The sequence below is a fragment of the Rhinopithecus roxellana genome, chromosome 12 (genome assembly GCF_007565055.1).
Source record: "Rhinopithecus roxellana isolate Shanxi Qingling chromosome 12, ASM756505v1, whole genome shotgun sequence".
Classification (NCBI taxonomy): domain Eukaryota; kingdom Metazoa; phylum Chordata; class Mammalia; order Primates; family Cercopithecidae; genus Rhinopithecus; species Rhinopithecus roxellana.
In genome coordinates, this window is record NC_044560.1 from 2,652,049 (window position 1) to 2,718,053 (window position 66,005).

Consider the following 66,005-nt stretch of genomic DNA (forward strand, 5'->3'; position numbering starts at 1 on the left):
TGCCTGTAGTCCCAGCTACTCAACAGGCTGAGACAGGAAGTCGGGGCTGCAGTGAGCCACGATCATATTTCAGCTTGGGTGACAGAGTGAGACCTTGTCTCAAAAAATTAAATTTGCTCCCTGGCTCTTTATGGAATAAGTGTGGGGAGCCCTGGTCAAGGGTTGAGTGACCGAGACAGGCTGGAGGACAGGATCACGGAGGAGAAGAGGGCGAGGAGCCAGGAGGCAGGGCGTTCCATCAATCACACATCCTGCAATCACCAAGAACGAAAATGGTCCCACTGAGGGAGTCACAGGAGCTGGAGTGACGATGGTGACCCAGGGGATCAGTGGAACCAATACACAGGCCAAGGTCTCTCTCCCCTCCAAGGCTTTATTTTAATTAATTAATTTTATTTATTTATTTGGAGACAGACTGTTACTGTCACCCAGGCTGGAGTGCAGTGGCCCGATCTCAGCTCACTGCAACCTCTGTCTCCTCAATTCAAGTGATTCTCATGCCTCAGCCTCCTGACTAGCTGGGATTATAGGCACATACCATCATGGCCGGCTAATTTTTTGTATTTTTAGTAGAGGTGGGGTTTCACCACGTTGGCCAGGCTAACGCCTTTAAACTCAGAACTCCTTTGGCCTGACAGTTCCCTGCAATCCTTTGTTCTAGAAAACTGCTGCTCATCCCTCAGGAGGAGGTCAGAGGTCATCTCTAGAACCCTGTTCTGACCTCCTACCTGGACCCAGAGATGTTCTCTGTGTCCCCAAAGCCCTGTCCTGGTCTGAGCATCCCAGGGGCACCCACTCTCCCCGAGTGGGGTCCCCAGGAGGGCAGAGCCTGGCTGCTTAGGCTGCTAGGGGAGACCCCAACCCGGTCCTGAGAGGAGGCCCAGGAGACCTGGGGGACGAGGGCATGAGACCAGGGCACACTTGGAACCCAGCCAGCTGTGCGGTCCTGAGCAGGAAGTTCTCTTATTGTTCATAGGCTTGAGGGGGCAGCTGTAACAGGGGACCCTCTGTGGTCCAGTCACAACAGGGGCTGGCCAGACCCCAGGGACCACGACGCCTTCTCCCCTTACACAGGGGTGACAGACAAGCAGGACCACGGACAAACCCAAGCCCAGACCCCAGGTAGAGCCAGGGGTCGACATGTAAAACAAACAGGTTTATTGATAAGCGGGAATGCTGTCCAGCATACAGTGCAAACTCTCATTGTTTCAGGATCAACACACGCAAGGGAACTGAGACTCCACAGTCTCCAAATTCATCGCTTCCTGGCTCTGCCCAGTGACGCCAAGGAAGCCCGAGGTTCTCCCAGGACTGTCCACCAGGGGGCAGGTGCACTCCATCGCGTTCTTGTGTGGGTCCAATGCGGGCAGAAACCTGGCCAGCCTCGGCAGTCTGACTTTCTTTTTTAAGAGACAGGGTCTCACTCTGCTGCCCAAGCCGGAGTGTAGTGGCGCGATCATAGCTCACTGCAGCCTCAAACTTCTGAGCTCCAGTGATCCTCCCCTCAGCCTCCTGATTAGCTGGGATTACAGGTGTACGTCACTGCAGCCAGCCAGTCTGACATCTTGATTCCAAGGTGGAAAACCCTTCTTGTCTCCATGGTAATGGCTGGACTCTCCCACCCTCCAATAGTTCAGCTGCCAAGCTCAAGTCCAGTGGAATTTGTCAACAATTTATCACCCTGCCCCCACTCTTCTAGATAAGTTCATGTCTTCTCCTTTATCCCCATGCACCTGAGACTGAGCCAGCCTTTCCAGGAGCCCCTCAATCTGCTTATTCCCAGAATCCGGGCAAGGCTACACGGGTTCCCCCTCTGCAGAGCCTTGGGCATGTTTTGGGGAGGGGAGGGGGAAGGCTGACTCTAACGGGGAGGAATCCCAGCTTCAGCGGCTTCAAGACAGGCCATTCAACTTACCGACCTTGGCTACACACACCCACAACATGCAACACAGACACAGACACAAGACTGGCACTTGGGATCACACTGGCCATGTACCAAAGTGGCGAGGCAGCCCGCTTGGGGCCAGGGAATTGAGGGTGGGGAGTGAGGAAGAAGAACCCACCCCTCTGGAGGGAGGAGGAGGGTCTAGGCTGAGGTAGGAGGAGAGAGATGGCTACAAGGACTCAGTCATCTCTAGTTCCTGAAATTCCCTGAAAGGAGACGGTGTGGCCTAGGACACCACACCAGGCAGCAAGAAAGGAGGGGCGGGGCTGCAGACACCAGAGTGAAGGCGGAGGGTGCAAATGGGAGGTGACGGGTTGGATGTGGCTGGCAGAGTTTGGCTTTGTTTGTCATTGGCTTGTTGGCCGGCGTGGTACTTACCTGTTTAGAAAACTGGCAGATTTCCAGTTAGAAGTGCATTATCTTGCCCAGGCCACAGCACTGAATACGGTGGCCTGCCTGGGCCCTCTGGGCATCTGACTTTCACATCATGGTACAAAAGGACAAGTTAGCATTTGGAGGTGGTGCTTTCTTCTTCTTTTTTTTTTTGTTTTTTGTTTTTTTTTTTTGAGACAGACTGGCTCGGTCACCCAGGCTGGAGTACAGTGACTGGATCTCAGCTCCCTGTAACCTCTGCCTCCAGGGTTCAAACGATTTTCCTGCCTCAGCCATTCTGAGTAGCTGGGACTATAGGTGCCTGCCACCACGCCCGGCTAATTTCTGTATTTTTAGTAGAGATGGGGTTTTACCATGTTGGCCAGGCTGATCTCGAACTCCTAACCTGAGGTGATCCACCCACCTTGGCCTCCCAAAGTGCTGGGATCATAGGCGTGAGCCACTGCATCCAGCCTGAGGTGATGCTTTCCAAGCCTCCTGAGCTAACCTGAAGGACCCCGTTCCCTACAGGGCTGCCACCTCCTCCCTGCACAGAACCCCGGGACTGTCCTGCAGTCTCAGCCTCAGGCTGAAGCACTGTCCTGTCTTCATGGGTGACTCAAGCAGCATCCCTCCTGAAAGCCCCTCTGCAGAGAAGGATGCTGGAGTTTTCTGGAAGCCAGAGCTGGGTCAGAGCCCAGGGGAGAAATAAACAAACAAACAAAAACCTGAGGGCTCCGGAAGCCAAAGCTCGCAGGCCCAGCTGGGCGGGGCAGGCCACAGCGAGTCAGGGACGTGCCCCTGCGTGCCCCGAACGTCCAAGCCCAGCTAGCCTTCCGAGAGGGACACACCGTGGCAGCAGAGGCTTTCCACAACTCACTGCCTCTGCTCTCGGTCTGCAAGTCAGAGGGAGGCTGCGGCTGTGGAGGGCACTAAAGGAACTTGGCCCAGAAAGCGCCATAGAGTCCTAGTGGTGGGGACCTGGAAGGACGAGGGCCCCTTCGCAGGGTCATACTGCCAGGGCTCAGCCCGCCTTGGCTACGACACAGCCCATACCAGCCTGGTTAACTGGGCTTCATCCCAGCATCGGGCACGCCAAGGGGCAGGGGCTTCTCTTCAGTGCTCCCCAGCAGGGTCTCTGGCGTCTCCAGCTGTGACCGAAAGGCGCATTCCTCCTTGGAGAAGGGGACCTGCTCGTCCTTCGGAGAACCCGAGGGGCTGGCATCTGTGTCCCCCATCGTGGAGCTGGCTTGAGAGGAGCACTGTGAGCTGTGGTCAGAGCTGCTACAGACATTCACGATGCAGGTGACATTGACCTGGGTCCCATGGCCACCAGGGGAAGAATCTGCTAAGCACAAGATGGGGTGGGGATCAGTCCAGGGGTCTGGGAGTGGGGCCCTGAGACCCCTGGCCAAGATGCAGATTCAGACACATGGGAAAGAGCACTGGGCCAGGAGCCAAGAGACCGAGATTCTAGCCCAGCTCTGCTGTGTGACCTTGAGCAAGTCACTTAACCTGCATGTGCCTCATTTTCTGCTGAATAAGAATAGCATCACCACCTACCCAGCCCCAATCACTCCAGAGATGGGAGGAGCCAATGATATAAAACAGATGCCTACTTGGGAGGCCAACTTTATAGGATCGCTTGAGCCCAGGAGTTCAAGACCAGACTGGGCAACATAGTGAGACCCTGTCTCTTCTTTTTTTTTTTTTGAGACAGGGTCTCAAAAGAGTGTGGTGTCACTCTCTCAACTCACTGTGACCTTTGCCTCCGGGCCTCAAGTGATCCTCCCATCTCAGCCTCCTGAATAGTTGGGACTACAGGCCACCACACCCTGCTAATTTCTTTGTAGGGACGGGGTTTTGCCAGGTTGCCTGGGTTGGTCTCAAACACCTGAGCTCAAGGAATCTGCCTGCCTTGGCCTCCCAAAGTGCTGAGATTACAGGTGTGAGCCACCGTGCTCGGCCTCAAACGTAACTCTTGATTCTACTCCCATCTCCCATCCAACCCACTCCTCCTCATCACAGTTCTCATTGCTGCCATCCACCCAGCTGCTTGGGCCCAGAGCCTCAGACCCGTCTTTCTCCCATATCACACACCCATCCGTCATTCCTGCCTTGTCTCCCTTCAAAAGATGACATCTCTGCCAGGCACAGTGGCTCACGCCTATAATCCCAGCACTTTGGCAGACCAAGGCAGGTGGATCACCTGAGGTCAGGAGTTTGAGACCAGCCTGGCCAACATGGTAAAACCCCGTCTCTACTCAAAATACAAAAAAAAAAAAAAAAAAAAATTAGCTGGGTATGGTGGCAGGTGCCTATAATCCCAGCTAGTCGGGAGGCTGAGGCAGGAGAATCACTTGAACCCGGGGTGTGGAGGTTGCAGTGAGCCAAAATCACGCCACTTCACTCCAACCTGGGCGACAGAGCAAAACTCCATCTCAAAAACAAAAACAGAAGATGACTTCTACAGGGTCACCTGACCTGCTGCTTCATGGTGCAGTGAGCTATGGAAGCCTCCGCCCACTCCCATCTGGATGGCTGTGAACAGGCTTCGACCCTGCCCCACTGAAATCTGATTCCCATCAGCAGCCAGAGCTGGCCCTTGAACTTGGCAGATCACCTCCTTGGGGGCTCAAAAACCCACAGTCCTCACCACAGCCTACCAGGCCCTGTCTGATCCGGAGCCTGCCTTCTCCTGCCCCCTCTCCTGCGGCTCCAAGACCTTGATGGGGCTCCTTCCAGCCACACTCCCCCCTGCTACAGCCCCTTGAGCCCTTCAGGTCCCCTGGGCTTTTGCACAGGCTGCTCCCTCAGCCTAGAGAGCTCTTCTCTAGTGCTCAGGCCTTAGCTCAAAGGCCACATCCTCCACGAAGCGCCCCCCACCCCCTGGCCTCCCTCTCTAGAGACCTTTACTTCCCATCCTATCCACCACTCTCTGGGTCCCTCCCCATTTCTGTGATCTCCAGGGTCCCGAGCTCCTGGGGTCCCCAACCAGACTCTCAGCCCAGGAGGGCAGAGACTTTTTTTTTTTTTTTTTAATAGAGACAGGGGTCTTGCTATGTTGCCCAGGCTAGTCTCGAACTCCTGGGCTCAAGTGATCCTCCTGCCTTGGCCTCCTGAAGTACTGAGATTACAGGTGTGAGCCACCTTGCCTGGCCAGACCAGGAACTTTTTCATCGTTCCTTGCTGTGTTCCTAGTGCCTGTAACAGGGAAAAGTCTACGGGTTTTTTTGTTGGTGGTGGTGGTAGTGGTGGTGGTGATGTTTTTAAGTGAATTTGATTACCAACATTTAAAATTCAGGCATTTACATTTAAAAATCTGGATTTATGGCTTCCCTCGGGAGCCAGATGCAGGAGATCCGGCCAAGGTGAGCCCAAGTTTTGCCTCACCTTCCCGCCTAGCCTCTGTGGGCGGCTGAGTTTTCTCACTAGTTGGGGAGGCACAGGATGGTGGGTTTCCTGAGATGAATGTGAGGGGACTGGCATACAGTAGCCCCCTCAGAAAATGAACGTTGCTGCTACTGTTGCTGCAGACGCCTGCTGAGTGCCCTCACCCCAGCCTGGTTCCCCCTAACTCCAACTACTCGGGCAGCCGGGAGGCGGATAGAGCTGGCAACCTGCTGTGCTCAAAACAGCCTCCAAGCAGATGGTGGGGGAGGAGGGCTGAAATCACAGGGCCGGAAGGAAATTTCCACCGAGCCTCCACAGCACCCAAATGTCACCCAAAGTCACCATGGCCTTTGCACATCGAGCATGAGACATTGCGGGGGTGGATGGGGGACCACGAAGGGGCACAACCCTGGGGTTTACAGGTTCCCATAGTGGAGGGAGGTGTTGGGGCGGGGAGGGAGAGATGTAGAGGGCAGAGGCCAGGGAAATGGGTTGGGGGACTCGGGAGAAGGAGCACAGAGCAGAAGGGGCAGAGGGGAGAGGGGAGGGCAGACATGGTCAGGGCTCCACTCTGGGCCAAGGAGGGAGCCACACCAGGTGTAGCAAAGAAATCAGAAAGATGGGTCGGGAGTGTTGGTTCACGCCTGTAATCCCAGCCCTTTGGGAGGCAAGATGGATCACCTCAGGTCAGGATTTTGAGACCAGTCTGGCCAACATGGTGAAATCCCATCTCTACTGAAAGTACAAAAATTAGCCAGGCGTGATGGCACATGCCTGTAATCCCAGCTACTCAGGAGGCTGAGGTGGGAGGATCACTTGAACCTGGGAGGCGGAGGCTGCAGTGAGCAGAGAAGTAAGCCAAGACTGCGCCACTTAACTGTAGCCTGGGTGACAGAGCGAGACTCCATTTCAAAAAAAAAAAAAAAAATCAGAAAGACGAATCCAAGAACTGGGCAAAGACTCAGAGTTCATAATTGGAGCACACTCATTCACTCATTCAACAATGTTTAGGGCCCCTGCTCTCTTCCGGGCACTGACCCAGGTCCTCCCACAGGAAGTTCTCAGGCTGGAGTGAGGAGCACTGATGAGACGTCCCACCGAGGACGCTGGGGGCTATGACGGGGCAAACAGAAATGGGCAAGTCAGCTCCTGTGGGCAGTTGGGGACAGGTAGGAACAGGTGTTGCAGGCAGGGGTGGCATGAGTGCAGGCAAGAGGCAGGGGCACAGTGAGCTGGGGAGCAACCAGGGGTGAGTGAGGCTGTGTGGTGGGGGCTGCAGCCATCAGTCCCACCTGGAGGCAGCCCAGAGGGAGCCTGATCCTGGTCTGGTGCCCAGCTGAGCACAATGTCACTCATCTCTTGCCAGCCCTGGCAAGGAGGCGCCATAGCTAACCTCTAGGTGAAAAAACCAAAGCTTGGCAGAGTTAAGCATCCCGCCCAAATTCTTATGTCACCAGAGTGGCCGGGCAGGGATCTGAGACTGACCCAAGTTCATGGTCATTCCCTGAATTCTCACTGGCTGGCGCTGCCAGGTAAGAGGGAGAGAGGCACAGGCCAGCAGACCCTGTAGAGGAGCCCCTCCAGTGTGGGCCCTAGAGACGCCAACCAGGAGTGACATCTGTCATGGACTAGGTCCAGGGCAAAATGCAGCCTGCATTAATGGGACATGAGCCCCACAGTCCCAGCGTCTCAGACCCAAAGAGACCCAGCAACAAGCTGCAGTGAGTGGAGCCCATTCCTCTGCCAATCCAGGGCTCTGGAGCCTGACAGCCTAGCGGTGAGTCTGGTTCTTCTGTTTACTAGCCGTGTGCCCTTGAAGAAGCTGTTTAACCTCTCTGGGGCTCAGTTTCCTCATCTGTAAAATGGGATAACAACAATAACTATCTCTCAGCGTTGACGTGCAGGTCAATTTGATGCATGTAAAGTGCCCAGCATAGTGCCTGCTGTACCGTAGCCTTCCGCAAGTAGAAGCGATTGTTGTGATTAGTTATTAGTAGCTGGGCTGTGTTGGGCCTGCGGATACAGGGATGAACGAGGTGATCCAGGCTCACCAGGTGTCCCATAAACTGATGAGGGAGACAGGAGGAAAAGACAGTGTCTGTACACACAGCCTGACAGTCCTGTCAAAGGGAGGCCAGGGCGTGGTGAGCCCGGAAGAGCAGCCGGTCCAGCTGGGGGTGGTGGTGGGGATGGGGTTTCAGGAAAACTCCTCTCCCAGATACTGGGGACTTGAACAAGCTGGGGTTGTCCCACAGAAGGAAGGATGTTCAGGTGATAGGCCCAGCACGGGCAAAGGCGGGAGGGAACTTGGGTTCAGCTAACCAAAGGAAGTTCCCTGTGGCTCAGGCCTTGTCCCACTCTGCCGGGAGGCTCAGGAGGAGATGGCTAAGACAGAAACCAGGTGAGAAAGACCAAGGAGGGTCGGGAGGAAGCCAGGTGTGCTCCCACCTCTTACCTGAGCTCCCGGTGCTGGCCCGGGCCTCCCCAGCCCCACTGGCCTTCTCCGCGCCTGGTGCCTGCGGCTGGTTCTGAGTGGGCGCCCTTCTGTCCAATGCGCTGGCCGAGCTCTCCAGGGAGCTGCTGCTGGAGCTCGGCACTGTGGTCAGCAGGTGCTGTTGCTCGGGGCCCTGTGCACCCCGGGCCTTATCGGCAGGCAAGTGAGGCTGGATGGGCGGGGGGTGGCAAGGGAGAGCAGTCAGCCCACCAGCCAGCCCCTTCTTCCCCTCCTCCTTCCCACTGCCATCCGCATGTCTTGCCATCAGCACTTCTCAGTTTACACGACGCTTCTGCCCACCCTTGCATGTTCTTTCCACACACGGCACTTTTTGGGAGGTGTGATTCTCCGTGGTTTCTGTGTTTCTGTTATTCGCACCCAGCTGCTCTATTACAGTGAGTGTCCTATGAAGGCAGAGACCACCTGGCCCTGTTCACCAAATAGTCTTAGAGGTGGGACAGGATTTTCATCCTTATTTTGCATAAGAGAATAGAAGAAATTCACCCCATCTGCACAGGGAGACGTGGCCCAGCCTAGCAACCAAGAGTGTGGACTCTAAACCCAGACCACGCAGTGCAAATCATGACTCTACCACTCACTTGCTGTGTGACCTTGGACAAGTTACTTAACCTCTCTGTGCCTCTTTTGTTTGTTTAATCTATAAAGGGAGAATAATAACCTACCTCATAGGGTTGTTGTGAGGATTAGATAACTGAATATTTGTAAAGTGCTTAAAACAATGCCTATTACATAGTAAACTCCATACAAGAGATTGTTAAATCAGAAGTAGGCAAATGACTACCCAGGGACCCAGTCCAGCCTGCCACTAAGAACGGTTTTCACTTTTATTTTTTTGAGACAGGGTCTCACCCTGTTGCTCAGGCAGGAGTGCAGTGGCACAATCATAGCTAACTATAGCCCTCCATTTTCCAGGCTCAAGTGATCCTCCTGCCTCAACCTCCTGAGTAGCTGAGACCACAGGCACGTGCCACTTCCCCTGGCTAATTTTTTTGTTGTCGATTGTTTGTAGAGACAGGGTTGTGCTATGTTGCCCAGGCTGGTCTTGTACTCCTGGGCTCAAGCCAACTTCCTACCTTGGCCTCCCCAAGTGCTGGGATAACAGGCGTGCACCACCACACCCCAGTGGTTTTCATGTTTTAAATGGTTGGAAAAAAATGTTTAAGAATAATTTGTGGCCAGGCGTGGTGGCTCATGCCTATAATCCCAACACTTTGGGAGGCCGAGGCAGGCAGATCACCTGAGGTTGGGAGTTGGAGACCAGCCTGACCAACATGGCGAAACCCCATCTCTACTGAAAATACAAAATTAGCTGTCGTGGTGGCTCATGCTTGTAATCCCAGCTACTCAGGAGGCTGAGGCAGGAGAATTGCTTGAACCTGGGAGGCAGAGGTTGTGGTGAGACAAGATCGAGCCACTGCACTCCAGGCTGGGCAACAAGAATGAAACTCCATCTCAAAAAAAGAGAATAATTTGCGACACATGGAATGATGGGAAGTTCAAGAAGTTCAAGTTTGGGTATCCAGTAGTACAATTAGATCAGAATACCCACTCTCAGTTGGGTGTGTGCTGTCTATGCAGGTAGCTGCTTTCCTGTCACAGAGGCAGGTTTGAGGAGCTGTCACTGAGACCATACAGCCCACAAAGCCTGAAATTCCTACCATCTGGCCCTTTACAGAGAAAAAGTGCAGACCCTCGTGCTCAGTCAAGCACTCCGGGGCGGAGAGCGCTCACATCTGAGACCCTCTGCTGCACTGCCTCAGCCTCTTGTTCCAGAGTCCGCCCACAGGCTGCTCTGCAACTTCCCCTGATGTCTTCTTCCCGTCGAATAATAACAATAATAATATTAGCTGACATTTGAGTACCACTCAATGCCATGCGCTCTACCTAAGTCCCTCCCAACACTATCTATATTGATTCTTCCAACAGCCCAGTGTTATCCTTGCTTTGTGGAAACTGAAATACAGAGAGGTTGAGTTACCTGCCCAAGGTCACGGTTAGGACATACTACGGCTGGGCTAAATCCCATAGTGCCTTCCCTGGGCGTCTGGGGTTTCAGCTCTGGAGGCTCAAGGCAAAGTCCTCATTTCCAGAAACTCACACTGGAGTAAGGCTGGAAATTCCTCTCCCAGGCTGCTGTCTGTTCCCACTGCCTGGCCAGCACTCACGCCCTTGCCTTGGAGTTCTGGGCGATTGCTGATCGCAGACAAAAAAGGAGATGGCAGGGACCACGTTCCTAACAGCTGCCCTGGCCCCCTGGCCTGCCTAGGATGAAAACAAGGGTCCCAGGCAGAAGGAGGGTAGAGATGAGTGAAGGGCTGATGGAGCTTGCCAGCACTGCAGTGGGAGGTGAGAGCAGGGGTGGAGTGAGCAGCACAGGTGCCCCAGCGCCCCCAGGAAAGGCTGAGACCTCCTGCCTCCCTCCAGAGGGAGCTACAATTCCAGATGTGGTCTGAGAATAGCTGAGAGTACCAGGGTCCTCTCTGTCCAGTCACTGCAGCCCCCGGCTCCCATGGCTTCTCGGACACCTGAGCGCCACCTGCACCCTCAATTCCCCGAGGCCAGCCCACAGCCTCTCACTCAGGACTGGAGGGATCCTGTGCAAGCCGTCCCCAAGAGGCCACGGAGGCCCAGAGAGAGTGCGTCCTGTGCTCAGTATCACACAGCTGGCCTGTGGCAGGAGCAGGACAAGCTCAGACCAGCTTCCCCAGGAACCCCCGCACCCTCCCTGGGCTGGGTCCCCCAGTTTTGGAGAGAGGGAGGGCATTGCAAGTTCGTGCTGAACCTCCGCCCAGGTGGTCTGACGCTGGTCACTGCCCACGACCACCCCCCAGCCCTGCTCTGAGCCTGGAAGGGGAGGAGAAGCAATCAAGTGTCACTCCTCACAAAACCCCACAGAAGGGGTTTTTCTGGCCTGTGCCCCACCCCCTCTGCTGGTGGCTATAGCCACGCAGAACAAAAACCCCCAAAGGTCACGGCCACCTCCCTCCTCCCAAGCCACAAGTTGCAAAGTTCAAGCAGCCCCAGGTGGTGCAGAAGCAGGCTGAGTCCTGTTCCTTGGGCTGGGACCCCAGTAGGGCCGAGTACTGAGGAGCCTCATTCAAAACACAGGATCCCGGGGCCAGGTGCGGTGGCTCACGCCTGTAATCCCAGCACTTTGAGAGGCTGAGGCAGGCGAATCACGAGGTCAGGAGATCGAAACCATCCTGGCTACCACGGTGAAACCCCGTCTCTACTAAAAATACAAAAAATTAGCTGGGCGAGGTGGTGGGCGCCTGTAGTCCCAGCTACTAGGGAGGCTGAGGCAGGAGAATGGCGTGAGCCCGGGAGGCAGAGCTTGCAGTGAGCCAAGATTACGCCACTGCACTCCAGCCTGGGCGACAGAGCAAGAATCTGTCTCAAAACAAACAAACAAACAAAAAAACACACACACACACACACAGGATCCCAACCAGCCAGCCAGTCAGCCAGCACCCTCAGCTCCCAGCTCCTCCTGGCCCAGCCCCGCTGGGCAGAAGCAGAGACCCAGCAGAGCCATAGGCCAGGTCCTCCAGGTTCCTGCTGGGTCCGTCTGTTTGTGTGTTCACAAGGCTCACACACCTGTATCTACAGGCATGAGGGTGTGAAGCACGCACACGTGTGTCTATGTTAGGGGACGTGTGTGCATATCTGTGAGTGAGGTAGTGAGTGTGTGTGCTGGGGTGGCGAGGAGAGACACTCCTAGGCTTGCATTCCAGGCTGCTCTCATTAGCTATGACACACTGGGAAAGTTACTAACTTCTCTGGGCCCACGATTCCTGGGCCCTATAATGGAGGCAAGAATCATACTGCCTGCGTGTGGCAGCATGGCCGTGAGAATAAAGAACGCTGGGCACAGTGCCTGGCATCCATTCAACACCTGATAAATGTTTGTGCCTGTTATCAGATATGGGCCCGTGCATGAGTGTGTCCGTGGAGGTGATTGTGGGTAAGCTCACATGTTAGTGTTTTGTTTTGTTTTGTTTTTGAGACGGAGTCTCCCTCTGTTGTCCAGGCTGGAGTGCAGTGGCGCAATCTCGGCTCACTGCAAGCTCCACCTCCCAGGTTCACGCCATTCTCCTGCCTCAGCCTCCCGAGTAGCTGGGACTACAGACGCCTGCCACCATGTCTGCCTAACTTTTTGTATTTTTAGTAGAGATGGGGTTTCACTGTGTCAGCCAGGATGGTCTCGATCTCCCGACCTCATGATCCACCCGCCTCGGCCTCCCAAAGTGCTGGGATTACAGGCATGAGCCACCGCGCCCAGCCACATGTTGGTGTTTTCTAAACAAAGGGACGCCAATGTCTCCCATGCCCTGGGCGTTCTTTCTGTGGTAGGAGGAGCAGGTGGGTGCTGAGTCTACACTCTAAGCCCAGCAGCCCAGCTCAAGGGGACTCTCCACTAGCCTCTTAGCAGGAGTAGCTGCTGGTTGAGGAGTAGGGTGGGACACGGGCATAAACCTGATTAAAACCTGGGCTATGCCACTCACCTAATGATCTAATCCTACAGGAGAAATGGAACCTCCCTGAGTCTCAGTTTCCTCCTCTGTAAAATGGGGCTAATGATGCTCCCTGCCCCACAGGGATGTGTGGGGACTCAGTCACAAAGAGCCTGGCAGGGCTCAGCCAGGGCTGTGCTGGGACAAGCTCAGGCCTGTGCAGATTTCTTCCCAACTCCATATTCAGGAAGGTCTTGGGAGTTTGAAACTGGCTACAGTGGGAGTGTTTATATCACAGAAATTAGCAAACACCACAAATCAGGGTTTGGGGTTTTTTTTTCCCCTGCTAGACACACCACCGGGTACTCAACAAATACTTGAGTCACTCACATTCAGTGAACACTGAAAGCAATAGTGAAAGGAAAGGGGCCAAGCGCAGTGGCTCACACCTATCATCCCAGCACTTTGGGAGACCGAGGTGCACAGATCACTTGATTTCAGGAGTTCAAGACCAGCCTGGCCAACATGGCAAAACCCTGTCTCTACTAAAAATATAAAAAGTAGCCAGGCGTGGTGGCACACACCCATAGTCCCAGCTACTCGGGAGGCTGAGTGGTGGGATGACCACTCGAACCCAGGAAGCAGAGGCTACAGTGAGCCAAGAGGGTGCCACTGCACTCCAGCCTGGGCAACATAGCTGAAAAAAAAGAAAGAGAAGAGAAGAGAAGAGAAGAGAAGAGAAGAGAAGAGAAGAGAAGAGAAGAGAAGAGAAGAGAAGAGAAGAGAAGAGAAGAGAAGAGAAACGAAAAGAAAAGAAAAGGAAAGGAAAAGGGAAGCAGAGGCTGCTGGGCCACACCCAGGACATCTTCAGTGCACAGAGGATTGGGAAACGCTTGGTGAGGAAAGGGAAGGCGGACAGCTGGGCTGCTATGGAAGAGCTTGGGGGAGACACCTGCTCCACACATGCCACCAGGCGGCAACCATCAGTGTCACTGAATTGAAGCTGGAGAAAGGGAGCAGCGAAACTCACTCGCTGGGGAATGAGAGAGTTTCCTCCCCACTGAAATACTGTAGGGCAGGGCAAAGAGCACTGAGATGGGAGTCCAGAGATGACACATTGCAGTGTGACCTTGAGCAACTCAGTTTTCCTCCCTGCATCTCTTTTCTTGTCACCAAAATCAGGGGATGAAATCAGTCTATCTGATTCCAAACACTCGGTGTAAACTTCAGGCATTGGGCACCCCAGGGCTGAGCTGTTCCCTCGAGCAGTGGTTCTCCACTGGGGGTGATTCTGCCCCCCAGGGGACACTTGGCAATGTCTGGAGAATTTTTGGTTGTCACCACTGGAGTGTGAATGTGGCTGGCATGTAAGTAAATAAAGGCCAAAGATGCTGCTGAGTAGCATGGGACAGCCCCCACAACTGAGATATTTTATTTATTTTAATTTAATTTTTTTTTTTTTTTTGAGATAGAGCCTTGCTCTATTGCCCACGCTTGAGTGCAGTGGTGTGATCTCAGCTCATTGCAACCTCCGCCTCCCAGGTTTAAGCGACTCTTCTGCCTCAGCCTCCCAAGTAGCTGAGACTACTGGGCGCACACCACCATGCCCAACTGATTTTTGTGTTTTTAGTAGAGATGGGGTTTTACCATGATGGCCAGACTGGTCTTGAACTCCTGACCTCAAGTGATCCATCCACCTCGGCCTCCCAAAGTGCTGGGATTACAGGCATGAGCCACCATGCCCAGCCAAGATCTTTTTTAAAAATATTTATTTTATTTTATGTTGTTTAGGGATAGGGTCTCACTGTGTTTCCCAGGCTGGTCTTGAACTCCTGGACTCAAGCAATCCTCCCACCTTGGCCTCCCTTAAGTAAGATGTTGTCTCAAATATGCATGAGGTTGAGAAACTCTTTCTCTACCTGCCCCTGAGGTCGAGAAAACTCATCGGACTCTGTTTTCTCATCTATTAAATTGGGTAAAAAACCTGCCCTGCCTACCAAGTGCAAGGCTGTGACAGACCCATGTTCTGGCTCACCCCATACCCACTTCCGACCTCCCTCCCTTCTCCTCCTCCTCCATAGAGACTGGAAAAGCAAAGCACCCTCTTCCCCAGCTTCCCTTGCAGCTATGGGTGGTCATGTGACACAGTCTGGTCAGTGAGATGAAAGAAGTCTACCCAGGGCTTCTGGGAAGGTGTCTGATTTACTGATAAGGGTGCCATGGCTGGCCTGGCCACCTGCCCCTTCTTCCCACCTCAAACTTAGAGGTGACATATGAAGTGATGATCACCATCTTATGACATGAGGCCACAAACAAGAGAACAAAAGTCAACACACTAAAGATGACAGAGCCTGGGGTCCTGCTGGCACCATGCAAGGGGACAGTGGAGGCCATTCCAGCAGACACCAACCCTTTGACTTCTTACAATGCAAGAAAAATAAAGCCCTTTTTTCTAAAGTCACCTGTAGGTTTGGGGTTACTTGCAGCCAAACGCCTTCCTGATAGAGAACAAATGAAATACTATGATATGACACTGTTGGTCTGTCTCTAACAGAAAGCCTTCACAGGCCCTACTTTATAAAACAGATCAAAGGTGAGTTGCTTTGGGAGGACCCAGGGCCCAGCCCCACAATCTCTACCTCAAACCTGAGAGATGACCACTTCCCCCACACCCAAGGGCCGTCTGTGGGACACTGGGCTACCCCAGAATTCAGTCTGAAAACCACTGCTCTCTAGGGCCGGGCGCGGTGGCTCAAGCCTGTAATCCCAACACTTTGGGAGGCCGAGGTGGGCGGATCACGAAGTCAGGAGATCGAGACCATCCTGGCGAACATGGTGAAACCCCGTCTGTACTAAAAATACAAAAAAATTAGCTGGGCGTGGTGGCGGGCACCTGTAGTCTCAGCTACTTGGGAGGCTGAGACAGGAGAATGGCGTGAGCCCAGGAGGCAGAGCTTGCAGTGAGCGGAAATCTCACCACTGCACTCCTGCCTAAGTGACAGAGTGAGACTCCGCCTCAAAAAAAAAAAGAAAAAAGAAAAAGAAAATCACTGCTCTCTGAGAAAGCACTCTGTAAACACAATGGAGGCAATGAGAAACATCATTGTCAGCTGACCAAATGGCACCACCCTGCAAGCTGGATCGAGCAGACACAACCCCCATTTCATGGTAAGGAAGTAGCCATAGAGAAATTTCACATCTGCCCAAGGTTGCACTGTGGGTCCACGACCATGTGCCTGCCACGAATGCCACGAAGGCCTCTGCTCTCTGCCGGGGCATTTCACACTCACAGCCTCTGTTAGCCCATGGAGGGCTGCCTGACTCCCCGGCCTTTCCTCCACCTCCCAGAGCTCTGCACACCTCCTGACACTGGACAGACAATGACAGAATTCACTGCTTCCTCTGTGACAGCCCAGCCCTCCAGGAAGGAGACCCAGGGAAGAGGGGAGAGGGCAGTGGAGACACTCACCACCTTGGCTTCTCTCTGCAGGCACAAGGGCTTCTCTACAAAGAAGAGAAGGGACAAGTAAGGGAGAGTGACTTCCTCAGGCACATCCGTCCTAAGTAGGAGGGCAATGTGTGGCCCAATAGAAACAGCAGAGAGGCCCAGCCCTGCAGGGAGCAATTGCCTACCAGACAAGGTCCACAGAAGCCCCACCCAACTCTAGCTGCCACCACCCCAACCATTCTCCAGTCCCCCATCTGTGCCATCCACGCCTCCACTGAGGATGCGTGTCCTTCCCTGAACAGACTCCGCCCATGGAGATCTTACCCACCTCAGAGATCAGCTGCTGCAGGAAGCCCGAATCCCCCAGGCTTCCTGGATAGGAATCCTGAACTCCTACCCTTTGGAAAACCCTGATCACCCCTTGCCTTTTAGTAATTAAGTTAGCAGAGGTGCCTTCCGCCCCAGGTCCTAAGCTCCTACAGAACAAGGACCCCCATATCCAGTTCTGTCTGACCCCTAAGGCTGTGCCCGGGGCTGGACTCACAGGAGGCACCCCACAAAAGCTTCCTGAACAAGTGGATGAAGGAAGGAAGGATAGACGCTTACTTTTCACCTGGGTCATGATGACACAGTTCACCACTCCTATTATTAGTAGACCCAAGGCTGTCACGCCCACAATCAGTCCTAGAAAGAAAAGAGAAGCTCAGACAGCTACAGAAAACAAACTCAAATGTACCAGGGGCCAGCCAGGCAAGCCAGGGACCCCAGGTGCTTCGGGTCATTGCAAGTGAGGGGCGAGTCTAGGCTGGAGGTTCTCAAATCCAATTATAAAGCAATCACGTCTGTGGGCCTCATTCAGCCTAAGGGCCACCAGTTTGAGAACTCTGGCCTGATACAGTTCTAGCCCCAGAATGGAAGCCCTGGAGGTGATCTGGCCCAGCCCACTGTCTTCTCGGCCTAATGGGCTCATCAGAAACAGCAGCAAGGAGACCATCTACATATTCAGGCGAATTGCTGACCCCATCTCTCCCCTATCCAGGGATTTTGTTTTGTTTTGAGATAAGGCCTCACTCATCGCCCAGGCTGGAGTGAAGTGGCGTGATCATAGCTCAATGCAACCTCAAATTCCAGGCCTCATGTGATCCTCCCGCCTCAGCCTCCTGAGTAGCTGAGACAACAGGCACCACCCCACCCAAATAATTTTTTAATTTTTTTATAGAGATGGAGTCTCACTATGTTACCCAGGCTGATCTCGAACTCTTAACCTCAAGCAATCCTCCTGCCTCCTTGGCCTCCCGAAGCCCTGGGATTACAGGTGTGAGCCACTGCATCCGGCCCACCCACTTAGGGCTTTTGAATGAAAGCACCAGGAGTGGGGAGAAAGCAGTCTGACTGCCAACTGTATCCCAGGACAGGGCACAGGGTCCAGCCCACCGTGGGCTCTCAGTAAAACCATGGGAGAGGGAGAAAGAAAGACAGAAAGACAGGCAGACAGAATGAGTGAATGAATGAGCCTTCTTGTGACTTACCAACTGGAAGAACAATGTCGCCAGTGCTCCCTTCAGCTGGGGGGCTGGGGCCCATCGGGAGCAGGAAGGAGGTGCCTGGAGCGGTGCTGGGTCCTGGAGTTGGCTGCGTGTGTTGGGATCGCGTGGACACTGGCTGGGGTAAGTGTACTGCCCCTGGGGCCATGCTCCGGGTGGGGGATGTGGACGTGCAGACTGCATCCATGCTTGCATTCCCAGGGATGGCCACCACGTTACAGCTGGAGGAGAAGGACTCTTGGTCAGTAGGCAGCAGAGGACAGAGTGGCTGGGGTGGTTGGGATCACTCACGGGTCCCAGCAGGCAGGATAGGAGAGTGACGACGTGTGCCCTCTCTGAGGACCACCCCCTCCCTCCCCCACCTCCCCGTGCACCCACACAGTCCTGCCTTCCAGGGCAAGGTCCTGCCCACCATGCCATTTATTCTGGGACCCTCCCTCAGATAAAACAATCTGGACAATGGTGGCTGGTGAGCTACTCTGTGTCCTGGACCCACAGTCACCCAGGGACAGCCCCTCCCTGCTCCTCCAGAACCAAAGGACTCAGCTACTCACATCTGGTGGGGCCTGCAAATATCCGTGGATGAAGTCGTGTCGGAGAATGTCCCCGGGGCACAAGGCTTGCACACCACGTCAGATGTTTCAGTCCCTTCAGGGAACAATCCGAACTTGTCAACCACTCAAACACTCTGCGGGACAGCTGGGCCTTGGCACTAGATCCCTGGGAGTAGTCTGAGGGGCCCAAGAACCTCTGTCTGTACCTCCATCCCTTAAACACACACAGATGCCTGTACACACATGCACACGATTGGGCTGTAGAGTTATGTGAGTTCATCTTCTTGTACCATCACATAACATTCCTAGCTTAGGGCTCGGTCTGATCCATCTCTGGGTCCTCTGGTTCCAGTACATAAGAGGTGCCTAATAAGGAGTGCTGGCAGGAAGAATAAAGGGTGGACAGGTGGACAGACTGATGGGTAGCAAGCACCTGGCCACCACTAACGGTGTTCCCAGCTGGACTACTTAATGGGTTGATGCCCGTGACACTGCAGGGATGTCTACAAAGGAGAGGCCCAAGGGCGTCCCCAAGGACCTGAGCCCCACCCCATACCTGGTCTGGCTACGCCGAAGCCCGGGCGGCACTTGCGCAGCGGCGCGCACAGCCGGCAACCCTCCTGCTTGCTCAGCGCGCAGTACCAGCCGGGCCTGCAGGTGCAGATGCGGTTCTGTTCCCGAGTACAAGCTTGAGTTTCCACCTGGTCTAGAGCAGCGAGAGGGCAGCACGCGGTCACGCCTGACTCCGCCACACCCACGCTGCCCTCCCAGCCAGCCCAGCACTCCCAGACAGCTCTGATCTCCAGGAGGCTGATGGACCGCCTCAGCATGGGGTACACACAACACTGGGTAGAGTCCGGGAGCAGGACCTGCAGTCCTGCCACTCCCTGCAGTCCCGCTCCTCCCCCGCAGTCCCGCTCCTCCCTGCAGTCCCGCTCCTCCCGGCAGTTTCGCTCCTTCCAGCAGTCCTGCTCCTCGCAGCACGAGCATGCGCACCACTCTCCCACGCACCACCTCCTCAACCCTCACGTGGGCACAGTTCTCCCACCGCCTGCCCCGTGAGGCTGTGAAGAGGCTTTGGTGAGACAGAGGAGGGAAATGCCAGTGGTAAGGGTAAACGGTTGCACCTGTGCCACTTCCAACAACCAGCCTGGGGTAACTCCATACAGCTGGAAGCCAAAGAAGCTGGAGTAGCGGGGGGATGTTGGAGGCAGGGGTGTGAGGGCCCTCCCTTTCTCTGAACCTACTCACCAGAGCTACAGCGGGAGCCGCAGCTCAAGCACTCGGGAACCCAGTTCCAGAGCTGGGTGTATGTGCTGTCCTCACAGGAGTCACACACGGTGTCTGAGGTCTTGGTACAGAAAACTTTTGCATGTTGGCCTGAGGAAGCAAGGGCCAGAGGTCTCAGCCGGGCGGGGCTTCTGCCAGGACCCTGGGCTCATCCACTGTCCCCACAAAGTCCGGAGTTCTAAAGCCCAGCTGGGAAGGCTATTCTGTGGCGTTCCAATTCCTCAGAATCATTTCCCATCTAGTATTGTACCACCTATCACGCCATTTCTGAACCCCGTCTGCTCAAAAATAGATTCCTCTCTGCCCTTTCCAGATGCTTGAACCTCCACCTCTGGAGACCTATTATCAGTCAATCACATTTTAGTAAGAACTAGCTTGCCAGTTTCTTCCTTCTTGATAGATGGCTAACATTCTCCAGCTAGGGGCATGAATGACGGGGAACAGGTAGTAAGAATGTAGTCCCTGGTATCCTATCAAGGACAAGGGCATGGGCCTGGACAGCAGGCATGCCAGGGATGGGGAACACCAACGGAAACCTTTAAAAAAAGGTTGACTCTGTAATTTTTTTGAGACAGAATCTCGCTCTGTGGCCCAGGCTAGAGTGCAGTGGCACAATCTCGGCTTACTGCAACCTCTGCCTCTCAGGTTCAAGCAATTCTCCTGCCTCAGCCTCCCAAGTAGCTGAGATTACTGGTGCCTGCCACTATGACCAGCTATTTTTTGTATTTTTAGTAGAGACGGGGTTTCATCATGTTGGCCAGGCTGGTCTCAAATTCCTAGCCTCAGGTGATCCACACACCTCGGCCTCTCTAAGTAACTTCTTAAAGAGATCCTTCCAGTTAATAAAAGAAAGAAGAGAGTCACACTCCCTGGGGTGTCTTAAAATGGCTAGGGATGGTGACAGGTCCTCATATGCCCACCTACATCTCAAGGTAACGGCTCAAAGCCCTCCATTGGCTCCCAGACAGAATAAAATCTAAACTCCTTACCATGGTCCCTGCTCACTCCTTCCTCCTCCTCCCCAACCATACTCGCCTTCGCTCATCCTGGGCCACACACGCTGGCCCTGCTCTTCCTCCAGCTCACCAAACAGGCTCCGACTTCAAGTCTTTGCACATGCTGTTGCTTCCTCCTGGCACACTGTTCCCTGTATACGTGCATGACCTGCTCCCTCACCTCCTGCAGGCCTCTGCCCAAATGTCACCTCCACAGAGAGACCTTCCCAGACCACCCTGTGTAAAACACGATGTCCTGCTCTGTCTCCCCCACCTTACCTGACCTTGTCTTTCTACAGCACTTAGACAGGACCACACGTCTCCTAATTTTTCTGTCTGCATCACATTAAAATGCAGACTCCACGAGGGCAAGGATTTTGTCTGCTCTGCTCTCTGTGTATTCGCAGCACTCAGAACACACAGCAGATACCTTACAAACACGACATGAATGAATACAGACACAAATGAATAGATGGAGGGCACCGGGAGTCAGGCTACCTGCTCCACCAACTGTGGCTGGGCCTCACGTCTACCATCTGTGAAACGGGTAAGCATTCACAGAGTCAGTCAAATATGCACCGAGTGCCTACACGGCATTGTGCCACGTGCTGGGGATTCAGCAGAAAACAAGCCACAGTCCCTGCCCTGGAGGAGCACACAGTGGAAGCAACAAGGAGAGGGATCGGGCTATAATCACACAGCAAGGAAAGAGCTGCCATGGGAACATCAGGGGCCAGTGAGAGCTCAAAGGAGGCAGCACTTGTCTTTCAAGCTGAGTGCTGCCTCCTCCAGGCAGCCCTCCCTGACTCCCCCAGGAGCTAATTTAGGCTCCTCCTCCCCCTCCTCCTCCAGCTGGGCAGTGTGGAGCAGACAGGCTTCCTGGAAGAGGGGATATCTTCAGCTGAGGTCTAAAGGGCAAGTCAGAGTTAATCAGGGAAAGGGAGTTGGGAAGTGTGGCAGGAAGAGGGAACAGCATGTTCACAGGCCCAGAATCAACAGGGAGCATGGGCCAGTGCATAGAACCAGGAGTTCAGTAAGAATCAAGGGCCATGCCCCTGCGCCCCAGCCCCTGTACACACACGCTCCCCCAGGGCGTGGGCCCCGAGCCCCCGTGGCTGCCCTCACCCGGCGGACACTTGCTGCAGCACATCTGAGCTGTCTGGTCATAGTATTCTCTGAGCCGGCATGTGTTCCCGGATTCTGGGGCGTAGGGTGTAAATGCCACCTGGAAGGAAGAAGGGAAAACTGCCATCAACAGGGCCGCCCCTGGGTTCTGCCATGCCTGATGCCCAGGTCTCCACCCTGCAAATGTTTGGCCCTCCCCCTGCCAGGCGGCACTGATGATGGATGGAGAGGTTCCTCCCCCTGGAGCACAGTACAGGAAGGGGAGCTCGTGCCTTCTTTTACCTCTCCTGCCTCCCCACCTCGGTGTATCCTACTGTCTGCAGGCAGAAGCACTGAGTCTGCTGGCCAGAGGGCAGGGGTGCCTTTAGGCCTTCTCCAGTGCTGGGTGACTCTTAACTCTATATGGGACAGATATCCAGAAGATGGTGGCCTTGGTCACAGAGAACCAGGGTTCTCAGCACAAAGCTGCCCTCCACCAAGGATACCTCTCCTTCCCTCCCACACTGGAAACATCCCTTGGTCTTTCAAGATGAGTGCTGCCTCCTCTGAGAGGCCCTTCCTGACTCCCGGAGGTTAATTCAAGCTCCTCCTCCTCCTCCAGGCTCTCTCTAAACATGGAATATGACCCCTCTAACAGTCATCTCATTGTTCTGGAATGGTTACTTGCTTGTCCTTCCACCCACTGTGGGTATGTATGCACACACCTGTGCACACACACACTCACGTGATGCAGACAGCAGAGGTGGCAGCCTTGTCATCTCTAGACCCTCAATCTCTCACATGGGACCCACCGCAGAGCCAATACTCATCAGCCCAATGTTGGTTGATGACCATGACAATCGTTGCCATTTCTGAAGCACCGCCTAGGTACCAGGCACTGTTCTAAGCGTTTTCGCTGCTCGAGTTGGTGGGTGCTGTCGTACCCCACTCAGACCCCTGCTGCCAGCAGGGCACCTCTCCCCCAGCTGCTGTGGGTGTTGGCCGATAATGAATGCCCCACAGCCTCAAGGTGGGACCCACCCTGGTACAATTCATGGTCCAGAGCCACCTCCGTGGTGTCGGGCTGAAGCTGGTGAACACGTCCCTGCTAGGCCCCCTCCCCTGCCCTGTCCTGCCTGCTTCTCCTGGGAGCCCTCCCTAGTAAATCACTTTCACAAAGATCCCTGCCTCAAGCTCTGCTTCTAGAAGACCCTACCTGAGACAGGTGTGTGGTCTCAGCAAGACTTCCCAACCACCCAGTGAAGACGGAGACAGTTTCCCTACTGCAGCCATGTTATAGAACAGGAAACTGAGGCCTGAGAGGGCAGGTCACCTGCCCAAGTTCCCAGACCCAGTAAGTGACAGAGAAGGGTTTGGACCTGGGTCCCATCTGACTTCACAGCTCACAATCTCAACCACTGTGCTGGATGCCTCCAGGAAGAGATGAACAATGTAATGAATGAAAAGAGAGAGGGGGCTGGGTGTGAGGCCGAAGCACGCGGATCACTTGAGGTCAGGAGTTCGCGACCAGCCTGGTCAACATGGCAAAACCCTGTCTCTACTAAAAATCCAAAATTATCCCAGCATGGTGGCACGTGCCTGTAATCCCAGCTACTCTGGAGGCTGAGGCAGCTACTCTGGAGGCTGAGGCTAGTTGACAAAGCAAAACTCCACCTCAAAAAAAAAAGAGGGGAGAAAAGAGAAAAGCAAAGCCACCCAGAGAAGCTGCAGCCCTGGACAGAGGGGCAGACACAGAGCCCTCCTCCCTCGGGTCTCTGAGTGACCCTCCAGGAGTACAGAGCTGCGGCACTGTCACCACTGTGCCTTCCCAGGACCCCTGGGAGCAAGCCCCTGAGTGCTGCCCTCTCTCCTGAAAGATTGAGGTTGGCAGTCTGGGTTTTCAGGGACAAGCATTAATTAGCCACCTCTACCAGGCTGAGAGCAAGCTCGGAATGGAGACACTCAGGTGTAGGCAAACATGGGTGTGAACACATCTGTACAAGCAAAGCGGGTGCACACACCCCCCAAGTCCTTCAGGGGCCCCCACAGATGCGTCACCTGGAAGTGACCAAAGGGCAGTTCTAGGAGGTCAGAGCCAGGGCTGGCGCATACCCCACTGTATTGCCAGTGGCAGTCATGTGGCCAGTACAAGATCGAGATCCATAACCTTTAGTGAACGAGTGATGGGGTCTCTCCATAGATGAGAATACAGGGAGTCAGAAAGAATTGGTTTCAAATCCTCACTCCACCACTCAGTGGCTGTGTGGCCTTAGGCAAGTGCCTTAACCTCTCTGGACTCCAGTACCTAACATATAGGAGCAGAGGAGATACTAAAAATATTTCACAAACCAGCACAACGTGGGCACGGACCTATCCTGGACTTCAGCTGTCAGTAAGCCAGTCAGAGCAGACAGCAGCCATGACACCCAGCACCACCAGGCCAGTGCAGACCTGGCCAAATTTCTACCAGCCAAGGTGGCAGGTGGATTCAGTGTGCCTCCTCCTCCCCTTCCTCACAGCACTGCCTGGGAGTCAGGACCGCCCGGAGTCAGGGACTGCTGAGCCCTTGGCTGCACCTGTAGCGAGTGACAAGCAGGCCTAGAAACCCAGCTGTCTCCCACCCCGGCCTGGCAGGCAGCACCAGCCTGCCCTGGCTGCACCCCTCGGTGCCAACAGCTGGAACCCCTCAGCGGGAACAACACAGAGGAGCTGGGGCTTCCTGCTGCGGAGCAATTTGCCATTCTTCTGACCCCTAGGCCTTTGCCCCAGCTGACTTCTGGAACGGCCTGGTGCTTCCTATAACAAATTCCATGTGTCCCTTAAGAGCCCTGCTCAGGCAGCAGCCTCCCTCCTGAAGGCTTCCTGCCTGCACCCCACCCTGAATGAGTTACTCAGGCCCAGAGTCCCCACCTTCCTCCCTCACGGCTCTGGGGTTACCCACCTGCGCCCCCCGCTAGATGGGAAGCCCCCCTGAGGCTGCAGGCTGGGGGTTACCCTTTGCTGTTGCCCCATAGCCTAGCAGGGGGTAGGTGCTCAGCAGCTGCTAGTCCAAACTGTGGGCTGGGTTACAATGTCCTTTCCGGGAGGGATCTAACTCCAGCGCCAGGGCCGCAAAGCTCAAATACAGATGCAATTTCCACCCTGGCCTGCCCCAGAGGCCCACTCCAGGCCCATCAGCTCTGGTGAATTCTGGGCATGGGCAGTGGGACCCATGCTGCATAATAGGGTCTGAAGAAGTAACTTCAGCCCCCGTCTGGAGCCTCAGTTTGCCTGGGCATGGTGCTGCCATACACACTCGGTCCCAGGACTCCTCCCCACCTGGTTTGCTGCTGGAGCAGACTCCCAGGCACCCTAGACAAAAGGAGAAGCCTTCTCAGGTGTTCCCACAGTGTATGGGGGAGTTCACTGCCTGTGTCCAAAGCACCCAGGGGTGCCTGTCATGAATGCCAACCCCTACTCCCCAAACAAGTACAGAATCTCAGGGGTGGGCCCAGGAAACTGTACCACTAAAAAAAAGAAAACGAGAAAGGAAATCTCCCTGGTGATTCTCATGCTCCTTTGCAGAACATGCTCTGATTATGTGGCCCCCTGGATTGAGCAAGGTGACCTGGGGGAGGGGTGGTGGAGGGGCTCATGGCTGAGACCTGGCATCCAAAGGCTCTGGGAGCCCCTAACCCAGAGAAATGGCAGCTTCTGCAGCTCCCTCTGCACAAGCCATTCCACCGAATACTAAATGTGGCAGAGGGTCTGCCTGGCCCTCAGCAAACCCCCAAACTGCCTTCCCTGAAGGCTGCTGCTAGGCACTTCCCCAAGGGCAGGGGCTATGCCTCCGCCCTCTGACTGAACGGCCTCCCAGACGCAGCTGCCTCTTCCCTCAGATCACATCCCCCAGGCATGGAGGGGCTGCACCTCTTCCCTGGCAGCCCCCCACCCCGCACAGTGGCCAGCACAGGTCTCGTGGGAATCCTGCATCCCACGGGCTTCATCCCCACAAGTGCCCTTGGGGTAACCAGGGGAGCCCCTCACTCCTTCAGGGCCTGAGAACCACAGGGCCAGGGCGGCTCCAGGCGGCAGCAAGAAATCCCACCCTGGCTGGGGAAGGGTTTCCTGTCAGGGCTCAAAGGGCCTGATGGGAAAGAGCCCTGCCGTGGCCAAGTTTGGGCTCTTGAGAGCTGCCATGGACAAGGACTCCTGGCCACTAACGATAGGCAGCTGGACTCCCATGGCCCCCAGGCTGGCTGAGTGGTGACCTCCCACCTCCTCCCCTCCAGGTTCCTCTCTTATCTGAGGCTTTGCTGTGAGTGACCGTCCCTGGACTTCCTTCCTGGCTCTGTGAGGCTACAGCCCCCAGTAGCTGGCAGAAGGGGTCAGCTCCCTTGAGCAATCTCAGGCCTGTTTATCCTCTTGGACAGAAAAAAAAAAAAAAAAAAAAAAAAAAAAAACCACAGCCTTGTCATGGCTAAACAATGAGGAACAGAAAGCCCCTTGGCAAAGCAGAACAAAAGGTCACTCCCTCCATAGCAGCAGGCCCCAGGAGCAGGGGGCTGGGCCCAAACCACAGCCCTGGGAGCCGGCCTCTGGTCAACACAGGGGCCCCCTAGGAGGTCCCCAAAACATGGCAAGCATTCTCTAGGAAATGCGGGGCTACGGAAGCTTCCCGTTCCTTTGCTTTGGGTTGGGGAGGCTCCAGTTCACACCCCACTCACCCCACAGGGGATCTTTGACATGTTAAAATGAGGAAATAAGTTGGATAGTACTTGATTCAGTCAGCGTGTTTAGCAAACTACAATCTTCCAAAATATGGGGGGCCCGAGTGAAAAACTGAAAATCACTGGTGAGGGTTAACCTCATCCATTTATTTAACAGGCAGGAATCTGAGACCCAGTGGTGAGGGAATTGGAGAGGATGGATGGATGGATGGATGGATGGATGGATGGATGGATGGATGGATAGATAGATAGATAGACAGACAGATAGATAAAATAGACAGATAAGAGATAGACAGATAAGAGATAGACAGACAGATAGATAAAATAGACAGATAAGAGATAGATAGATAGATAGATAGATAGATTAGATAGATAAAATAGATAAGAGATAGGTAGGTAGGTAGATAGATAAAATAGACAGATAAAACAGATAGATTAGATAGATGATAGAGATAATAGAAAGTAAATACAAGATAAATAGATGGATGATAGAAAATATCAATAGATAGCTATATATATGTATATATATATATAGAGAGAGAGAGAGACAGAGAGAGAGAGAGAGACAGAAAGAGAGAGAGAATAGATAAAAGGAAGGAAAAAAGAAAACTGCACCTAAATCTAACATCCAATTGGTGAGACAGGTCTGACTGTGCCCATTGCACAGATGAGATAACAGAGATGGAAAAAGGCAAAGCCACCTCCCCTGGTCTCCCAGAGACTTTGGGCCATGCCAGGGTCAGGATGGCGGCAAGCAGAGAGAGGACTATGGATAAGAAACTCGTCAGGGCCCACCCACAGGCTCTGAACCATCTCCCATCTGGGACCACAGCTCCCATTTCCCTCCTCCAGATTGGGCTCCCTCCTCTAAGACAGGTGGAACCTGCAGTTAGCAGTAGCTCATCGGTTCCGGGCAACTGTGCGTGTTAGACCCACTGTCTGGTCTTCTCACCGACATTCACAGGTGCTCAGGGAGACAAAGCAGCGTGCCCGAGGCTATGGCAGGAGAGCTGCAGTCCTTGCCACCCCCAGTCCTGCCTCCCTTCTCTTGGGGCCCAGAGAGCTTCCCTTCCCCCTCGACATAGACACAGACCCAGGACTCCAAGGGCCCTGGAGCTGAATGGCCCAACCTCAGCAGCTCCTCGCACCATGCAGCCTCCATCCCAGATGGGAACTGTCTCTGTCACCCAGGGGTTAGACTCCCACCCTGTTGCTCCTCCAGGTCTCGGCTTTGGCCCTCTGGGGAGGAAGGAAAACAACAGGATATTTGTTAAGCACCTACTATGTGCCAGGCCAGATGGCAGGCACTATATAAAATCCCAGTTCCACCCTAAAAAGCAGGTGTGCATGGGCCCATTTCACAGCTCAGGGAGATCAAGTCACTTGTCCATGGTCCATGGAGAAAGTCAGGGGCAAAAGTGAAAGCAGTGATTCATTCATTCATTCATTCAACAGATGTGCTGAGCACCCAGGGTTGTAGGTGCTGGGTAAACAGTAGCATTGAACAAATCAAATCCCTGCCCCCGGGAAGCTACCGTCTTAGCTGGGGAGACACATGCACATTCAATAGAGAATTCAAGGTGGTGATAAGAGCTAAGGAAAAGGGTGACACGAGTTGCGGGGCCGGGGCAACGGGGAGATGCCCTTGGCACACTCAGTGCACGGCCAGGAGGTCAGGGCAGTGGGCCCAGAGCGAGTGGGTGAGGGTGAGGATGAAAGCAGCAGTAGGGCGTCTACTAGAAACCTGCTTCATGACAGTCATCGCAAAGGGCTGTCCCAGCATCATAGCCTCTCTGAATCCTCCCCTGGTCCCCCTGAGGCCAGTCCTATTATTATTCCCAAGTTACAGATGAAGAAACAGCCGCAAAGAGGCCTCCGCGCCTCCAGCCCTGCATTTCCTCCCTGGCCAGGAAGACGGGCTTCAACCCCCAGGCCCGCCCCTACCCCAAAGATCCTCTGTGTCCTCGCTCAGGTGTCCCCTCTGCTGTGGGCAGTAACCAGGTTCTCTGTGCCTCAGTTTCTCTGCCTGTAAAATGACAGTGTGGGCCTGGTTGATGCTCTAAGCAAAAGGACCAGCTCTGGGTTCTTAAGGCTGGGTGTCAGAGGCTCAGTCCCTCGTGAGACCTCAGGGGTGCTGGGTGGTGTGTGGCTCATCCACATGAGAGGTGGAGAAACAGCATGAGCTGAGAGGTGGGGGCTGGGATGTGGGGCAGAGTTGGGCTGGTCCTGGGCCTCTGGGAAGGGCGGAGGGTGGATCAGGGGGGCTTCCATGCTCAGCTTCTGCCCCCATCCCCTTTCCCCCAGGGAGGGCAGCCCGAGCAGGCGACTTCTGAGAGGAAAGGGCCAGAAATGTCCCCTTTCCCGGTTGTGCTGGACACCCGGCCTTGTAGGAGGGGCGCTGACTTAGGTTAGAGGGTCTATGTGCCTATGGAGAGGTGCCTGGCATGCTCTGTGCACCGCCAGGAGGTCAGGGTAGCAGGTCCGGGGCATCTGGGAGTGTCATGGACTTTCTCTGAGCCTCCACACTGTCACCTGTAAAATGGGAGTCGTACTCCTTGCCCTGTCTCCTCCAGGGGTTCTTGTGAGGAGCAAAGGCGGGGAGGTCTTCACTTGGGTTCATGATCTCCCAGATTCCTAGGGGCTCCATGGTGGTGCTGCAAGGGGCATGCAAAGGCCCTGGTCATAGACCCATGTTACAGAACATGAGAACTGGGTTCTTCCTGCCTTGGTTTTAGCCAAGAACTGGCAAGGCAAGAACACACCCAGGGCAGCGAACTGCCTGGCTTTAGTAGGGTGCTAGATGGCCCATGTGGGCCTTGCAAAGGAGAGGGCCTCCAACCTGCCTCAAGGGCAAGTGTGGGGAAGCTGACCTGTCACTCCTGGGGCTGGGAGTTCACCCCCAGGCTGGCACCAGGCCCGTTCCTCAGGAAGCCTTACATCAGGAGACCACGGCAGGGCCGGTGCTGTGATGGTGCGACGGAGGCCTCAGTGGGGCAGAGGAAGGAGAAGAGTGCGACAGGCCAGATGTGGTCCTCCTTGATAGGGACCTTGGGCTGGCTCAAAGGGACTTTGCTCAGAGGAACACTGGAAGGGTGATGTGAGTCTGGGTGAGTGGCCAAAACCCAGGCGCCGGGTTCTGTGAGCAGCCCGGCCAGAGGACGATGTGGCTGTGACACCCTGCAAGAAAGTGAGGCTCTCAGAGCTACTGAGGGCCGAGCTCCAGGGAGACAGGACCCCACAGGTTCCACCCTCCTTACACGCTGTCCCCTCTCTTCTCGCCCCGTCCCCCTCACCCTGGAGGACTCAAGAAGCACAGCTGGTGGACAGGGCTGCAGGTATAAGATTCGCTCAAGACTAGGACTCTGCTGGAGCCCTTAGCTAGTAAGGGGCAGGGCCAGGTGGCCAGGCAGGTCTGATTCTGGAGTCTGCATCAGCTCTTGGGGAATTGAGCAACCCTGGGCCAACTGACTTGCTGCTTGTCCTGTTCCCAGGCCAAGGCCCTGCGAGTACCCGAGGTGGGGGCCCTCCGTCCCTTCTCCTATTTATAAATAGACAGCAAGAGAGGAAGGAAAGAGGGGAGGCCTAGGGGAGAAGGAAAACGCTGAAAGCACCACATCTGCGGTGCCCTCTGCTCTTCCGGCCGCCTTTAGCACAGCCTTCTTTGGGGGTCTTCATGGCTCTATTGTTATTTTTTAATTTATAGAAAGAGACCGGGTCTTGCTGTGTTGTCCAGACTGGTCTTGAACTCCTGGCCTTAAGCGATCCTCCTCCCTCGGCCTCCCAAAGTGCTGGGATTACAGGCGTGAGCCACTGTGCCCGGCCTTCATGGCTTTTCAGTGTTCCGGAGATCACTTTTAGATGCCAGTACCCTTGAGAAGAGGTCATGCTCCCAGCCTTCCCCAGGGAGCCCCCCCGGGCAGGGATCCACCCGCTTAGAATGGAAGATGATATGGTGGGGAGGTGGCCACAGGGAGAAGCTTCAGGCTTTAGGGGTCGAGACCAACTCTTTACACAGAGCTGGAAGAACAGAGACTGTTCAGACCCAGGAAAAGTACCTACTGTGTGCAGGCACAGTACTAGGCACGTTCATATGCCTTCTCTTCATTTTATCCTAGCACTAATGCAATGAGGTCAGGATGACCCCATTTTACAGATGCAGAAATTGAGGCTTGGGAGATTTCGTGCAAATTATCCAAGGTCATGCAGCCAGTGAGTGGCACCCCAGGAGCGACATCAGCCTCTGTGCCCTCTGACAGTTTTGTACCCTGTGATCTTGTCCCGCTCCCTCATTTTACAGACAAGGAGCCCACACAGGGGAGTGGCTCTTCTATGAACACACTGTGAGCAGGGGAGGGTGGTTCAGTGACTCTCCAGGCAAAAGGGTCTCCAGGGTCTTAGGGCAGGTGCCAAAGCTGTGGGGAGGGGCAGAGGTATCTGCCCAAGGACCCAGGGACCCCCACACAGCGGAAACCCTCTTCAAGCAATGCGGAAACCACATCATTTGCATGGCGGGTCACGGGGACTCCTAGGGCGTGGTGGGAGGCAGCAGAGGCATTTGGGTCTTGACCTTGGGGGTTCACAGGAGCCCCATGGACTGCAGGGTGCAGCTACATCAGGCCAGGTCGTCACAGCGACGCCAGGGCCGGTGACAGCGGAGGCCCGTCTGCCGTCACGGAGAGGAATGGCGTCCGCGTTAGGAAGGACCGACCACATCACAGGCAGGCAGCCCGGGGGTGACACATCCCACTCCTGACTCGCTGCCTGTGATGTTGCTTTAGAAATGAGCTGGGGGCAGACAGGAAGACTGGGCTGGTATCCGGTTCTTGGAGCCAGGCTTTGTGCTAAATGCCAGGGTACAAAGACGCTGGGCATGGTCCCTGCCTGCAAGGAACCCTGAGTCTAGTGAGAGACGTCCCAGCCTCTCCCACTGTCACCCTCCAAGGGGCCTGCTGATGCCGCCTGCTCCATCTCCCACAACCCCTCCTCCTCGCCACCCTCAGCATCACCTGCCAGCTACAGGCTCCTTGGTCTTGGTTCCCAGCCTTCTTTCCCTTTCGGATGGACCTAAGCCCCCTTCCTACAATCAAGCCTGGCTCTCCTTAAAAGCTTCCAGCGGCTGCCACCACCTGCACAACCTCCTTAACCCCTGCCAGCATCTCCCACCTGTATTCATCACTCGCCTGTTGCCGTCACAACACAAAGCAGCACCTGGCTCCTCCGCCCCCTTCTCCACGCCTGTACTGCTGCTGCCTCTGCCCAAACGTCCTGACCCGCCACCCCCAACCTGGCAGGGCTGACTTCTCAGCTTCTTTCAAGAGTTCCCTCTGCCATCATTTCAGGGGGTCAGAGGTCCCTTCTAGGGGCTCCTGTGACAACCTGGGTGCATCCCTATACTGCCCACATCCGACCAGTTTTTGGCTAATTATTGGTTCCCTCGTGCCTCCCCCCAACCTTGACAACCTTATATGGGCGCTGAGCCAGACACATGGGCTTTGATCCAGTTCTGCCATTCCCCCACCTCCACTTTGTCATCTATAAAATGGCGACAGAAACAGTGCCCCCTTCACAGGGCTTTATGATTCATGAAGTCAGTTTGCGTGGCGTGCTTGGCACCATGCCTGGCAGTGGAAAGAGCTCAGTGTCACCCGTGTGTCTGCTACTCATCGCCCTACAACACAGCCAGCACACAGCCCACAGCTGGCATCTCATAGATGCCGAATTGCTCAACACAAGCAAAGTTTTAATTTTCAATTAGTTGAAATGAGCTGGAGCTAGCATGAGAACGGGGCAGGAAATGGACGTACAAAGAGAGGGGGCGGCGTCCTCAGAGCGACAGACTGAGCGCGCCCATGTTTAGATGACAGCGACTCACGGTCTCCTCCACCACCACCTCACTGGAGGGTGATGTAGGCACAGCGCTCAGGAGCCTGGCCACCTGGGGTGGAGTCTTGGCTCTGCCTCTAATGAGCTGCAAAACCCTAAGTATGTCGTTTAATCTCTGTGCCTCAAAGGCCTTTTCTGTAAAATGGGGATAATGTTCCCCTGCCCCCAGGTGGCTGCGACAGGGAAGGGCACTCTGTGCATTTAATGCATTGGTCTCTTGCCTCGCACCCAAGAAGCACCCGCTAAATGTCAGCTCTTTTTTTTTTTTTTTTTCTTTTGAGACAGGGTCTCACCCTGTCACCCAGGCTGGAGTGCAATGGTACGATCTCGGTTCACTGCAACCTCCACCTCCCAGGTTCAAGCGATTCTCCTGCCTCAGCCTCCTGAGTAGCTGGGATTACAGGGACGCGCCACCACACCCGGCTACTTTTTGTATCTTTAGTAGAGACAGGGTTTCACCATGTTGGCCAGGCTGGTCGCGAACTCCTGAGCTTGTGATCCGCCTGCCTCAGCCTCCCAAAGTGCTGGGATGACAGGCGTGAGCCACCGCGCCCAGCTAAATGTCAGCTCTTAGCCCTGGGCTCTCTGTGCCCTCCCAGCAACTGCCCGCCCCTAAGGGAAGTGACAGAGAGCAGTCCTTTTGTTTCCACCTCACAGTCAAGGAAGCCAAAGGTCATGGAGGAGCTCGAGGGGCCTGGGGGCACAGGGGCAGCAGCGCCAGGCAGGCCCTGGAATCCTGACCCCCAGACCAGTGGAGGTGCAGCCCATTTCACACCTGAGATGAGCAACCAGCCCTGCCCAGTCTCCTGCCCAACCCAGCCGGGGTAACCAGCCAGCGGTGACCAGGACCAGGCTGGCCCTGTGACTGACTGCAAAAGCTCCAGGGACAAATGGGGTGACACTGACCAGAATCAGTCCGCTGGGGCCAGGCACGGTGGCTCACGCCTATAATCCCAGCACTTTGGGAGGCCGAGGCGGGTGGATCACCTGAGGTCAGGAGTTCCAGATCAGCAGGGCCAATGTGGCAAAACACCATCTCTACTAAAAAAAAAATACAAAAAATAAGCCAGGTGTGGCGGCACATGCCTGTAGTCCCAGCTACTTGGGAGGCTGAGGTGGGAGAATCGCTTGAACTCAGGAGGCAGAGGCTGCAGTGAGCCGAAGCCAAGATCACGCCACTGCACTCCAACCTAGGCAACAAGAGCAAGACTCCGACTTTAAAAAAAAAAAAAAAAAAAAAAAAAAAAACAGAATTGGTCCATTGGGCTCAGGCTCAGGCCAGGCAGAGCTAAGGCCAGAGGGGCCTCATGTTGCAAAAAGCGGGTGGAGAGAGCATGCTCCTCACCTCCTGTGACCCCACCCTACATCCATGGCCCAGTCTAAAGGCTTCCTCCTCCTTCCTCAAGTGTCTGTCCCCCTTCCTTCCTGTTCTCTGTTTCTTCACCAACCCAGAGCTGTCACCTGAACTATGGTGACAGCCTCCTCATGGGCCTCCCTGCCTCCAGTCTCTCCATCTCATCTGTGCTTCACACTGAGGCCACAGTGATCTCTGCCCTGTCACTCTCTTGCTCAAAAACTATAATGGCTCCCCACTGCCTCAACTCCTGATAGGAGGAGTGTGTGCGGTGGCTGAGAGCATGGACACTGGAATAAGGATGCTGGCTTGAATCCATACTCCTTCCCCTCTTAGCAGGCAGCCTTGAAGGTGTTTTGCTTTGTTTTTAAATAAAGGAGTTCGTAGACCTCAGTCTTTTCATCTGTAGAATGGGACCGATAAATGCACATACCTCCTGGGGCTGATGGGAAGACTCAATAACACATGGAAAGTGTTTAGAAAATTCCTCCCAAATTATAGTTGCTACAGTTTTCTCAATGTAGTTGCTATCACTACCTCCATAAACTGGCCCTAAACTTACAGCCTCATGTGCTGCTGTCACTGTCCCCAACAAACCTTTGGCTCCAGCTAGGACAGCTGGGACAGTCTAACATTGTCCTCTAATATTCGGTTTTTGTTTTGTTTTGTTTTGTTTGAGACAGGGTCTCGTTCTGTCACCCAGACAAGTGCAGTGGTGCGATCTCAGCTCATTGCAACCTCCACCTCTGAGGTTCAAGTGATTCTTATACCTTAGCCTCCCAAGTAGCTGGACTACAGGTGCACACCACCACATCTGGCTAATTTTTTTTTTTTTTTTTTTTTTTTTTTTTTTAAGTAGAGACAGGGTTTCACCATGTTGGCCAGGGTGGTCTCGAACTCCTGACCTCAAGTGGACTCCCAAAGTGCTGGGATTACAGGTGTGAGGCACCTCACCCGGACTGTCCCCTAATACTCTTTCCTCCATACCTCCCTCCCCACACCATTCTTCTCCCTGTAGCCACTCATCCTAAACCTGCCTACCTTTCAGGGCTCAGCGGTTAGGAGGTCCCCTGTATGGGACTGGAGAAGGGCAGAATCAGGAAGGGGACAAGAAAAGACCAGGGCAATGACCAAAGGACCAAGTCACAACAGGAAGGAAGTTGAGCCAAGGGGTGGAGGGGTGATGTCTAGGGAGAATGGGATGCAGGAGCGGGGCTTGAGGGAGCTGGGGGGCAGGACAGGAAGGAGCAGGATTAGGGGCTTGCAAGGCTCAGGAAATGACAGCAGGAGCTGCTGGCGATGGGGCCACAGGAGCCTGGGGCCTCTGTAAGTTGCAGCCAGAAACTGGGGCTGGGGTCAGTGGGAGGAGGGGCCAGCAGGGACACCCAGAGCACTGGTGGGCGTCCTGCTAATTAAGGCAAAGGGCCAGAGCCCTTCCCCAGGGGTTCACAATCAAGTCCACAGCTGGGCCACACCTGGGCCTTCTGAGCTGGGTGACGTGGTGGTGCAATCTGCACTCCACTCCCTGCCCAAAGCCACTTACTCCAGCTGGGGCCAGGGAGGTCCTTGCTAATCTCAAGTGACAGTTGGGGCCACTGAGGTTCAGAAAGGAGAAGGGAACTGGCCAAGTTCTCCCGGAAGCAGAGGCTGGGCCAAGATGAGGCCTCAGACCCCTGACTCCCAGCCCCAGGCCCCACCCATTCCCATGGCCTCTGGCCTTGCTCCTGAAAGACCTTCAAGAACGCCTCCCGCTGACAGCTCAGAAGATGTCCTCCCTCCTCCCTGTCCACAGCCTGCCTGCCTCCAAATCCCCTCCCGCTCTGCTCTCCCACTCAGGCACACTGATTCTCTGAACCTGTGGCCACATCAGTCTCACTAGTGCAGGGCCACGCTCAGACTGAAGCAGACGGTGGGCCACTGTCTGGACAGCAAAGGAAAACAAACAAATCCCCCTGGGGATTTCTGTACCGTCTCCAGTCAGAGTGGCTGCGTCAAACCCGAGCCCCAGCTCCAAAAGGGACCCACGGAGGAGAGATCCGCTAGGCCTCTCAAGGAGCCAGTATGCCTGACAGAGATTCACCCTGCGGCCCTCGAAGTCAGGTTACACTGTCTGTTTTCCCAACAGAACATGCCCACTAGTGTCCAAAAGAGGGGAGAAGGAGGGCAGCTGGCCCTCCTGGGTCCTGAGAAGGGGCTCTGCAGCCCTCTCCAAACACCCAACACTTGCTGTGAACTAGCTAACAGGTCTCCTGAATCCAGCAACAGAATCAATAATCTAGCAACCATGAACCTCCAGGGTGATAATTCCAACCCCTCCACCCACCGCAAAGAAGAAATAGAGGCTGGGTGCAGTGGCTCATGCCTGTAATTCCAGCACTTTGGGAGGCCAAGGCGGGCAGATCACTTGAGGTCAGGAGTTCATGACCAGCCTGGCCAACATGGTGAAACCCCATCTCTACTAAAAATACAAAAGCTAACCGGGTGTGGTGGCTCACGCCTATAATCCCAGTTACTCGGGAGGTTGAGGCTGGAGAATAGCTTGAACCTGGGAGGCAGAGGTTGCAGTGAGCCGAGATCATGCCATTGCACTCCAGCCTGGGCAACAGAGCCAGACTCCATCTAAAAAACAAAAAAGGTCGGGCGTGGTGGCTCACGCCTGTAATCCCAGCACTCTGAGAGGCCGAGACAGGTGGATCATGAGGTCAGGAGATCAAGACCATCCTGGCTAACACGGTGAAACCCTGTCTCTACTAAAAATACAAAAAATTAGCCGGGCATGGTGGCGGGCGCCTGTAGTCCCAGCTACTCGCACCACTGCACTCCAGCCTGGGCAACAGAGTGAGACTCCGTCTCAAAAAATGAAGAAGAAATGGGGTCTCAGAGATGCAGGGTGGCTTGTCACAGTCCACAGGAAAGACAGGCTAGATGCAAGGGCACAGCTGGAGCCCTGGGATGCACTGCCAACAGTCCTCCCCCTGCACTCCCCCTGCACACTTGGGGCTCAGGCTTGGAGCAGAAGTAAATTATATCTTCCAACCCCCCATCAGCGAACAGACACTTCCTCCTCCAGGGCTCACAGCCAAGTACCTCAAACCACAGTGACATCACTGCCACCTGTGACATCACTACACACCACAGTGGAAAAAGACTGTGGGTCCCAGGGAGGTGGGCCCTGAGCGTCAGAGCCCCAGCCCCAAGGTCAGCTGCTCAGCAGAGGTGATCAAGGCCCAAAGCCCTAAGGGAAGGGGGCAGGACTCAGAACCAGGGCAGAGCAGCCTGCACCCATTACGGTGACAAAGGGCTTCTTCGAGGAAAACGCCCTCCCTGCTCAAGGCTTCCTTGAACCTGTGGGTTCCCAGAAAGCAGGCTCTGCAGTGCCTGCCTACAACGAGGACTTTCCCATAGTGTGGGGAAGGGGAAAGGATCCAGCTCTTGAACTTGGAAAGGTGCCACCTAGGTACCAAGGGGCAGAGAGGCAAACCCCAGTTCTGCCTAAGGAGCTCCACCATGTCCTTCGTGAAGGCTGAAAGGCAGCCGTGAATTCTTGATGGCCCTGGGGCCTGAGTCAGGAAATCATTCCACCCAAAGCAAGTGAGATTGAGGTCAGCAAGAAGAAGAGAATCTGGGGAACCAAGATATTGACAGTGGGGAGTCCTGGGCTCTCCCTCCTGGGGACTTTTAGATACCCCACCCCCAATGTGTGGCCTTTGTCAAGTACTCAAAGCTGACACTTCCCCAATATTCTACGAAAGCATTGGAACCAGGGCTGTTAGGTTTCACAGGTAGGGATGCTTAGCCCCAGAGAGGTTAAGTAACCCAAGCAAGGTAGCACAGTGAGCCAGTGACAGTGCTCAGATGGGAACTGTGATCTCCCAACACCCGGGTCAGTGCTCCTTCCTCAGAGCCATGCTGTCTTAGAAGTCACTTGGAGGCCGAAAATGGACAGCATGACCTCAGAAGAGTCCCCATAGGGCATCCCCTTCTCCGGGTCACAAGTAAACAGAACCTTCAGCAGTACAGAGGCTGGAGATGGAGCAGGTTTTGGAGACCACCTGGAATCTTCCCGTGCCCATCTTGCAAGCTGAAGCCTTGTGCACTGTCTCTGTGCTTCACCAAATGTACCCCTCACTCACCCCCAAAACACACAGCCCCTGTTACTCACTAAAAGGGGTGGTGAAGGGAGGGGAGGTGAGATCCTGACCCCGCCGCCTTTGCCACAATACGGTGTCCTAAGACCAGGCTGTCAAGCAGTGGGTATGAGAGGCCCAGTCAGGGGGCACTGGGGCAGAAGCACAGACAGGAAAAGGCAGGGGGGAAAGAAGTTGCTCTCTGAGATGATGGGCAGCAAAGCCACTTAGACAGGAACTCTGGGCAACTGCAGGGCTGCCAACCAAGCTTCCGGGCCCTGGGGCTGAGAGCAGAGAGTCTGACTCCACAGGGGTCCCCACCTAGGCCTAAGCACCACCCCACGGCCCAGAGAGTCAGGTCAGACCTGCAAAGCCACCAATGGCTCAAATAGCTGCCAATGCCAGGATTAGAAAGCACTTTTAATCCTGACAGCCAGTCCGTGAGGCTAGGATTACTCCCATTTTACAGATAAGAACACAGAGCCTCCGAGGGTTAGAAAGACTTGTCAGGGTCACACAGCCAGTAAAACAGCAGAGCAACGACTCGAGGTTTATCTGATTCAGAGGTCTGGGCCTTTTCCCAGAGTCATCAGTGCTGCTTCCCTGTGCCCAGACGAGGGTCCAGAACTGGGAGCCACAGCACCTCTCCTTTGTTCCTGTTCACCCCATGGCACCCCAAACCCCAGCTTCCCTCCTTGCCCACTTCTGGGTAAATCACACGCATTCTGGGGTCCTGAGTCACCATTGGTGAGTGGCCCCATCCCTCACTACACTAGGGATGTCGAGGGGGTGAGCAACGTGGGGAGAGGACCCCTAACCTCAGCAGACCCCATTCAATGGGAAGGGGGAGCCCAGAAAAATATCCTAAGAGATGGAGGCAAACAACCCCACCCTGCCACCACTGACTTTTCAAACCCCCTGTCTCCTCATCTGTAAAACAGGGCCATTATCAAGGTCAAAGTCAGATGAATATTTTTTGAACACTTACTATGTGCCAGACACTGTCCTAGGCCAGTGGTTCTCAATCAGGGGCAATCCTCTAACGCCAAAGGATACTTAGCAATATCTGGAGACATTTTTGTCACAAGGGAGGGTGGCGCTACTGCCATCCGGTAAGTAGAGGCCAGGGATGCTGCTAAACATCCTACAGCTCACAGGACAGCCCCGCAACAAAGAATTAAATGTCAAGGACGCTGAGATTGAAAAACCCTATTCTAGGCTAGAGTCTACAGTGGTGAATGAGTCCCAGCCCTCACGGTACTTACAATCTTGTGGAAGGACGTAATAAAAGTGAAAGAAATAGAATAGATCAAGAGCATTATACAGGAACACAAGGCAGGTCGGGGAGAGAGAGCACCTGGCAGGGAGCATTTACAGGCAGGATTGTCTACTTCAGCAGAAGGAAGTGAGGGAAGGAGATCAAGGGACATCAGCAGGAGGAGTATTGGAGGTGAGGGGGGGAAGCAAGTGCAAAGGCCCTGGGGCAGGTGTGTGTGCAGCACACCTGAGGACAGAAAAGCATGGCTCAAAAGCGAGAATGGGGCCAGGCACGGTGGTTCACGCCTGTAATCCCAGCACTTTGGGAGGCCAAGGCAGGTGGATCACTTGAGTTCAGGAGTTCGAGACCAGCCTGGCCAACATGACAAAATCCCGTCTCTACTTAAAAAAAAAAAATTAGCCAGGTGTGGTAGCACACACCTATAATCCCAGCTACTTGGGAGGCTGGGATGCCCTCATGACCTTGGCTGAGCTAGTAAGCCTATGTTCTCATCTGTGGATGTGGAAAGTATTCCCTGCCTGGCCCTTGTCACAGAGCCATGGGTGTGAAAATGGGTGAGGTGGGAAAATTGCTTGAACCCAGGAGGTGGAGGTTGCAGTTAGCAGAGATTGCGCCACTGCACTCCAGTCTGGGCGACAGAGTAAGACCCTGTCTCAATAAAAATAAAAAAAAAAATTAGGCCGGGCGCGGTGGTTCAAGCCTGTAATCCCAGCACTTTGGGAGGCCGAGACGGGCGGATCACGAGGTCAGGAGATTGAGACCATCCTGGCTAACACGGTGAAACCCCGTCTCTACTAAAAAAATACAAAAAGCTAGCCGGGCGAGGTGGCGGGCGCCTGTAGTCCCAGCTACTCGGGAGACTGAGGCAGGAGAATGGCGTGAACCCGGGAGGCAGAGCTTGCAGTGAGCGGAGATCTGGCCACTGCACTCCAGCCTGGGCGACAGAGCGAGACTCAGTCTCAAAAAAAAAAAAAAAAAAATTAAAAAGAAGAAGAAGAAGAAGAAGTGAGAACAGGCCAGGCGCAGTGGCACGTGCTTGTAATCCCTGCACTTTGGGAGGCTGAGGTGGGAGGATCACTTGAGGTCAGGGGTTCAAGACCATCCTGGACAACATGGTGACACCTCAACTCTACTAAAAATACAAATAAATTAGCTGGGCATGGTGGTGCACACCTGTAGTTCCAGCTACTCTGGAGGCTGAGGCAGGAGAATCATTTGAACTCAAGAGGCAGATGGAAGCTGCAGTGAGCTGAGATGTTGCCACTGCAATCCAGCCTGAGCAACAGAGCAAGACTCCATCTCAAAAAAAAAAAGTAGATTGCTGTAGAGTCGGGTGTAACATACATGCCATGGCTCCGGGAAACCTCTTCCCCTTCCCATGCACAACCGTCCCGGCTACTCCTCCAGGCAACATTGCATAGTAAGGGCCATAAAGCATCACCCAGCCCTGGGAGGGACAGTGCTACGGGGAGCCACTGTGCCAGGCACCAGGATGACAGGGTCACCTCTGACATAAGAATGCCTGGCAGGTTCTCAGCCTTTCACACCCATAGCTCTGTGACAAGGGTCATAAGGGCGGTTGGGACAGAGCCCAGGCCTGTGAGGTCTGTGACCTGTTGGTAGTGTAGCTCCTAGAGGGTTGGAGCTGGATCTTGAGGTCCCCAGAGCCAGGCACTGGGCTGGGCTTGGAGTAGGTGTGTCCATGAATTTTGGGGGAATGATTCAATGAATGGCCCCACCTCAGGGTGCCTGACCACCTACCCACTGCCCTCTAAAGAGGTGCCTGACCAACAGACCACACCCTCAGTCAACACACAGGCTCCCCACTGGGATTTCAGACAGAGGCAAAGACACAGAGACGTGGTGAAAGGAGGGAAGAGCCCCCAGGGCCAGCAGGTACCCCAGATCACCCAACTCCTCTCTGATGTCCAGCCTGGGAGCCCCCAACCTCTCCCCTAACCTGAACTGGCCCCAGGCCCTGGGTGATGAGGAGGCAAACAGCAGCACCTCAGCACCAAGACTTCCAGGGGGAGGTGGGCCAGGCCCATCAGGCAGACCCCTTATCCTTCTGCCCAGACAGCCCAGGCCCTGCTCAGCCCCATCAGAGGCACCAAGCACTCACCTACTGCCAGCTTTACTGCAATTTCTTTGTCAAATGAATAAATGACTAAGTGAATGAATGATATTTTCTATACCAGCCGGCAAATAAGACTTTTAAACGGGGCAAAAGCCCTGCAGCAGTGAGTCGGCTGCGTCCACGGCTAGTTCAGGTCTCCTGGAAGCTCCTTCTGCAGCTCAGTTGACTTCCATCCTGAGAACCCACTGTGTGTGAGGGCCTGGCTGGGAGCAGGAGTGGAGATACGGGCACTGGGAGGGTGCTGTGAAAGGAGCTTTGGAATCAGGCAGAACTGCATTCAAATCCTACCCCCAGCTCCCCAGCCCCCAGCTCTGTGATCCTGGGAAACGCCTCAGTTTCCACATCTCTAAAGACAAACGGCACCACCCACCTCTTGGGAGTTGCTGTAAGGGAGGTTTCAGTGAAATTTCGTGACGAAGTACCTAGCCCAGTGCCTGGTGCTTAGTGGGTGTTCAGAAATCAGGAACTATGGTGATGCTACTAATGCAAAGGAGGAAGAACCCACAGTTCCGGCCCTCAAGACACCTTCCATCCACTTAGGGGGTAAAACGCTAGATTAAAAGGCAGAATGCAATCTGTCCTCAAACAGAACAGAAGGGCCTGGGAGTTCAAAGAGAAGATCACATCCAACTGAGAAGGAGGAAAGGCTTTCCCACAGAGAATGGCATTTGCAGAAGGCCTTGAAGGATAGGGGTGAGGAGTGTCCCTTGGAGAGCGGACGGCACGGACAATGCTTTTGGCACGATGACACACAAGATGGCCATCGTCAGTTCTATAGAGGCTGGGGAGCACATGTGCAGGGAGGTGGAAGAAGAGCTCAGGCACCTTACTCTGGCCTGGGATCTCCAGGGGAATTTCTGCCTCGACCATTGGGAGCCACAGGAGGCTCCCCAGGCAAACAGAGAGGTGCCTCATGCTTGAGAAGGGTCTCTCTGCTACGGATCAGCGGGAGAGGGGGCAGGGCCTGGAGACCAGCTACAAGGCTGTGGCAATAGTCTGGGTAGGGTGGTGGAGAGCAGGGATGAGGGAGGAGGGAATCTGAGCTGCTACAGGAGCTGGTCAGGAGGGGAAGGAAGTGGGAGGGAACCCACTCCGGCTACTCCAGGACTGCAGCCTGGTATCCTGAAGAGCCCTGTGCCTGCCACCCCTCTCCCATCCAGGGGCTTGCATGACCCCAGAGTTCACCCAGGCAGGCCCAAGCTCAGTGGCAGGAAGACCCCCTCTGAGGCCAGAGTCTATGGCATGACCCCAAAGTCAAGCTGGGGACCACAGTCATCCCCATTCACACTCAGCCCTAGAGTGGGGACTCTCCGGATCCAAAGGCCACCCAGGACTTACTCTGGGGCAGTTCTCCAGGACCCACTCCTGACACCCACTGTGGGTGAGTCAGTTCTAGTCTGACAGCCCCCATCTTCCACCCACAAGAACTGGACTCTTTAGCCTCAGATCAATGAGTCACCTTATGTCACCACAGAAGCCAGTGCCACCTCCCACCTTCCTCCTCGGTCAAGATGTCAGATGGGGGCAGATGGGCCACGTGTCCATCAGGGGCAGCTCTGAGGAAGGATGAATGCCCACCTTCCCTGCAGTCTCAGGGCACAGGGGCCAAGGGCCGGAGAGACCCCCTTTGGAGGAAGAGTTCCCCCAGGCCCTTCCGTGAAATACAGGTTCTCTGAGCCTCAGTTTTCCTTCTGTAAAAAATGGGTTATCTTACCTTACCAAACCATGGAGACAGTCAAAAAAACGGGATAATCCTATGTTACCGAACCAGGAGAGTCAAAAAAAGGCAAACGGTACACAGTCCCTTGTACGCCCGTTGCTATTGTGGGAGTGATGTTCATAGGAGCCCCAGGGTTTCTGCTGTTGCCATTTTCCTGCGGCCCCTGGAGACTTCATTTGCCTTGCTCGATTACCAACCCAGACCTCCCGCGCTTCCCCTGCCCCCAGAGGCCACAGAAAGCAGACTCTGCAGTAGTCCCCAGACGCATCGGGAGGAAGCAGACAGGCAGCTAGCCCTCCAGTTGTGCCCTCAGTGGGCCTGACACACACCTGGCCCTGCTCTTCAGACACAGGACCCTGGTATTTCTAAGAAATCGGAAAACCGTCACCCAGAGGAAGAGGAAGTCTTCTGAAGAGGGTGCCCGGCGTGGGCAGTGGGGCAGCGCCCGGCACAGCCCCTTCTCCACCGCGTGGGAGGGGAGGGCTGTCGCAGCAGTCACAGGGGTGAGGGAGAAGGGGTCCCGGGTCTAGCGGGGGTCTGCCCAGGGCTCGCTGCTCAGCCCCAAACGCCCTGGCCTGCGCTCGCGGAGGAACCAGGGTGCGCTCCTGTCATGACGCGGGTAAGAGGGGTTTCGGGGGCCGGAGTTGCGCCCCGAGCGCACGTGTACGGGCCCGGGGTCCCCGGCGGGTCCCTAGAGGTGTGCGGCGCGTGTCTGACGCGGATGGGGGGCGGCGACTCGGACTTCCAGCCTCCCAGCCCGTGACAGCACCCTGGGAGAGCGCGGCCCGGGCACCCGAAGGCTGCGCACCAGCCGGGTGGGCATGCGGGGCGGCTGTCCCCCGTGGGCCGCGCGAGTCACCCACCTGGGCGGGCAAGGCGTGCCCCGCGGCCCAGAGCTCCAGTCCGACGGCCAGCGCGGCCCAGACAGCGGCGGGCGCCATGGGTGCGGGCGGGATCCGGTTGCCCCCTGCCCTCGCGCCCTCGCGCCCTCGCAGCCCAGCGCCTTCTCCCCAGGCTCCGCTGTGCTCTGCAGCCGGCGACTGAAAGCGAAAGCCCGCGCCCCATCGGGCCAGAGGCCAAGCGGCGGGGCGGGGCGGGGCGGGGCCAGCCGGCCTTGGACACGCCTCCTCCACGCCCCTCCCCAGCCTCTGCTGGGCCTCCCAGCCGACCACCCCAGCGTCGCTGGGCCAATACCTCCAGCGTCACTCCCAGCACTCGGTGACCCTTCAACCTCCTCCTATCGTCCCCTCCTCTTCGAGTCACCATCTCCACCTGCCCGGCCTCCACCTGCCCTCCCAGCTCCCACAGGTTTCCCTGTCCCGTGAGGGTGAGGCACTAATTTGGAAAAACCTCCCCCAAAGCTGACACCTGCTTTAGGGGAACCAAGAGAATTCTAGATCATTCGCTCATTTAGACTCTATTTAAGTATATTTAATTCTTATTTTTTAATTTTTTTAGAGACAAGGTCTCACTCTGTCACCCATAGCTCACTGCAGCCTTCAACTCCTGGGCTCAAGCGATCCTCCCACCTCAGCCTCCAGAGTAGCTGGGACTACAGGCTCGGGCCACCATGCTGGGCTGATTTTTTTGTACAGACGGAGTTTCGCCATGTTGCCCAGGCTGGTCTCAAACTCCTGAGCTCAAGTGCTCTTCCCACCCTCAAGTGATCTTCCCACCTCTGGCCTCCCAAGGTGCTGGGATTATAGGTGTAAGCCACTGCACCTGGCCTGTTTAGACTCTAGAGCCAGATCACCTGGATCTGGATCTCTGAACTCACCTCATGGGACTATTCTAAAAATTTAAGGATATGTAATATACATAATGCAGTCTGTACTTTATATATACTTAAGTGTCTACATATATAACAATAGGCATGTATAAATCTTGGCTGTTGTTACTACTCTTCATGTGTTCATCTTTCCGTAAACATGCATCCAGCCCTTCTCACAGTGAGAAGACTCTGCACTTCCCTGATCAAGTCTGCTGCCCAGGCAGTGGGCAGATGAACAGAGGCTGGGAGAGAATGTCACCTGGGAAGCTGTGGGGCCCTGAGGGGCTGCTGAGGCCAGGCCCAGGAGAGCTGGCTTCCCCAAGATTTACATCATGACTGAGCACCCATTCCAGCTGTGATCTGTCCCCCGATCCCCACTTTGAGTGCCAGCCCTAATACAAGTCCAGCCCTGCAGGGGCAGAGCACATTCCTCCAGCCCTGGATTACGGGGATCCTAGCCCCCAGCACATAGGGCATTTCTAAGGGTTGGGGTGGACTGGGTGGCAGGAGGCGATTCTCTTCCCAGTTTCCTCACTGCAGGCCGCCTGAAGATACAGAGACCCTTGCTCTGGGCCACCAGCCCCACAGCAGAGCCTGCAAGGATGGTGCTTCTAGGTGCTGAGTGAGAAACTGGGAAGTGATTCCTGGGGGATGGAAAACCCCACCTCCTACCCAGGAGGCTGGGAAATCACCTGGTTTCCACATGTTTCTGTGATATGGGCCACGCTGAGGGTGTGGCTGGTGTGACCCACAGCCTTAACTCTGCAGAGAGGCTCAGCCACTGGACAGGCATGCAGAGCTCTTCTGGCCCTTAAGAGAATTGCCTGGGAGCAGCTCCAAGGACTCCCTGATCCCTAAAATAGAGCCGAAGGCAGGAGGGAGATGTCACCTGGTGGAAGCAGGGGACAATAGTTCTCTCCAGTTGTCCCCCACACACCTCAAGACCAATGGGTCCCACAGACTCTCTGCACACCCCCCCCCCCCCCCCCCCCCCCCCGCCAACAACCGGCTCCCCCTACCGGTTTCCCTATCCCAGTGAATGACACCATCACCTCCTGAAGGTAAGGATTCTCCCAGGCTTAGGTCCCATCCTGAGAGCTAATTCAAGCTCTAATCTCTACGCAACATGAGGCTTCTCCCCTTCTCCAGGCCGACCCAGGCTTGAGAGCAGGTGACTTCTCTCTGGACTCTGCCAAGTGCAGTTCTTGACTCCTCCAGGGCCAGGCCCAGGGGTGAGGGTTTGGGAAGGAAAGGGCACAGTGTTCCATGGCAGCCAAAGTTGTCACCCATCTGGCATTGGGGCCTTTGGGGACAGTTTCCAGCTCATTCTCTCTGGGCCTCTTGTACAGGTTTCTTGGAGACCTTCTTACTGACTCCACTGGCCACAGCTCCCCAGCACCAGAAATGCCTGCACCTCCTGCTGGCCACAATTCACCACCTCCCCTTCGGCTCCTACAGGGTGGTGTCCTCCTGGCTTCTCCTGCTGAGGCCGCCTCCCTACTAGGAAGCACTGTGGGATGCAGATGGCCAGACTGGCCTCCTCACTGGGGTCCATGGTCACCTTGCCCTTTGCTGCGCACCTATAGCAGCCCAGCTCACTCTCCGTGTACCCAGGTTCCCTCCAGCAATGCCAGCTCAGGCCCATCCAGCCACAGGCTCCTTTATTAAGCACCTGCTGTGTGCCAGCCCTGCAGCACTGGGGACTCAGCAGTGGACAAAATAGACAAGAATCTCCCACCTGTGTTATGTCCTTAAACTCCTAGGATATGAAGCTCCCAGATAGGCCCCTCGCATCCCCTCCTGCTTGGCCCAGGATAAGAGGAAGTGCCCTCTCGTCTCCAAAGGGCAGCAGGGGGCACTCAGCACAATGGCGACTCCTTCCCCAAAATCCTCTCTCTTGGCTTCTCCAACCCCACATCTTATTTAGGCTGGGGGTGGCGATGGCCAGTTCTGGCTGAGTCAGTTTGTCTCTCCACATGACCTGCGTACGTGGTCCGGGACTTTCTCTTCCTGGGAGGGGGGGGGATTGATCTTGACACTCACCATATTGTACCTGCCACTGGGGAATCTGGTAAAACTCAGTGATAGCAGAGGCAGTGTGGAGGGCCTGGACTCTCCTTCTGCCCCACAGCCCAGCCCTGGCTCTATCTCCCACCCATGGTGCTCGGGGCCTCCCGATGAGGCTCTGGCCTTCAGGCTCTGTCCCTGAATCTGCCGCTCCATGGAGTGGTCAGACCCAGCCCTGCAAAGCATAATCCACTCATGCCACTCTTCTAGCCCAGGGTTTCTCAACCCAGAGGTCATTTTACCCCCTCTCCCACCCCAGCACATTTGGCAATGTCTGGAGACATTTTAGGTGGTCACAGCTGCAGGGGGCAGGGAGAGGTGCTGCTGACATCTCGTAGGTGGAGGCCAGGATTCTGCCGAACATCCCACAATGCTCAGGACAGCCTCATCACAGAGAATCAGCCCTCCCAAAACATCCAGAACGCCAAGGTTGAGAAGTAACCTAGCCCATGGCTCCCCATGGCCTTTAGAACTGATTTCAGCCTCCTCCACAAGATGCTGGAGGCCTTCCTGTCCTGGCCCAGCTGGCCCACCAGGCAGAGCCCCACCACGAACCCAGCTCCACACGCTAACTCCCTGGGCAGCCGGGGCAACCCTGAGTTCCCACCTCCATGCCTTTGTCCACGCAGGTTCCTCTGCCTGGGGTGTCTTTTCCTCTTTGTTTGTTTGGTGATCACCTACTTGTCCTTCCAGTCACAGCCCCCCTCCCGCTCTTCTGTGAAACCACCCTTGACCACACCCCACCAAGCTGGGCAGGATAACATGGTATGTCTACAGACTGTTAGCATAACACTCACTCCGATATTAGTCGCTTACATGGCCCTCGCCTCTCTTAGTAATTGTGATACTAGCGGTTATGGAAAGATGACTTACACACTTTGTCTTGCACCGGGTGGGGGGCAAGCTTTATGGTATGCTTATCCAGCGAGTACAGGGTACAGTTCGTTCAAACCTGGTTTGGTGGCTTCTCCATAGCCAAGGGGCTCTTCTCAGCATGCAGCTCTCACACTGCTGGACCATATGATACCCGAGGGTAGGGGGACTTTCTCTTGGTCCCCTCTATTTCCCTTAATTGAGCCCCTTCTTGTGCATCTCCTGTATGTTCTGGCCCAGGAGATACCTCACAGGAGGGGCTTGATAAAGTTGAAGTGAATAAGGACCAAATACAGGACGAAGGGTATGCAGGAGGTGATGAAGGAATGAAGACTTGAGTGAACGAATGAACGAATGAATGAATGGGTACATGGATGTCCGGGTCAAGGCTCAGGAACCCAGTTCAGCCCAATCACTTCCAGGCCCTACGTACCCAACCCAGATTCCCAAGTCATGCATCTGGTAGGCTCCCAGCCCCACAGTGCAGAGAAGTCCCCGTTGGCTCCTTGTTGACAACACAGACTTCGAGCAGAGGTGGGACTGTGGTCCTGAGGTCCCCAACTCAGGGGCTGCATGTGCAGAATCTGAACTCTTGGCCGGGGGCCCCCTGGAGCCTCTCCTCACTTCCCAGCTCAGTCCACAGCCCTCAGAGGTCCCCTGCCATCTCCCACCCCAGTAGATGGATGACTGCGCTCCTGCAAGTGAGGGTGGAAGAAGGCAGGGCGACAGGCAGGCCACGTGTGCAAGGACAGCCGATCTGTCAGTTATTGAACACCTACTGTGTACCGGGCATTCTAGTGGATCTTTTGGAGGAGTGGCCTTCCAGCTTTAACCAGCATAAGAATCATCTGGAAGGCTTGTGAAACATGCAGAGTTCTGGGCCCCACGTCCATGTCTGTTGAGGGCCTGAGGATCTGGCTTTTTAATGGACCGCTTGGTGACTGAGGGGCACCTGCTGAGAAACCATACAGAGGGTTGAGGAGCAGCAGGTGCTGTGTGTGGCTGAGGGCGGTTTGGAAGGCTGAGCTGTGGTTGTGCTAAGAGGGGCTGTTTCCACCATGGGGAGGTCTCCATGTAATATTCTTTTTGGAGTGAGCTTTCAGAGCCAGCCACAAAGCCAGCTCCTTCTGACCTGGCCTCAGGGTCCCAGTGGGAATCTATCTTGCAGGGTTGCTTGGACAGTGGGAACCCTACTCCTTCCCTACCAAGGCTGGCCCACAGCCAGGGCAAGTAAACTTTTCTAGTCCCTCTGTCCTGCTTATCTCAGCGCCCTGAATGTGCTGGGCCAGCCCCTTGATGACTCATGTCCTAAAATCACGAACAGGAAGCAGCGTTTAGTGTTAGCCACAGCCCTACAACTGCCTGCTGCATCTGGCCCTCCCACCTGGCCTCTTCCCTCGCCTGGGGCCACAGGTTAGGCTGAGCTGGCCATACCATGCTGTGGGCTGCGGGTACTGGACTGAGAAACACCAGCTCCTGTCCCCATCTCCTTCCAAAGAAGAGGAGGGCCTGGGGGTGCAGCTCCCCCTCTCTCCCAGTACTCAAAGAGGACCACAGGCAATTTGGGGAAGGAAGCCAAGAGAGCCTCCAGGCCTCTTCCTCCCGTTGCTTCACTAAAACCGCCCTGTTCTGAGTGGCCTCTTCCCAGGACTCAACCCCAGAATCAGTCCCAGACCTTCTGGAGAAGACCCTTGGTTTCTCAACCCAGCAAGCGGGACCAGCTAAGACTCAGGAATCCCCATTCTAGCCCCCTTCCTGTGTGACCTTGGGCCAGTGCCTACCCGTCTCTGGGCTTTAGCATCCTCACCTGTAACATGAGGAGTCGGATTTCAGGGGGGGGCAGGCTGGTTTCACCCTATATGCAGCTCCACTTGGCGGTGGCTGCCTACGGCTCTGTGTTGAGAAAGACTCTGAGCCTGGGCTCTGCAGGAAAGGACGCAGGATGGAGCAGCCCGGTGTGCCCTGGGCGGGCAGGGGCCAGCCTCAGCACAATCACCTGGCCTTTGCCATCTCTGGATTAGACTAAGTGCCCCTCTTGTCCCGAAGTTGTGTGGAGTGGGGTGCAGATGTGTGGGGTAGGTACACTGGATGTGTGCAGTGGGGCACAGCAGGGCTAGGCTTGACTCCAAATCCCTGCCTTTATTGGCACAAAGCAGGTCTTGCCTGACCTGTGGGAATGACTGCCCAGGTAGAGGGGTGCAGAGCTTGCCTTTTATGCAGAGCCTTTTCCTGACGGGAAATTCTTTTCATCCTACCACAAACCACGCTGCTGTATTTTACATGCAGCAGTAAGTTTTTTATTTTATTTTATCTTATTTTATTTTTTTGAGACAAGGTCTCACTCTGCCACCCAGGTTGGAGTGCAGTGGCACAATCACAGCTTGCTGCAGCCTCAACCTCCTGGTCTCAAGTGATCTTCCCACCTCAGCCTCCTGAGTAGGTGGGACCACAGGCGCATGCCACCATGCCTGGCTAATGTATTTTTTGTAGGGACGGGTTTTTGCCATGTTACCCAGGCTGTTCTTGAATTCCTACGCTCAAATGATGCTCCCACTTCTGCCTTCCAAAGTGCTAAGATTACAGGTGTTAGCCACCATGCCCAGCATTTTTTTTTTTTTTTTTTTTTTTTTTTTTTTTTGAGACAGAGTTTTGATCTGTTGCTCAGGCTGGAGTGAAATGGCATGATCTTGACTCACTGCAACCTCTGCCTCCCCGGGGTTCAAGTGATTCTCCTGCCTCAGCCTCCTGAGTAGCTGGGATTACAGGTGCCCACCACCATGCCTGGCTAATTTTTTGCATTATTTTTAGCAGAGGTGGGGTTTTGCCATGTTGGCCAGGCTGGTCTCAAACTCCCGACCTCAGGTGATCCGCCCAACTCAGCCTCCCAAGGTGCTGAGATTACAGGCATGAGCCACCGCACCCTGCCCTTTTCTTTTAGACAGAGTTTCACTCCTGTCGCCCAGGCTGGAGTGCGATGATGCGATCTTGGCTCACTGCAACCTCCGCCTCCTGGGCTCAAGCGATTCTCCTGCCTCAGCCACCTGAGTAGCTGGGACTACAGGTGCATGTCATCACACCCAGCTAATTTTTGTGATTTTTGTAGGAGCCAGGGTTTCCCCATGTTGTCCAGGCTGGTCTTGAACTCTTGAGCTCAAAAGTGATCCACCTGCTTCAGCAGCCTCCCAAAGTGCTGGGATTATAGGCATGAGCCACCATGCCCAGTCTTATTTTTTTTTAAGTTGTCTTGTGGTTACACTTTATTTTATTTATTTAACTCCTGAGCTCAAGCGATCCACCGCCTAGGCCCCCCAGAGTGCTGGGATTACAGGCCCCACTGCACCCAGCCTCCCAGCAGTAACCTTTTTAACCCTACATTATCTTTGTTTCATTTTTTTTGTTTGTTTGTTTGTTTTTTAGAAATTAAAAAAATAAAGAATCTTATAAAAAAAAAATCCATATTCCACTACCCAGAACTGACCAGTGGTAAGAGCCAGGGTTGCCCTCACTCCTTCCTGACCCCTCTGGCCTGGCTGCCCTTTCTGGAACACACAAAGCGTGCTCCCACCTTGAGGCCTTTGCACTGGCAGTTCCCTCTGCCTGGACCACCTTTCCTCCAGATACCTGCATGACTCACTTCCCCTTATCAGTCTCTGCTCAAATGCCACCTCCTCAGAGAGGCATCCTGGCACCCCACACCCCCGCCCCCCACCAAAATAGCTGCTTTACTTTTCTTAATAGCATTTGTTATAATTTCTCTTTGGATCTGTGTATCATCTGTTTCTCCCATGAAGGCAGGGACCTTGTCTGTTTTGCTCTCTGCTGGGTCCCCAGCACCTAAGAAGTTGCACAGATATCAAATAAATATATATATATATATAATGTGTGTGTGTGTGTGTGTGTGTGTGTGTATATATATTTTTTGAGATGGAGTCCCGCTCTGTTGCCGAGGCTGGAGTGCAGTGGTGCGATCTCGGCTCACTGCAACCTCCGCCTGCCGGGTTCAAGGCATTCTCCTGCCTCAGCCTCCTGAGTATCTGGGGTTACAGGCGCCCGCCACCATGCCTGGCTAATTTTTGTATTTTTACTAGAGACAGGGTTTCACCGTGTTGGTCAGGCTGGTCTTGAGCTCCTGATCTCGTGATCCACCCGCATCGGCCTCACAAAGTGCTGGGATTACAGGCATGAGCCACCGCGCCCAGCCTTCAGTTAGATATTAAAAAAAAAAAAAAAAAAAAAAAAAAGGTAGGCTCTCAGTAAACATACGTTGATTATTTTTTGCTTCCAATACTTTTATAATTCAAATGGAAGTCCTTGAGACCCAGCCAAGTGGTAGTCCCCTTGATTCCGCCCCCAAAACAGCAATTCCTCTGGGTTCGTGGTGCTTCTCTCCAGTCCGTTTTCTGCTTCCACATGCCAATGTAGAGTGTTATTCTAGATACGCGCGTCTACATCTGCACAAACGATGAAACACCAGGTGCACCGTCCTGCCCCTTGCTTTTTTCCCCTCGGCTGTGTTTCTGAGAACTTTCCATATTGATGAGTTCAGATCTGCTTATTGTTTCTACCTGCTGCTGCTGCTGCTCGGAGCTGCGCCCGCCTGGTGCCTGTCTCACACCTTGCTTCCCCGCTTCTCTGGAATGGGCCTTTGGGGTGTTTGTACTTTGGCTCCACTGCACACACTGAGGTGTGCGTTCCTGCATCTGTCTCCCAAGACCCAAGGTTGACTGTTTCTCCAGGTCTGAAACCTGGAAAGTAGAACTGCTGGGCAGTGGCAGGCTGTGGGTTTGCATGTTTTCATTTTCACCGGGCCCTGCCCAATTCCTCTGCCAAGAGGCTGCACCCCTGGACACTCCTGCCAGCAGACTGCAAGTCCCAGTGCCCACATCTGCAGCCGGGGCGTTTGATCTTGTCAGTGGGTTTCCTTTTACAGCCCTTTGTATTTTCAAAGGGTTTTCAATTCTCCCTTTCAATTCTTTCCAATTCTTTCAGCCTCATCATGGCCCTGCTAAGTGAGTGTTGCCCTTTCCAGGATCCTGGTCTCTCTACCTCTAAGTACCAACCCGTAACCCCTCCAAACCCACTCTCTGCCTCCCTTCCCCAATCCCTACTTTCTAAAACTCCTATCCCACCAAAGCCTCCCCATCTCACTGGTCTCTCCAAGGACCAACTGGAGCCGTCTGTGGACCACAGTTCTCTAGACAAAGACTCAAACACAAGCAACAGCTGCCTTTCCACCATATATTCTATGAACTCTGGCCTCAGTTTCCCCACTGCCCCTGAGTTCCCCTCTTTTCCTCTTTACATACAAGGCCACTGTGGCCTGGAGAAGAATGTGACTCCTCTCATCTAGTCCCTCGTCCTCCCACCCCCTTGCTCTTTTTTGTCAATAAACCTTAGGTATTTCAAAATTTGGGGGCGGGTGTGAATGGAATCTTTTGTGTGTGTGTGTGTGTGTGTGTGTGTGTGTGTGTGTGTAACTTCTCTCTCGCTCTATTTTGGACCTCAGGTACAGAGGGCTGAGTGAATCATACTGCACAGAACTTGCCGAACAAGGTTCCTCTCTGGCTTGATTTTTTTCCCTCAATCCCTGTTCTCATCCTCCTCCACACCTCTCCAACAATCAATGTGTCCTTATAAAACCTGTGGTGTCTGCAGGTGTTTGAATTTCTCTTGTGCAGGACTGCTGGATCGGGGAGTATTTGTGAACCTAATTCACTAACACTGCCAGAAATTTCTCCGGGACGGTGTTTTTGATGTAGAAGCTGGTTTTTAAAAAACAAAAGAAAAGAGAGAATTTCTCCAGGATGAACACCCCAGTGATGCCTCCACTATCAGGGCTAGAGGGTTTCTACCACTCTCTTGCCCCCAAACTCATCATTAACCAGTGTTCTGATTTGGGCCGACATGATGGGTGTGAAGTGGAGCCCAATGTCACTTCATTTGCATTTCTCTGAATATCCGTGGGTTTGAGCACCTCTTCATTACTTGTTAGTCATTTGGGTTTCCCCTTCTGTGAACTGCCTATTCACATCCTTTGACCATATTTCTATTATTTCCTGTCTTTTTCTTGTAGCTTTGCAATAATTCCTTGCATACGCTAGATATCAATCCCTTGTCATTTATCACAAATACTTCCTCCACTCTGTCGCCTATTTCGTGTCCTTGCTGATGGTGTCCTTTATTATTGGCAAAAAAAAATCTTAATTTTAATGCAATGGAATCCATCAGTGTTTTTCCATTTGCATCACATTTAAATTCCCTACTTATGGGTAATGAGAGAAAATTATAGAAAAGTAACTTCATGACCTGTAGGTAGAGCTACTCATAAGTCATGAAGATCCTTTTCTATGTTTTTCTTTCATTAGCTTTATAATTTTCCATCTCATGTCTAGGTCTTTAATACACTGGGACTGTATATGGAGTATAAAGTCTGGAGACCAACCTTTATTTCTCTCCATAGAGTGAGCCAGTTTTACCTAAACCATCAGCCAAACAGTCCATCCCTTTACTCTTTATCATAAATACCTGGCTCTGTCACCGAACAGTCTATTCTATTTTTTATTTATTTTTGTCTTACCGAACAGTCTATTCTATTTTTTATTTATTTTTGTCTTTTGAGACAGGATCTTATTCTGTTGCCCAGGCTGGAGTGCAGTGGCATGATCAAAGCTCACTACAACCTCTGCCTCCCAGGCTCAAGCCATCCTCCCACCTCACCCTCCCGATTAGCTGGGACCACAGGTACACACCACCATGTCCAGCTAATTTTTATATCTTTTGTAGAGATGGGGTCTCGCCATCTTGCCCAGGCTGGTCTTGAACTCCTGGGTAGGCTCAAGTGATCTACCCACATTGGCTTCCCAAAATGCTGAGATTACAGGCGTCAGCCACCATGCATGGCCATTTTTCTATATTTTCTTTCACTAGCTTTGTAATTTTCCATCTCACATCCAGGTCTTTAATAATCAGGATTGTATATGGGGTGTAAGGTTTAGGGAGCCACCTTTATTTCTCTCCATAGAATGAGCCAGTCTTTCCAACCCCATCAGCCCAAGAGTCCATCCCTTCATTCTTTATCATAAGTACCTGGGTCTATCGCTAAACGATCTATTCTGTTCCACTGGCCTTTTGTTGCTGGGCTAGTTTCATATGGTTTTTATTATTACAGCTTTAGAGAACATTTAGTATTTGGTAGAGTGAATTTCCCTTGTTTGCTCTCCTTTTTCAAAATGGGCTGAATTATATTTGGTTTTTATTCTTCCACATACTTTTTTTTTTTTTTTTTTTTTGAGACGGAGTCTCACTCTTGTTGCTCAGGCTAGAGTGCAATGGCACGATCTCAGCTCACTGCAACCTCCACCTCCTAGGTTCAAGCGATTCTTCTGCCTCAGCTTCCTGAGTAGCTGGAACTACAAGTGTGTGCTACCACACCCAGCTTATTTTTGTATCTTTAGTAGAGACGGGGTTTCACCATTTTGGCCAGGATAGTCTTGATCTCTTGATCTCGTGATCCACCCGCCTTGGCCTCCCAAAGTGCTGGGATTACAGACATGAGCTACCACACCCAGCCTCTTCCACATACATTTTTAAATCCATTTGCACAACTCCAGCTGTAATTTGAGATTTCACTGAGTTGATAGGTGAACTGGGAGAAATGACATCCCTGCAACATTAATTTATCCCATCCATGAACATGGTATACGATTCATCTGTTCAGAGCGTCTTCGTGTCTTTTAACAGTTTTCACTTTTCTCTGGGTGTTTGGATGTGGCAGGGATGAAAGGTGTCAGCGTCCCACCCTAACCCATCACCTCCCTACCTGGGCCCCCATTTGACATTCACACTAACTCCAGGCGAGCCCAGTGGCAGGGTCTGATAGTTCTATTTTATATACCACTTTAAGCAACTCACGCCAGTCCACACGGCCAGCAGAGTGCAGACACAGAATACAGGACACATCTCTCTACAGTAAATCTCATAATCTCAAACGTCTGTTTCATGAAGGATTTGCCAGGCCCCAAAGCAAGGGCTGCTAGTGCAGTTGTGCCACTCAACACAAAGAGGTTCCACTTCACAGAGGGAGAACTTGGGGTTCCTCATGTGCTCTGAACACAAGGCTTTCTCTAGGTCTGGCGCCTGGGAAGGGGTGAATTATCAGCAGCTTCTAGCTCCATCCTCCATTGCTCCATCACTGGCTGTCTATGCCCACCCTAAGCCAGCCAGCCCTAGGTCTGCAGGCAGCCCAGCTAAGCTGCAAAGGCTTCACCTGTCCCATCTCCCTCCAGCCTCTCTTAAGGCAAACAGCTTTCCTGAGCCTGTCTTCACCTCACCTTCCCCAGATGCATCCTCCAAAGCCCTCCCCAGAGGTCTCCCACCTAGACTCCCAGGCAGTTCAGATACAAACAATCCCCCACAATGAAACATGACCCTTTCCCATTCCTGATGCAGAACCATCTTTCATGGCTCAGCTCCAACCCCACTGCCTCCTTAACACCCTCCAGGATCTCTCCAGCCCACAGGGTTCTCTTGCCCTGGCTGCAGGTGGTCTGGCATTACAGAAAAAGCACTGGAATGAGCTAAACCAAAGATTCTCAAAGACACTTCCAGCCATGAAACCCTTTCTAATGAAATCTTAGGATGTAGAGGTAACAGCTTTCTCAGATTGCCTGGTTCTCTGGATCTAGATCCCAGCTCTAGGGCAATAGATCAAGACCCTATCTCTAGAAAATTCAATAAATGAATAAATAAATGACTGAAGATAATTTTTAAAAGCTACTCAGAAGGGAGGGAAGAAACCAAAGTGTTTAAAGGAGTTACCATGGGTGATGGAATTATGTGTAATTTTTTTTTAAGGAATACTGATTCTTTTACTGTTGTTGATGTTGTTGTTGTTGTTGTCATCGTTGTTATTGTTACAAGGTCTAGCTGTGTCATCCAGGCTGAAGTGCAGTGGCGCAATCTTGGCTCACTGCAACCTCTGCCTCCTGGGTTTAAGTGATGCTCGTGCCTCGGCCTCCCAAGTAGCTGGAACCACAGGCGCACACCACCACGGCCGATTAATTTTTGTATTTTTAGTAGAGATGGGGTTTCACCATGTTGGCCAGGCTAGTCTTGAACTCCTGACCTTAAATGATCTGCCTATCTGGGCGTCCCAAAGTGTTAGGATTACAGGCGTGAGCCACTGTGCCTCGCCAAGATTGTGTGTAATTTTTATTATATTTATCATATTCCTTATACTTTGTTTCTTCTTTCATTCATCTTTTCCATTTATAAAGTTTATTTTTATCTTTAACGTACCAGCAGCCTCAGTGCTTGTCCTGAGGGCCACTGATTCTCTGTGTGATCTCAGGCACATCTCTCGCCTTCTCAGGCCTCAGTTTCTCCATCTGTACTCTCAGAGGGAGGGGCTGCATGAGGCTGTGAGGTCTGGGAGTCACATATCGCTGGTACACATCGTCCCTGCCCCATGCACTCCGTTTCCTCCAGGCCATATCAGCAGGCCACCTCCCACCGGGACCCACCAGCCCAGTCAGTCCACGGAGGCATAAACCAGTACGGTTTTTTCTCATTAGTGAGATTTCAGCTCAGAGCGAGGGCAGCCAGGATAGGGGCTTAGAGCAGGGGCAGAGAAGGGAGTGACACAGTAAGAGGGGCAGTTTCCTGCCAGACTGGACGAGAGACAGCTCTGAGCCCATTTCCTTGATGCACTACCCAGCCCTCCCTGGGAAGACAGCACGTGAGACCAGCCCTCTGCTTATTAGTAAGGAGCATGCAATGCTCACCACGTCACTGACCTCATTTCCCCAGCAACGTTTCCCCTCCCCAATTCGAAAGAGGAAGAAATAGTAATTTTTCCCTAGTGCAATTTCCCAGTCTTCACTTATTCAGACTTTTACGAGTATGTGTGCCTACCCCTGCCCCAGCGAGAGCTGGGCAGGGCTGGACATGGATGAGTCAGAGTGGGCACACTCCCTGCAGGAGCTTGGGCAGGGTGGGCAGGCGACTTAGAAAAAGTGACCAAGCCACCCTGGCTGGAGTGTCCTGGGGGCTTCTTGAAGTAGGTCGCAGTGACTCGGCCACCTCTCGTTTGTCCTGGTGGAGCTGGTCTTGAAGCTCTCACTCCCAAGAAACTGGACCTCCCTCCAACCCAGGCCTGTCCTGCCTGCCCTGCGGACTTATTGAGCACCTACTGTATGCCAGACAGAGCAGATGCTGCCCTTCTGCCAACAGATCGAGATCCTGCTCCTAGCCCTGAGCCCCAAGGAGGAACCCAGGAACCTTTAGCCCCTAGGAATGAGTGGTAAAATTTCAAACACCAAGAAGCCTAGCAAATAAAAAAAAGAGTTGCTTTAGACAGTTGGGGTATATCAAAAGGAGAAATAGCATCAACTTTGCCATCACCTAGACGTGGGTTCAAGGCTCAGCTCAGGCCACTGACTGGTATGCAACCGTGACCTTGGACAAATCACTTTACCTCCCTGAGCCTTTATTTCCTCATCTGTAGAATGGGGATAAACAGCCTCTACTTTACCAGGGTGCTGTAAGGATCCGAGATGGAGACTCTACAGTGCCTGGCATCTAGTAAGTGCTTAATGAATGTAGACCCAAAACATGATGGAGGCCATGTATTCTGCCTCTCCAGAATGGAGCCCGGGTCCCCTAGGGTACAGGAGAGGGTTTCCCTGAGAAGTTCCCAAAGTGCCCAGCCTTGCTTTTCCCCTTCACCCTGGAAGGAAACCCCCTTGGGCTCCAATTCCCCTGCAGTTCCCCACCCCTCCTAAGGCGGTTGCAACCTCCCACCAAGTAGCCGGCTCAGCCCTGCCAGCCTCCCTCCCCAGCCCCTGTAGAACAATTTCCGCTCATGAAATTCTCTCCATCACCTTGCCCCTTTCTTCTGTAGAATCCTAGAGATGCAAATGCAAGGATGGGGCAATGTCTACCACAGACTCATGATCATAACTACTCACGTCCCCCTGCACACCCTGAATCGCGACATTCTCCCAGACCTTTGTGCAGCAGGTGCTGCATCCCCAAGCCCTGGTCGCACACCTCACCCACACTGAGGGCCTACACACCACTTTCTTTTTTTGTTTTTATAGCAATTACCACCAGCCAATGTTATTCTTTATTGTCTTACTCTTTATTGTCACTCTGCAGAGGGCAGGGCTATGTGTCGCCAGCACCCCAGCACAGAGTTTGAGCTTGACGAATATTTATTGAACAAATTAGTAGGTGAAATTAATCCTTACAATGTCTCTTTGGGGTAGGTGCTCTTATTAAACCCATTCTACGGAGGTGAAAGCAGAGAACCTCCCTCATCTAGGCCAGGTGCCATCCACTGGAGTCACGAACCCCAAGCTGCTCTCCATCAAAGCAAATATCATGCTATAGGCCATGAGCAGACTCTAGGGCTGGTCTCCCAGTTGGGCTGTGACTCCCTGACAGTAGTACTGTATATCCCCGCCACTGCACCACTTCACTGTGTTCCCCAGCGCCAAGCACAGTACCCGACACATAGGTGTTACATACAGATCTGTTGCTTGAGTGACTAAATGAGTGGCTGTATGAATGAATGAATGCATTTCTTCAGATATATTTTTTGCCAGACTTCTGGAACTTGGCCTCCAGTCCCCCTTCACAGTCAGTGCTGTGGGAACTTGGAGGTCCTGGGCCTGGGTATCCTGGAAGGCTTTCTGGAGGAGGAGGAGAAAGATGAGGTTGGAAATTCAGGGGTTGGAGCACTGAGCAGAGATTTCATGATAAGGATATGCCTTCTGTATTTGGTGACTGAGCAGAAACAGTTGGGTCTCAGGAGGGGTTTGGATACGGGAGCTGTGGAGGTAGCAGCAAGGGCTGGATTGGCAGACATTGGCCTGTAGGCACTAGGGAGCCATAGAAGGTTCTGTGAGAGAGAGGCCTGGCCACAGCTGGGCTTTGGAAAGGAAACGTGGGATAAAAGCCAAGAGCAAATTCCATTACCGGTGCATTTACTGAGCCCCACGGGTGTCTGTACAGTGTTCTACAGGGTCTGGGGCTCAGGGCTGGGGCCTCAGCACAGTGATGACCTCAGCCTGAGCCACAATGGAGTCGCATGGCCAAATGGGTGAGGACACAGACTCCAGTCAGGTGGCCTGGGTTCAAAGCCTAGCTGCACCACTTAGCAGCTGTGTGACCCTGGGGAACTGGCTTAGCTACTCTGTGTCTCGGTTTCCTCACTTGTAACATAGGGGTAATATAATAACTACTTCCGGCTGGGCGCGGTGACTCAAGCCTGTAATCCCAGCACTTTGGGAGGCCGAGATGGGCGGATCACGAGGTCAGGAGATCGAGATCATCCTGGCTAATACAGTGAAACCCCATCTCTACTAAAAAATACAAAAAACTAGCCGGGCGAGGTGGCGGGCGCCTGTAGTCCCAGCTAGTCAGGAGGCTGAAGCAGGAGAATGGTGTAAACCCGGGAGGCGGAGCTTGCAGTGAGCTGAGATCCGGCCACTGCACTCCAGCCTAGGCGACAGAGCGAGACTCCGTCTCAAAAATAATAATAATAATAATAATAATAATAATAATAACTACTTCCTAGTCCACTGTGAGATTCAAGTACACTTGAAGAGCCTCAAGTACAGCTCTTACCATCTTTCTTACTAACCTGTGACTCCATGCATGGCAGAAATAAAGCCTCTTCAACTCTATTGTCAAAGCCTAACCCAGATGGGCACAAAGAGGCTCTCAGGGAACTTTTGATGAATGAACTTGGCCCAGAGGACCCAGGGTCACCCAGCGAGTGCCCCGGTATTCACAGGAGGTTTTCTGCACAGGGTGAGGAACCCTCCCTCGATACGTGCAGAAGCTGTATTTCCTGAGTGAAGTGTAATTGCAGTGAAAAACAACATCCCTCCTGACAGCCTGTACTTGCATAATCTGCCCACAACTCTCTGTGACTTCCTGACATGGTTCTGTGCAACTCAAGTTGGGGGCCCCGTCCTGCCCTGGAAGGTCCCAGACCCTGCCCTCTTCCTCAGGGGAGGCCGCTCTCAGAGCCTTGATTTCCCTATCTAAAAGCTAGATAGGGCCTAGTTTGTATAGGTACCAAGCTCAAGTGTTCTCTAATCAGACAGATGTGAGCCTGCATTCCAGTCCTGCCACATTCTGACTGCATGGGTCCCTGAATACACAGGTCAGCCACTCCGTCCAGAGCTCACACTCTGGAGACAGACCAGCTTGGATTCAAATTACAGCCAGATGAACTTGGGATTCCACCAGGTTATTTAGCTTCCTTGAGCCAACTCCAAGGACAATAATGGCAAAATTACCCAGAGGCTAAAATGAGACAATATGTGAAGTGTTCATGCTGACACATAAGGTCTCAAGATTCTTTGACACTCCTCCTAACAAGAGGTGGGATCCATGTCCCCTCCCCTTGAGTCTGGGCTCTGTGACTACCCAGAATGTGGCAAAGGTGATGCAGTGCCAGTTCCGGGCTCAGACTTTATGACGCTGGCAGTTTCCACTTCCTGCCCCTGGAGTTGTTGGCTCCAGGAACCCGGTGGCCATGCTGTGAGGAAGCCCAAGAAGCTCCACAGAGAGAAACTGACAGCCAGCACCAATTTGCCAGCCCTCTTGGAGGTGGATTCTCCAGCCTGTCTCATCACCCCCGCTGGTACTATGTGAGCCGAGATGCGCCTCCCCAGCTAAGTCCAGCCCACACTGCGGATTTGTGAGCAAAATTAATGACCATTGTTTTAAGGTATTAAGTTTTGAGGTGATTTGTTATGTAGCCAGCGATGACTGGGACAGCTACGTCAGTTACTGGTCATTTAACACTTCTTAAAAATGGCGACATGTGGGCTCATCTATAAGGTCCTTCTGAGGTCACATGACAAGGAGGCAAAATGCTTTGGCACTGAGTGAAATCCAAATTAACAATTTCCCTGCCCCCATGCAAGATGAGCGACATAATTTGTAGAACTCCATGAAAAATGAAAACACAGGGCCCCGTGCCAAAAATTATTTATCACTTTCAAGATGGCGACAACAGAGTGTGAAACCAAGCCCAGGGCCCTTCTGAACCTGGGGCCCTCTGACTACACGGATCCGTAGTTTGTGAAGCTGCAGAAGCCCAGCTGATGGGACATTTTTGTCTACTCTGCTTATTCTTGCAACGCTGCCTTGTAAATAAGAACCCAACCCTCTCACCATAGTTACTTTTAACATCGATTTTTGTTTTTTAAAGGAAGAATGAAAATCAGCATGTCATCTTTACTGCTCCCTTGGACTAGAGAGTGGCTTCCCCCTACCCCAGCCCCAAATGACAGCTAGAGTTAGAGCTGTCTCCATCACACAGCACCAAGCTGGGACCTTGGGAAAACTGCTTTGCCTCTATCAGGCTCAGTTTTCCCATCTGTAAAATGGGAGGTTTGTTCTTGATCGTCTTCCTTCAGGGAGACTCAAGTAGGGCAGTGAGCAGGATATGAGGTGTTACTGGGGATGGAAAAGGCAATTCCACTGTCAGGCAGTTCTCCCCCAGAGATTCTCTGGACTCAACCAAGCCCCGAGTCTCCCTGGACCTCAGAATCACATACCTGTAATCCAGCACTCTGGGAAGCCAAGGTAGGAAGATTGCTTGAGCCCAGGAATTCAAGACCAGCCTGGGCAACATAGAGAGACCCATCTCTGAAAAAAAAAAAAAATTAGCCAGGCATGGTGGCGTGTGCCTGTGATCCCAGCTACTCAGGAGACTGAAGCAGGAGGATCGCGTGAGCCCAGGAAGTTGAGGCTACAGTGAGCTGTGTTTGTGCCACTGCATTCCAGCCTGGGTGACAGAGGAAGACCCTGTCTCAAAAACAAACAAACAAACAAACAAACAAAAAAACCACACACACACCTTTGAGGAAAGCTGTGTCAAGGAAGGAGGCCCTGGTTGGGTTAGCTCCATGTCCTTCCTGTCTGGTCAGAACAGTCAGAAAGCCACACCCAGCCTGGAGTTTGACCTTGGGCAGGTTACCCAGCCTCTTGCAACTGTCCCTGCCTTCCCATAAAGGAAGGAATAAAATCCACCTCTATTCTATCTCAGTTGTGATGACTTAAAGATGAAAGGAAACTTATCTAGAAGGCATAGTGCCAGGGGATGACCACAATATGAACACAACCCCTGACCACAGAGGCAGCCAGGTCACCTGCACACGGGGAGGGATTTAGAATCACTGAGTTGGGGGTTGAACTCCGGCTCTGGGACTTCCCAGCTGTGTGGCAGTGGGCCAGTTGCTTCACCCCCCAGTTTTCCCAAGGTCCCAGCTTGGTGCTGTGTGATGGAGACAGCTCTAACTCTAGCTGTCATTTGGGGCTGGGGTAGGGGGAAGCCACTCTCTAGTCCAAGGGAGCAGTAAAGATGACAGTTTGTAAAAGGGAGTGTTGCCACCCAGCCTATCTACTGTCCAGGGTTCTATTAGGAAGCCCAGATGCACAAAGAATGTGGGAAGGCCTAGGCGAACTCTCAGCTCTTAAGATGCTGCTCTTGAAGGCTGTCATTTACCGAACATGGCATACGTGCCCAAACAGAGTCTCATTCTGCTACCCAGGCTCGAGTGCAGTGACACGATCTCGGCTCACTGCAACCTTCGCCTCTCAGGTTCAAGCAATTCTTCTACCTTAGCCTCCCAAGTAGCTGGGATCACAGGCACGTGCCACCATGCCCAGCTACTTTTTGTATTTTTAGTAGGGACGGGGTTTTGCCATGTTGCCCAGGCTGGTCTTGAACTCCTGACCTCAAGTGATCTACTCTCCTCGGCCTCCCAAAGTGCTGGGATTACAGGCGCAAGCCACCGTGCCTGGCCCCATGAGGTCTATTTTGCAGACCAGAAAGCCCACACTGAACACACATAGGGGCTTTGCTTGGGACCAAGCAGCTGGGAACTGGTTGAGCCGGAAGCCACAACTCCATGCCACCGTCATGAAATGGCCACTGCCTCCATGAGGGCTAAAGGGTAAAAAGTAAGCACAGGCCACCGCTGTCCCTGTGATACTCATGATTGGGAAAACAATCACCACACCAAAACACGAAGGCCTCCAGGCTTCCCAGGGTTTTTCAGTTTGGTTTTTACTGTCTGGAAGACACCCAGAGAAAGGGGAAGCTAGACCGGCAGACTCCTAACCTGACCCACAGCTACAATCATCACCAGGAATACCGTCTTAGTTCTTTCTGAGAAAACACATCTAACTGCTTCCTGGCTGCCAGCAACTGCTGCCTGTTTCCCCAGCTTCCCTCCAAAATAGGTTCAAACCACCTTTGCCGCCCCTGCTTTAGCCTTTCTCACTCATTGCTGAAATAATACCAGGATGTTTCTTGTTCTAATAGGAAGAAAACAAAAGTAAACATAGACCAGTAGTCTTATGATAGAATCTAGGAGCCTAATTACAATGGCCCACCAGGCCCTCCACGTCCCCAGGCCTTCCCTCCTCACCTCAGGTGGGGACATCACTCAGGCCGGTTCGAAGGGCACCTTCTCAAAGAGGCTTGCCCTGACCACCTAGCTAGAGGTGGCCCTCCCCTCCAACTCTGCCACAGTACCTGGCTCGGGCTTCTTGTGGTTCACAGTGTGAGCTGACTCTGGAATGACCTTGTGTACTGATTTGATGACGCCACCGTCTGTCCCGTCCACCAGACACAGGACCCACGAGAGCAAGTCTGTGTCCCACGAGTCCTCAGCAGCTAGACTTGACTTGGGCCAGGCTCATCAGAGGTGTTTTTGGAAGGAAGGGAGGAAGGGAGGTCACTCTTTAATTGAGGAAAGACCTTGAACAGCAATGTGGTGCAATCTGGAATGTGCTAGAACCACCAGTGAGATGTCCCTCCGGAGGGACCCGCAGCACTTCGCCGACGTGCCCAGGGTTACAGATATCGAATAATGAGCCAGTCCTACGACTGTGATTTGAAAGGTTCTTGGGGTAGCCCACAGAGCAAGGAGTAGGCCCGCCCACCGCGGGGCTTCCCACAGCAAGTTGGCCCCAAGGACGGCTAGGTTCCCAGGATGGCCTGAAAGCTCTGATTAACCTTGATGGGCTAAATTCTGCAGACATAGGAAGGGCTTGCTCTTGGCAAGTGGCCACCAGGCTGGAATAAGGACAGAACCTGCCACTCAGCACAAGCCACACACCAAGCGGCAAGTCAGGGAAGCCCTGTGACCCCATCAAGTAGAGACTGACACCTCCATTTCACATACAAGAAAACCGAGGCTTAGAGAGATCATGGAACATAGCCAAGCTCGTGCAACTGATAAAAGGCAGAGCTGGGATTCGAGCCTGTGTGTGACCCCGCAGTGCCACCACCATCCGCACGCTGCTGTCTGTGTCTGGGCTGCAGAGAATGGCAGGCAAGCCTCTCTGCCCTGTGCCTGGCTCATACCCATGGCCCCAGCATTGAACACCTGCTCCCCTGGCACAGAGAAAGGCAAGGGTTCCAGGGTGTTTGGCCAGCATGGGGTGCTGGCTCAGGAGGACAGGCCTGGCAGAGGGGCCTGGTGGAGGGTGCAGGGGCCTGAGGTGTCCTCAGCAGCTTCTCTTTCGGCCCAAGGAGCCCTCCTTGAGGCTGAACAGTCTCGCCTTGACTAAGCTTTTCTCTTGAGCCCTGGCTGTGAATCTGATGTCCCCACACATTCTGGCCCAAGTCCCTCACACGCCCACACTTGCCCTCAACTGCAGAGGATCGAGGAAGTGGGCGGAAGAGAGAAGGCACCGAGGAACTGTGGCTGGAGAGCCGCCTCTCATCCCCGCACAGGTTTTCATTTCTACTTAGCCCAACCAATCAGTGCCTGGTGACCATGGGACAAAGATGACCCAGACCCAGTCTTGGGTCTTTAACACCTCATTGTTGGAAGGTGAGGTCGCGATGGAGTAAGAGACACTCCAGGGAGGCCCTCTCATTCTGTTTTAGGGACTGACCCAAGCCGTGGAGATTCTAAGAACTGTAGAATGCTTTACCACCTACAAAAGTGCCTTGGGAAACAATGGTTTTTCTTTGAAGGCAACAGCTTCCATCTGATACTTAACACTCTCTGATCACAAATGTTTAGGAAGAGGTGTGTGGGGGTGTCGTCACAGCCTGGAGAATTGCTACCTTGAGTAGCAGGGAGCTCTGTCCATCTGCCAACCTGGACATGAGCACAGCCAGAGAATAGAAGGGGTCCGCTCATCGCTGGGCAGGGTGGGAAAATCCACCCTGGCTCCTGGACTGAGTGCGTGGCAGGCTTTGGCTGGTTCAGTGGCTGGGCTGATGTCTGGGTGTGGGCTGGAGTCTTGGGGATGGGGTGGGCAGGGTCTGTCCGTGGCTGTAGGTTTCCTCCACCTCACACAGGAGACACAGTCAGAGGGGGCCTCAGGCTGGCTGCCTGGGGTGGAGGCTGGCCCTAAAGTGCCACTGAGCTGTGCCCAGGGAGGCAGGCTGGGCTCCTTCCAGCTCAGACACAGAAGTCCAACACT

The 66,005-nt window shown here is 53.7% G+C and overlaps 1 protein-coding gene across 2 annotated transcripts; it reads right to left on the reverse strand.

Moving 5' to 3' along the window:
• Window positions 1-1,141: 1,141 nt before the first annotated feature.
• TNFRSF1B (TNF receptor superfamily member 1B) lies at window positions 1,142-43,907 on the reverse strand. Of its 2 annotated transcripts, none has more exons than XM_010371733.2 (10): window positions 43,687-43,907; window positions 21,636-21,735; window positions 19,477-19,605; window positions 18,782-18,931; window positions 18,226-18,319; window positions 17,657-17,892; window positions 16,734-16,811; window positions 16,149-16,183; window positions 8,166-8,373; window positions 1,142-3,662 (listed from the first exon to the last, which is right to left on the reverse strand). In XM_010371733.2, the coding sequence occupies exons 1-10, from the start codon at window positions 43,762-43,764 to the stop codon at window positions 3,382-3,384; spliced, it is 1,389 nt and encodes a 462-aa protein (XP_010370035.1). In that variant the 5' UTR covers window positions 43,765-43,907; the 3' UTR covers window positions 1,142-3,381. The 2 variants fall into 2 exon arrangements, with proteins under 2 accessions (XP_010370035.1, XP_010370034.1); XM_010371732.2 differs by having other exon boundaries at window positions 1,142-3,665.
• Window positions 43,908-66,005: the final 22,098 nt, after the last annotated feature.

Excerpts from the sequence above, each read along its gene's own strand:
- TNFRSF1B (XM_010371732.2), bottom strand. The coding sequence starts at position 43,764 with ATGGCGCCCGCCGCTGTCTGGGCCGCGCTGGCCGTCGGACTGGAGCTC. Across the intron at positions 18,320-18,781 it reads CTTCGGCGTAGCCAGACCAG|GGACTGAAACATCTGACGTG; the intron begins GTATGGGGTGGG and ends TGTTCCCTGAAG. Across the intron at positions 17,893-18,225 it reads ATTTGCAGGCCCCACCAGAT|CTGTAACGTGGTGGCCATCC; the intron begins GTGAGTAGCTGA and ends CTTCTCCTCCAG.